Source organism: Liolophura sinensis, chromosome 7, assembly GCF_032854445.1.
Source record: "Liolophura sinensis isolate JHLJ2023 chromosome 7, CUHK_Ljap_v2, whole genome shotgun sequence".
NCBI lineage: Eukaryota > Metazoa > Mollusca > Polyplacophora > Chitonida > Chitonidae > Liolophura > Liolophura sinensis.
The window spans coordinates 51146405-51207352 of record NC_088301.1 but is presented as its reverse complement, the minus strand read 5'-3'; the positions used below and the strand labels follow the sequence as shown (position 1 = coordinate 51207352).

General features: G+C 38.0%; 2 protein-coding genes across 3 annotated transcripts; one reads left to right on the top strand and one right to left on the bottom strand.

Annotated features, from left to right (window-relative positions):
- Positions 1-379: 379 nt before the first annotated feature.
- LOC135470346 (uncharacterized protein C12orf56-like) lies at positions 380-20693 on the bottom strand. Of its 2 annotated transcripts, XM_064749221.1 has the most exons (13): positions 20596-20653; positions 16524-17065; positions 10711-11675; positions 10058-10214; positions 9548-9624; positions 8733-8874; positions 7803-7912; positions 7051-7140; positions 6707-6848; positions 6414-6488; positions 6148-6225; positions 5675-5856; positions 380-3463 (listed from the first exon to the last, which is right to left on the bottom strand). In XM_064749221.1, exons 2-13 carry the CDS (start codon positions 16773-16775, stop codon positions 3322-3324), a joined length of 2412 nt encoding a protein of 803 aa, XP_064605291.1. In that variant the 5' UTR covers positions 16776-17065; positions 20596-20653; the 3' UTR covers positions 380-3321. The 2 variants fall into 2 exon arrangements, with proteins under 2 accessions (XP_064605291.1, XP_064605292.1); XM_064749222.1 differs by lacking the exon at positions 16524-17065 and having other exon boundaries at positions 20596-20693.
- Positions 20694-21092: 399 nt separating this feature from the next.
- Positions 21093-30281, top strand: LOC135471008 (ADP-sugar pyrophosphatase-like; the record flags this gene model as incomplete). The annotated part of the gene is made up of 9 exons (XM_064750056.1): positions 21093-21101; positions 22294-22361; positions 23590-23639; positions 23825-23932; positions 24206-24301; positions 24843-24898; positions 27021-27066; positions 27863-28726; positions 30141-30281. Coding segments are annotated over 8 exons (486 nt in total), but the record flags the coding sequence as incomplete, so codon positions are not given.
- Positions 30282-60948: the final 30667 nt, after the last annotated feature.

The window sequence follows — 60948 nt, the reverse complement described above, 5'->3', positions numbered from 1 at the left end:
TCAAGCGCCCTGATCACCTTATGATGAACCTACATTCCAAAAATGACATCATAATCCAAAGCGCCTTCAATACTACTGATAGCAGGTCATTGAAACTTACTATTTCCTGGGACAAAACAGTAGCCTAATAAAATTATTTTGTGAATGTTTGAAGCCAACTAACTTAACATGGTGGTATACTAGTATTGATTAATTTCCAAAACAGAAGTAAAACCATGAATGCAAGAGTTGCAAAATATAATGCATATCTTTTGACACTGTCTACCAAATGTCCCCATATAACACCTGTATATCAATTACTTATTAATAAAGCATTTTTGATGTCCAGTTCAATATTTATTGACCAGGACCACTGCAGGTCAAACATAACAATTCCAAGAGAGACAAAAGCAAACGAAAAGACAGGTACATTATAAATTTACATGTACATTGTTCTGATACAGCTAAATATAATGTAACATCTACATGTATCAAGCAGTATGCTAATTTCACAACAATATTGTATCTAATATATATATATATATATATATATCTGTCAAAAGAAACTTATGAACAAACACCACAATAACAATTGGTCACGTCAATACAATGCTACCTCTGGATTTATACCACGCGTACAGAAACCAACAAAGAGCAAATTTTTCACACAAATGAGTTACAGGATATATTCTATTCTAGTTCAATTGGCTGGTGGGATCAGTAGGGTAGTGACAAGAGAACCATAGCATCAGAAGTCATCACTTGTACGAAGAAGAACAATCATTTAGCAGAATATACCAACAGACTAAAAAGAACCCATTTCTCACGTACTCGATTTGTGAGTGTCGTATACATGTACATACATACATCAATAGTATAACTGCATGTATGTCATCCTTGTTCACAAGATTTGTTGTCAAATGGACGGAAAGATATTAGAGGTAGGCAGGATATAAAAACAATTTTTGACTAAAACTATCACATTAAAAAGAGGGTTTGAACCAAATATCCAGCATAAGTATTTTGTTTCCACTTTAAAAATAAAAGGCTCTTCAAAGTAAAAGCCACAAATGAGAAAAAAAAATGGCAGATGTAATCTAATGACTATATTTTATGACTAATTAAATACACCGTGTATTTAACAATATGTTTTGAGTATAAAAACAAAATTCTTAAACTGTAAATAACTTTTCAAACCTGATAAAATTACAATGTTAAAATAAAATAAAAAAAATACTTGAAAACCTGTGTCCTATTTACTTTCATAATTTTGATACCCATAGCTGTATTCTGCCTGGGGTTTGATATAAAGACACACAACATTTCTTCAAATGTACAAGTATATAATGACTTGTAACCTTATCTTTTTCATGGATGAACATTTCATTTTCATTACAAACATACAATTAGTTGTTCATACTCTTGTAATTATGCATCTCAAAGCAGCTGTTGTAAAAAAAAAAAAAAAAAAATTACTATTTTCAACATTATGATCATAACTTGCTATTTTTGACATAGACTGGAATGTGGTTCAAAATGTTCTAATAGAAACTATAGCATTATTAATGCGACATATGTAAATGTATCTCATTCTTCTTTAACACTGTTAATTAAATAGGAGACTCAGCAGTGATTTCAAATTGGTAAACAAGACAGCTTGAAGATTTCCAGCAGATACCTGTATAGTACATTTATGCTTATAAAATTCATACATACATATGCTTATCTACTTCATGTTAGGTAAGGTGAGCAGCAGATTTCATTTCAGTAAGTTAAAGGCCACAGGTACAAATTGTAACCAAGCTATTTGGTACAATCAAAAAGAAAAAAGCAGCAGTAATAAGCACATTGCACAAGACGTCCATCCAGCAGGTATCAGTATATTATATAGACATCACAAAACTTCCCATATTCAGCATCACAATACGAAAAGAACAGCAAAGAATTGTGAGCAATTAACCCTGCAAATTCAGTGTATAACACTACCATTATCACTTACTTCAGTAAAAGGAAACAACAATGCAGTAAAGGTTCACAAATGCTAACAAAAGGCAGCCAAGTTTTTCCTTCTTCCTGCACACTTTACTGACTTCATATTTCTGTGGTTGTCACATTTCAATTTAATATTTGCATGTTTGTATATATATGTAATCATGGATGTATCAGTGCTTTTAGGTTAGTTATCAGCACTAGTGAAATTGAACAATCAGATTTCTCTCTCACTTTTTGGGGAAAGGTAAAGAAATGTATATATTGTTCAATAGATGGACTAACCACAAGAGAAAAAAGAAACTGTGTAATGCTGTGACAATTACATGTGTACTGGCTAGGGTATGTGTATTTGAATAACCACACAGTGTTAATACCTTGTCATGCTTTTAATAGCTTACATCACACATTATACCAAAATGCTTCAAGTTTCACTTCACACCTTTCTGGAATTTCCAGTTAACAATCTGTAAAATAACCTGGTCAGCAGTTTATTCTTATTAACCCACAATAACTATTATTTGAGCAGTACATGTAGGTACCAGTATCCATTTCTGTATAAGAGTAAATTAAAATTATGGGAGTTAGAGCAAGTGTCTTTATTGTTCTGACATTTAATATTGTGATGAAACATCACCAGTTAGTCATGCCCAAGTTTCATATCTACTGATGTAAGAGGGAAATTATACATTACCAAAATAATGTTCAGGTAAAATTTCATCATACAAAGTGTAATATACAAACTGACATGTAATACTATATCAAAATACCTACTGTACAGGAAAAGTGGGACGGAAGATAAATATTGCAAACTTTAACACAGTACACCTTATACATTTAGTATATCCTTAACAAAGGAATACAAGTACATGAAAATAGAAAATGAGAAAATCAGTTACAAAGCTTTGGTGGTACAATGCAATAACCCAATCAAACAGGTCTTTGGTATAACTATTACTGTTACGCCAAACCTTCACAAAACCCTTCATACATACACGTACATGTATCCATATAAATGCAAAATATACAGTATACAAAAAGATCATCAGGCTTCTACAATGAAATATTTATATTTTTTTGTATATCCATCAACAAAATCTTCATCAGTTCTAAAATAGCTTCATTTAGGACATATATACAATGTTCCACAACAAGTATGCACAAACAAATACATCCTGTATCATTTTGCATTTTTAAACCTTTCTGAGAAAACAAAAATATCCAGTGCGTATGGTTGCAGATATCAAGGACTCTAAACATGGCTAAGCATGTGAAGTCAGCAGACATTCACTCTGGGGAGAGATGTGTTATGGCATTAAGCAAATCTTTCACCTTTTACTCTGAAGGACGGATTCATCTCGGTGTGATGGACAGGTTCACACCTGGCACATCCAACACTTTGGACAGGACATCTTCTATCAACTTAATTGTATCCCTGGTGATGGGAAAACTGGAAGATAACTTTCTCTCCACGACCGCTGGCTGTACAAAGTACCTGCAAAAGATAATCATATGTTCATACCATGTGCTTCAGTTGAGAGGAAAGCTATCAACCAGCTATTAACCAATAAAGATGTTCCAGGCCAATAATCGCAAGGCCAATTCACAAAATGACGTAGAACACAAACCATCAAACTAAGAAAGCATACCAAGGTATCGAGAGAGCATCACAAACTCTCGCCCCAATTATGTCCAACGAATTGAGGTTCTCCAGCCCTATAGAAAGGGAAGCAAATCTTGTAACTCATAAAACAGCAGTGCCCTCTACCTACTTAATTAACAATATCAATGATTTCAATACCAACACCAGTTGACATTGTTATTCAAATAGGCAATCATGTGCCATTTATTTCTTTCACAAAACATCATCTGACAGACTTTTTTGTGGTTGGTGACATTTACTTCGCTCTTATTCTGAGTGTGACCGTTGTTAGTGAAGTACAATAACAACAATGCACGTAACCGCCTGTTTTATTTCTGTATCGGCCTAATCAAATAAACAGCACTTAATTGTGTACTGGTAATATCTCAATATGTAATAACTACTAGCCACCCAACCATGTGAATTTTACCCCAGTTTAACATTTTCAAATATTTGTGACACCCTGCTGCAGTTACATGAATACATGAAAGCTCATTCTTATAAAGAAATTTCACTTTTTTAAACATTACTAAATTTACAAATGTTCAAAAATTTAAACTATTCAAGTACCAATATATATGATAAGGGCCTACTATCTGTAGTGACTTTGCCACAGGTATCATCTTTTTTTTTTTTTTTTTGGCAAGGGTAAGGAATCTCTGACGAGAAATGACAAAAACATATGTGGCCCATAGCCTATGATGAAAGGGTTTCTACATTTAAGCTGTATATACATTATATAGAGACCACTTTTGCCCCTTTAAAGCATAATTTGCTTTTGTATCCTTTTATGTTCAAAACATAGTAAATGGCACTTATATGAAACATATTCAAAGATTATTCAAGCAAGTGAATAACCCCTGTTGGTTAGAATAGCATTCAAAAAGTGCGTAGGATGTGCCTCCCTCCATCTTGCAATCCATCGCTAGCATATACTTGCAGCAGCCACACTGACAGGCCTTCCATCATGCTACCGTAGTACAAGAATGTCATTCGGCCTGTCAGCTGCAAGTTCCTATCAAATTATATCGCTGTAGTACTATGATTGATTGGATGTATAACACCAATCCATGCTAGAGAGATTTTAAATACATGATGGCTTGCCTGTTGCTGGTGGAGGAAACTGGAGTGTCTGGGGTAAACAACCTGCCTTGACAAGTAACCATATTGGGGGAGGATTTTTTCATGTAAGCTTTAGCATCAAATGCGGAAAACTGTATCCCTTTGTCTTGCAAAGGACCTGAAGCAATGAACTAAAAAAGAAATCTATGGCAAATAAAAAAAACCCCTATTTTGCATATGATCTAACACAGGGATACTGCGACCGAAGACAATACAAGGCAGCAAAAGAAAGCAGATCCTGTCAAAAGCTTCGGCTTGTAGTTAAACACCCTTTCCCTCATCACTATCAAGACAACAATTTCATTAATTTTCATTCAAACATGAATCATAGTCCAGACAGAGGAATATCTGAAGACATACATCAAAGCTGCATGACTATTAAGCTTAAAACCTGCACAGCCATTCAATTAAATACACAAGTACCGAAAGTGAAAAGCATAGTCTTTACCATGTAATGCAGCTTATACCTATCTCTGATGAGTGTAATTAAAACAGTCTAGCACAGTTATATTGAACATATTGGTGGTATTTTATGCTGTAATCAAGGACATTTCACTCATACGACGTCGGCCAGCATTATGGTGGGAAAATTTCATAAAAAAGTTGATCAGGAACAGGATTACCCCCAATCTTCCCATTTACCTGCCATAAAACTTCGTAAGTTTTACTGCCTGCTAAAAGCTTGCAGAAATATTCAGATTATCAAAGCTCATTTGATGAGTCTTTGAAAGCAATAGTAGAATGCAACTAATTTATCATTTTAATCCGTTTATACAATCCATTACCCGTGACAAACTTTTCAATACAAGCATTTCAAGGATCTTTACTTTCCTGTATTTTAAATCCACCGTTCACAAAAATGGTGGGTTTGAGGGGATATGCAAATTTCTGCAAAGCAATGCATTTGGGCAAGATGAGAGGCCAAAGCCATAATATACATACTTGAACTCCTCCATGTAATTATTCCTGATAAAGAAGGTCACCCTAGGGCTGTAGGACAGGAAGATTAAGATGACTGAAAACTGCTGGTACAGTTTGACTGCCTCAGCTGGGCTCAGCTGTTCCACTTGAGATGGAGAAATCAACGCCATAGCCTGCTGGATAACTCGCTCTACATACTTCTCCTGAAAAACATAGGTCACTTATTCAAACATATTTATCTTTTGCAGGAAAATTTTTTAACAAACATACACCTACTGATCTTTACACATTATGTACATCATTGCAATTCTAAATTCATATAATAATGAGTTTTCATAATATAAACTTATCCCTTTCCCGCTAAAATTGAGACAATGTTGGAAGGATGAAAACACTTTATACTCAACTATACTCTATTATATTTTTTTCAATATTATGTCAAAATAATAAAAGATATACAGATATGTGTTCAACGACAATAAAAAAGCTCTTACTGTTGTGCTCAGTTCCTCCAAAACCTGTACCATCCAAAATATGTTCAGGAAATTGTCTGAGTTGTGATTCCAGTTTGCCTGAAAAAAAAAAATTATTTCTATCAGTACCCTTTCATGTAAATGTTTTTTCTTTTCAAATTTCTAACCTTAATGAAGTTTTAATTCCTCAACCACTCATACAAAAGACCATAGAAGAAAAGTTATTATTCACATCAGCTTAAGAAATAATAAATACATGTGCCTATATAAGATACTTGTGTATTTACCTGTCTTGCCATCAGGAATAGCTCAAAGACAGTTGTCATGCTCACATCTGTAAATTCACCCAACAGTTTTGTCACCTGAAATAGTAAGTAAAAGATAAATAGCAAATGAAAAAAAAAACATAAGAATAGAAGTCACACAAATATAATAGTTTTCTAGTTGTCTGAAAACATACAAAGGATACCCACAAATACATATAAAAAAGAAATATATGGCTGCTGATGATTAAGGTTTATAGGTCTTAATAACCATTGATATTAAAATGTGCTTTCTTTCATAAGCCTATGCTCAGTACCTCTGTGGCAGATGCGGAGCTGTAGCCTTCATCCTGGAATGACTGGATAAGTTCTGCTGCCCTACCAGATGGCGCCACTTGCTTCTCTGGGATCTCCGGCTGGCAGGTCAATACTCGTAACAAATCCAGGACAGCTTTACCCCTAGGAAATGGAACATGACTTCTTATAATACATTCACTATCACTATCACCCAAGTGGAAATATTGTTGCAAAAAATGAAAAAGAAAGGCACTTAACAAGAAGTTACATGTAAAATTGTAAATTCCCTATCAAAACACTGCTATGGAAGGGAGTTCTTAATGACTTTAAATACTAATCAATGTTTATGGAACAATTAACCTACCTCTGTGACTTCAAGGTTTGGAAGCGAGCTGGTATAAGTTCTGTCTCTCTGAACATTATGCTGATTATCTGAGTGAGCAGGATAACAAGTCTGAAAACACATAGTAAGCACCATTATGAATATAGCTTTACTTAACAAATCTGTAAAACACTTTTTATATTTTCAAACTACCCCCCCCCCCCCTCCACAAAGAAGCAAAATGCACATTTGCTGGATGATTTCAAGAACAAACTTCAAATAAAGACGGACTTGCTATTAAATCTGTATTTTCCATTTAGTATCATCTCCATGAAGACTTTAAGAAAACCCCCGTTATTATGCCATGTTTAAAAGCCATTCCATTGGTGCGCGAAGTTAACAAGCTTATATTACGCAAAACACATGTCCATAAAAGTATAAACAGGTGAACTTATGAAAGAATTTTTACGATGCAAAATGAAAGATACAAATTCAACATAAACAAATCCTGTCTTGAAACTCTTCATCCTCAGCGACTAATAACTGTAACATTTACAGTATGTAATCAAGATTAACCATTACAAGAACTGCCTGTCTCCACAAACTGACTTTTATTTAGCTTGATTTAAATCACTTTTTTGCACCACAACATGTACATGTGGTAAACTAAATATGAATCCAGCCACAACCACAAGAACATGTGATGAGCTGTTCAAGACGGTCTGCTTGATGAACTAATAAGAAGTGACACACTCTTACTTTTGTACTAGTTAACATTTGCGAAAGGAACTCACTCAATCTCTTCATGTCGCTGCTTTCTTCCATTCACTGTGTTCAAATTAGTTCTAGATGTTGGTACGTAGGACTGGATGACATGCACATAGTATGGGAACATATCAGAATTCTGAAAAAAAAAAAAATAACGAAAAACTGCTATACTCTGTAATATTTTTATTCATTTTCAAATTTTTGCAGGTCTATTTTCAAAGCTGTTATATTCATAGTTTTCAAGTGATGTCGTAGCTGCTCTGAGCCAAACATCAACACACTGTTTAGTCACATGATTTGAGTACTGGAGGTGAAAGCAAACTGAATTTAATCCAGGTGACATAGGCCTTGAATATGATTTTTGCATGAATAATGAAAAGTATAGCTTTCACATAAGAATTTTTTTCTGGAAATGTAATCGGAATGTGTATAACCTCAAATATAATAGTTTCATTGTCTGGTAGTACTTTACATTGGCAAAAATCAGAAATTTTCCCATTTAGCTCCATGTTATTTATCACCTCCTGGTCCTTGCAAGGCACTCAGATGATCAAGGCTATGAATTAAATTTTACAGTTTTTTAATTGACTGGTGTTCACGACATACTGAAGAGCATTTCTCTAGCAATGAGTAGGATGCCAGAGGTAGCCTGGCAGAGCCCAGATAGAGCCTGGTAAAGCCCACAGGAAGCAAAGGTGGAGCCCAGTGAGAACATGGTAGAGCCCTGAGAGAACATGGTGGAACCCAGAGGAAACCTGGCAGAGCCCTGAGGAAACCATGAAGGAGCCCAGTACTTTTTAATACCAAACCAGAGGACATAAAGTTGGTGAGAGATTTGAACAGTCATGCTTAATAGCATGGAGTTTGTGGTATTGAGAATAGCAATCCAGAAACCATCCTTATGAGGTATTTAATTTTTTTATAGTAGCACCATAATTTCTCATGAATGAACTCACTTTCCAGAATATCTTCTTCAGCACAAAGTTTCTCTCAGATGCTATTCTTAGCTCATTTGAAAGATCATAAATGTCTTCCAAGCTATTGTCAGGTCTAAATAATTCCCTCTTCAACTGGATAAATAGCACCTCCATTTTCTCCCTGAAAGTAAGATTGATTGATTGATTGATTTATTTATTTATTTATTTGATTTGACTTGTGTTTTACGCTATACTCCAGAGTATTTCACTTATACGCCATCGGCTAGCATTATGGTGTGAGGAAACTGGGCAGATCCTGGAGGGACTGAAATTAAGACAACAAAAATGAAATATGCTAAATGTAAATTCCAGGCTATCACTGAAAAATAATAAAATATAATATGGTAGAGTGTGTATCTAGTCACAAAAGAATCAAAGCGTAAATTACCTAGCATTTAGCAATCAGAGATTGAGTAACTGTGAAAGGATACAAAATCCTCCAGTTAACTATAACAGCATCTTTATCTCACAGCGTTAAAAAATTCAGCATTTTAATACCATACTATTCTTCCAGTGACTGTGGTGCAGAATTACAAGAATAGTTCATAAAAATCTGTCCAGTGCTTGAAATATTAATAGGGTTGAAAACATAACAACCTCAGCATTATATTTACTTTGGTAGTTACTTCTTATATTATTACAGTCCAATATAACATATAAATTACTTATTTGATATGTTTGACTGATGTTTCACTTATATCATGGCGGCCAGCATTTAGGTGGAGGGGAGTGGGGGGTGGGTGTGGGGGTGAGTGACCAGGCTATCACACAAGCTTGAATACATAAATGCTCACACTTGGTTGTAGGTGGCCCTCACTGCTCCAGCCTTAGCATTCTTTTCAAATTCTGCGTCCATCATTAAGGTTGCTCTCTGGAGGAAAAGTAAAGGATTGTACTAACAAGTGGCTAATTTCAGCATAGTCTCATGAGGTCTTAATCGAGGGCAAGTTTCAAAACATGAAAATGGCACACATCTCTATGCATGTAGTTTATAACATAAAGTTAGACAAGAACATTCATGTAATTTTAAGAAGTACTGAGTACTTGAAACATTAACTTATGTATTTCATGTGATATACATATATAACATAAACATGGCATTAATAGTGTAATGTAGAAAAATGTGCATATTAAACTGCTATGATGAGACAGATTCTGGGATTAAAAGAGGACCTATCTCACACACCTCATAATTTTGTTAATAACTTCTAAGCTAAATCCAGGACATTTCTGCATATTTTATATTACAAAACATAACAAATATGGTATACCCTGTACAAACTGTCAACTATAATGTAACTCACAATCATAAAGTTGTTCCAGGCACTGCGTATTAACATTAGCATTGGAGAAGATAGTGAGAGCAGGTAAATGTTCAAGACAGCTATGCGCTTGTCACCGGAAATCAAAGAACTGTGGAAATCCCCATTAACAGATGCCAGGTCTGGTACCATAAGTAAACTGGAAAAGAGAATGAATATTCCTTGAATGAATATTGATAAAAGCTTCATCATTGTAAACATTTAAGAAAATTCACATCAGTATTGATTTTAAAGCTGTCTGACAACATGAAACCATACATCAAATTCTGTCAACAGAAATAGAGGTCAACAATCTTAATTTTCTTAGAACTGGCAAACTTAAACATGTAAGGGGCAAAGCTGCTGCATTTGACATAAAATTCATCCATGACCAAGTTATTACATATTCATTTTACTTGACCAGTGCTGAGATTCACATGATATTAGAAAGTTGCTTTGAGGTTTATTTTGAAGGTAGGAGGCTATATTTAATCTACCCCAAAAACGTTTCTCCGCTATGAGTAGTATTTTACGACTATTATTTGCCTGAAAAAATGCACTTTTTGAGTGAGTTAAGGAAGGCAAATACATGTAAGTATTAAATTTTAGGCTGCACATGTACATGTTCCATTTGAAATCTTAGTTGTGTGTAGTACCTTCTGCCATCTTGACTCTGGTCACCAAACGGAGTTGTGTTCCTAGATCTGTTCAACAACGGTGTTGATATCCTAGATGAAGGAAGGGGAGTGGCATGTGGAGACAGAGCATCCCGACCCGTACCATCCATCAGTGTGTGTGAGCTGAGAGAAGACTTTGTGTTTGGCATTTCAATGATCTCTGAGATATCATCTCTGTGTGAATAAGCTTCTTTATTTAGATCCACATCCAGTTCACTGGCAGCAAGAGGCCCAATAGAGTTACGTTTTAATCTAGACTTTGATCCACTGGCAGCGAAAGCAGCGTCATGTGAATTTGACTTAAACTGACAAAGCCCGAAGAGGCAGCAGCCATTTTTGTCTTTTTCTGCAGTATTATTTGTGGGCCAAACTCTTGACGTGTGTGCTGAAGGTTGGGAGGTGATGATTTCTGGACATTTTGGAGGTTCTCTCCTCTTTCCCTGAATGCCTGCAGAACCATTCTTTACAAACTTTGAGTCTTTCTCCCGTAACCTAGCAGATGGCAAATCATCTGCTTTTCTGAAGGGATATGAATCATGAGAGCGATCAAACAGATCACATTCTTCGATGTCTTCTAGTCTCTCTTCTTCAATGATTTCTGGGCATGTTTTCTGTGACAAATCTTCAGTGCTGTCAGCAGAGCTCAATGGCTTTTTTGACTTTTTCCCAAGGTGAAGCTTGTCCCTAAGTGAGTTCTGGCTGCTAGGCCGACTTCCCCCTGCATGGAGACTAGACATGCTCTGGGTGAGATACCCAAAGTCTTCAGACAAGCTCCCCTGTGGAGTTGAGGCATTCGAGCGATCTGTGTCATGAATGGACCCATTTGTCTGCCGTCTGGATTTCCGCAATGAACGACGCCTGGATGTTGACGTAAGAAAACGCACAGCTAAGTGCTGGGAGTTTTCTCTTTCCTCACCGCTGAGAAACTCAGGGAAGTCATTGACCTACAATGAGACAAAGTAAATACACTTTACTCTAAATCGTGAACTTGTACAAGTTTCTTCCTGCATACATTTTGTTTGTTTGATTCGTGTTTTATGCCGTACTCAAGAATATCTCACTTATACGATGGCGGCTAGCATTATGGTGGGAAGAAACCTGGCAGTGTCCGGGAGAAACCCACCACCATCTGCAGGTTGTTGGAAGACCTTCCCAGGTAGAGCCGGAGACGAGGCAAGCATGAGTTGGATATACATTTTGTATGTCAGAATAACATCTTAGCCTGTTTGTAATTTTGGCTTATATGAAACAATAAAAGCTGGTAAGCTTTATCCTATGATTTGGTACAAGAGCAAATATGGCAGGACATGAGACACTAATACTTCACTTATACGATGCTGGGGGGAAACTGGGCAGAGCCAAGGGGAAACCTATGACCATCCACAGGTTGATGGTAGACTTTCACACATATGGTCGAAGAGGAAGCCAGAATGAGCTTGACTTGAACCCACAGCTACTGCATTGTTGACAGGCTCCTAGGTCACTGCGCCACACTGGCATGCTAACGTTGGCTCTTGCTGGGGGTAACCTTGGGGTAATCCTCCAGGATATGGATCCTTCTGATGCAATTTATTTTTCACCTTTTTTTGCTCAAATTAACTTTTTTAAACAATCCCTTTCTCTTCCATTTGCCACAGTAAAACAAAAAATATTCTACTGACAGGCCATATTTTTTTTGGTCCTCACAATAAAGAAATTTTTAAACATGGTCTAACGTCAGAATAATGTATTTAAAGCAAAAGACATGATGCACATTTTCTGATGCTTTTTGATCACTGTCTACCTTTCTTCAAATAGGGAGGAGTTGACATGAATTAATGTTTCAAGGGCAAGGTCATGGCTGAGAAATGGCATGTACCTTAGTATGAAATGAAAGAGCAACTTTCTGTGAAATGTATGCTCAAATAAACATCTTGCAGACATGCAAAAAGGCTAAAGAATTACAGTACGTGTTGTTGACAGAATTGGTCACTCTAATTGGTTACTTAAAATGGGTGGCAGTTCCATACAAATGGTTTTAGTTTGCAATTATCGATGTTTGGATATTTTCATTGTGTGAACAAAAACAAAACAAAGATAACACAGTGATCAATGGGGTACTGGCAAAATGCCTAGGTCGCACTAGTGTAAATTCGGACTTGCATGTCACAAGTCATTTGTTGCACAAACGCGAAATATGTTATGTGCTGATCTGTGGCGTATTTTCATCTGTGACGTATTTGGTCCACCCACTGTGATGTCAGACTGTTGGAATGTCCAGCGTCACCAAAAAGATGTAACATATCACACCTCAGACTTCTACCACAATCCTATTCATGTAATACTTTTTACATGTATATGTGGCATATAGATGTTATGTTTTTCAACTGTTTTCTTTGTTGTTTATATTTGCTTAAATATAGAACTACATGTACATGTATTTACAAAATGCGAAATATCACAATTAAGTGGAATGCTTCATCATCTAGGTGTAAATAATCCCTGTTTTCTATCAGCTGAGCTTTTATAAAAAGTTATAATTTACTGTCTTTAAAGAAAACTTGAAATATTGTGTATATTTATGGTTGACATGCAAAACCATCAAGGAAGTAACTTCATGCTCATAATTCTTTCTTAAGTTGTAACACTGACATGTTAGTAATACATTTTGCACTAGTACAGCATACATGCACCAGACAGTGCATTTTGTATCAAGGAGATGTTAATCATGCCAGAAACATAAAACTCCACATGTCATAACAAGCAGACACATGTCAGAACACATACGGTGGGCGTAATAACTGCTGGCAAAAGGACCCTGCCATGGTCTGTGAATTATAATAATTGACCTAACAACAGTAAAAGAAATAATGAATGTTGTCTTAACTAGTAAGCTGTTTTTCAGCATTCAATGTTCTGTATGTGCAATCCTACAGAGAACAAATGTAGTTGTCATGGTTACATGGTACACAAAATAGTCAGGTAACATGATCAATATCCAAACAAGTATATATCACAATATTTGTTCTGATATTCTTAATGTCATTAATCCACTAGTGAACGTAGTTTAATGTGACCCACTTGAGGAAAGAGTCACTTGAGGAATACCAAAAGACAATGTAACAGTAACTCTTACTTCACATGTACCTTTATATATAATGCAGTAAAGGTCACAGAAAAATGTAAACCTTCATTTGATTTGTGTTTCATGCCTTACTAAAGAATACTTCACTCACTGTATGGCTGCCAGCATTAAGGTGATAGCCAAAAAAATCTGAAAGTTGCTGGCAGACCTTCTCGCTTACGACCAAAGAGGAAACCAGCATGAACAGGACATCAGCTCAATCAAAGGGAATATCTTATTAATGTGTTATTAAACGGAAAGCAACTGTAAGCGTCCATCTCCTTTCTATTTTCTTTTGTTTCTTTTTCCTTCTTGAATAAATGATCATGCCTATACCAAATCAGTAATACTTCAGCCAAGTTGTGGTGTGAACATGTTTAAACCAGAAATCAATAAAACTGTATGGTTTCCAAAATGAAAATAGAATCATTTCAAATTAAACAAAAAGGGACAAAGGTTTATAAAAAAAAAACATCTAAAAAAACAAATATCTCCCAGTATAAATATGTACTGGCACAGATATCAAATTAATAACTATGCTTTGGGTTTTTTGTCCTACTTAACAATTTCATGGTTGCTACCAATGTAACATCAATATGAAGATACCAGCCTCAACACTGCACTCAGTGACATTATACTGACATTTTCCTTGTTCTAACCTCTGAGTGTTGAGCACCATGCGAGGCACCAACATTTTTGGTTTGAACCCGGGTCCCCGTGTCTCGTGAATTCGTGCAGGACACTCCATTAGGCCACCGAAGCAGTGATATCAAAATTAAACTTCTCCAACTGTGGCTTTCCACATGTACTCCTGCTTTCTAAATGTTAATACTTATGCATAAAGAAAAAAAAAAAAGAACAATAAAATGTTAGAGAGCTACTTCAGGCAAAAAATCTCTGTGTCTTTAAAGCAACCAAGTTTAAATGATAAGGATTGAGATAGACTGAACTGCTTTCCTATACTGAAAAAACCAATGCAGTCTATTAGATCCTTTAAATGTAAGTTTTGGAGGATAAAACAGAAACAAAAGTTTTCTGTTGTGACTGGAGTGAACTCACATAATGCTGCAGTATTTTCGAACATTCCTGATGTCATCTGGGTATTTGCTTTACTCAGTGTCATATCTGTTTGACTTAAGGTCAAATAATGAATATCATTATGTCATACTAGGCATATTTTATGGAAAATTGCGAAGATTTTGAGGAATGAATTCGTCAGTAATATTGAGTTATTGCTTTAGAGTGATGGTGGTATCTGTTCCACAGGCTTTACATCCAATAATTTCCACCTCTTAGCCCTAACAGAACTAGAGAAGCACTTTAATATGCTGGAAATCATCTAAATTTGACCACAGCATTATCAGCAAAGCTGTCAATCAGTTTCAACACAGTCATCCTTACACTTCCCCTCAGGGCATGCTTGATGCCACATAGCACATCAAGCTATGCTATGCTAACATGGTAGGTATAGATTGTCTTGTGGGTGTATTTCACCAAGCGGGAAAATTCCACAAACCTTTATAACTCAAGTCCATCCCAATGTTGGAATAATTTGAATCTCCAAGTAATCCATGTTTCAAAGATGTCAAGATATACCCTCTGTTAACAACAACCCAGTCATTGAGAATTTTGGATCAAGAAGTTCAACTGACATACATCTGTTTCGTGTTAAGAACCTCAGGCAAGTTATGTGCTGGCTGTAACTGACAACTGTTGATAACAAAATCCAATGTTTAGAGAACCAACATTTACGAAGGCCAAAACAACTGAATAGCAAATAAATTCACAACAAAAAGACATCTAACACTGGAAAAATTTTTTGAACAGTCAGCACATACCTTGCCAGGGCTTGGTAAAGATTCAAACTCAAAACATGGTGGATGTTTTCGCAGCTTGTTTGATTCAAAAGTTTAAACAGCTGGGTTGCTGTTCAAAGATGTTTAGCGATGCTGGGAATCAGAACTTGTTCTCTTGTAAAGGTCTGTGAAATTTCCCGTGTGGAAGAGATAAGTTCTACGTAGTCAGAGCCATGCATAGCACTGGGCTAGATGCCACACCAGGTATCACATGGGAGAAACCCTTGGTCCATGTCCCAGTCAAAGATAGAGTTATGTTTTAAACAAGAGAGGCCTGTTCTCATCACTAACACATTAATCCATCTATATGAAATGATATACAAACCTATTTGCACACTACAAAGATATCCATGTAGAAATAATGATAACACACAAATGGTAATTTGTTTATTCCATTTCTTTTAACCCTGTTTGAGTAACTTAACAGATTTTATATTAGTGCCATATAATGAGTTCTGATTTAGCTGCATCCCAGATGATTTAATATGCAGTAAAAAAAACTACCCATCAGTAATAACCACTGAGTGCCCTGTTGAGTGAACCCAAATGGATACAAGCCTCTGTGATATAAATCTCTATAATACACAGTCACACTGATGATTGTATATGACTAGCGTTGAAAGTATACAAATATCCGATTTAACTGTGCTGTTAGAAAGATCATGCAGTAGTCTTCTTTCACATGTCCGGATTAAAAATACCAAATACATATCATTATGCGTATCAATTTATGATGTTGTAAAACGTTAATCTTGTTGATCGTTGGTCAGCGCCTCTGATGCAAAGAAAATAATAAACGTGGATTAAAACAAATGAGGCGGCCCATTCCTTACCAAGTCTACTGAAATTACATCTCCCAACCAAACGGACTGTTGGATTGTCTTTGCGGGATTTTCAGTCAAGTATATCCACTCATCTCCAAGGATGACATACTTGAATGCCTTGTTTTCAGTCTCCGAAACAACAATACAGGATTCGTAACCGCGGATTCTCTCAAATGTTCTTTCGGGCAGTGCTTTCTTGAGAAAGACTTCTAGCTTACTGTTCTTTTTTATCAGCACGTCTCCACCAGCATTGCGCGCCATGCAGAAACCATCGTTGAACCTTTAACTAAACTGTTGTTTCTTTTTCACCAAAGTTTTGCATTTGGTTGACGTTTGTGCCGATTTTCTTGGGTATCTTTTAACAGTTAGCTTGGAATTTCAACACCGGCTAGCTTCTGTCTAAACATCCCTCCCAACGTCGGTAAACACAACAAAGAGGTCAGAGGTTGACCACAAAAGAGTTAGACAAGGGGAGATCACTCTCATAGCCATTGCCCCATGGAATGTGATTCACTCTTGTACGAAATCTTGAGAAAATTTGTACACTGGATCTGACAACAGATATAACACATTGAAATGACGCACATGGCCAGAACGTCTCGTTGAGCCGATCTCAGCCATATTCGCTTTGAGAGTGCGATAAAAAAAAAGAAAAATAATGACAACTAATAATAATAATAAATGAATAAGTATACTCATCTTCAAAAAAAAAAAACTTAACCAATATATATGGGTCATTTCGGAAGTTATACACACTCCGCAAATATGTAGCCGTTAATGTTTTAAACCCGTCTAAAAAACATTCAACAGGTGACGGTGTTATGTTACTTGTGTGCTTGTCCACAGTCAGAAAATTGTTCTCGCTAATTTTAAACGACTAGGAATTTTCACCCAGATGACTGTTAGAGTGAAGTTGTAAAAAGGTTTTCAGCTGGCTGCTTTTGTAAAGTTACATTTAAGTTCAACTTAGCTATTATTACAGATGTCAATGCATAGGCTAGCTCTGTATGGCTGTGATTAGTAACACTACATTTTCTTCTCTATATTGTATGAGGTTTTTACCTGTACCGATATTGGCCTATATATAAAGTCACTTAATTTACTCTGATAAATGAGACCTGCCCAGGAAAAGGGAACATTCCCATTACATGCATTAATACATATTATGTGCTTACAATCACATAAAGTGACTTCAAATAGCCAGTGTTGGATCTGAAAACATTTCCGTACATCTGTGAATCCCCTCTCTGGTATGTCTGGGTCCTTGTCCAATGAGGTCACATGTTTTATCGCCTCCCACTCAGATCTACTGTAGCTTTTATCAATTATATTTATATTTGTCAGAGATAAGGCGAGATGCTATCCATATGCTTAGCCCAGTTTCTTCAGTCCATCCATCCATCTATAAATTTTGAGACTTTTGTCTTAAATATTAAAGTGAAAACAGTCTTAACAGCATAAAACACCTGGACACCCCAAGATCAAACCCATGTGAGGTCATATCAAAGACCTTAAAAATGGTACTCGCCGCTGCCTTGCCTAGTGCTCAGCATTGAGGGGTTAGATCAAGGAAACATGACTGGTTGGCCTGGTGTCAGTACAATATGACTGGATGGGGTGTCATGTCTGGTGCCTTCGGCACGATACTTCAGTGGCGGCAGCACTTTAGCGGCATGGACACATAACGTCACAAGAAGACACAGTATATGTACACACACGTAATGACTCCTCGTCATCATATGACTGAAAAATTGTTAAGTACTACGTTAAACCCCAAGCATACATATGGGCCTATACATACTACACATCTTTTGTTCAATAAATTTCTTGTTATTCATGTACAGCGCTGAGGTACACAACTTCACGGAAAATATTTTTGTGGTGAATTTTTCAGACATTATTAATAATACATGTACAATTCTTCGAACTATCTTTTTATCACTAAAGAAAGCTTACTAGGGAGCGCAGCTCCCAGCTGCAAGGCCAAGGTGCTAGTAAATCAAGCGAATCCCTGTCTTGCCATCTTAAATGTGTGTATTCAACCACTTTCTTGTACTTGGTGCCTGTTATGTACTATAGTATTTATTAGAAAGCACTTGTGTGCATCTATGTTAATTTTATACCAGTATTTCATGTTTGAAAAAATATAAAAATAACATTTAAGATCCTCAAATGGTAACCATTTATATGTCAATAACTTAAATTCAGTAATTCAATATTGTATTTAACTTCAAGCTAAAAACCTATTTAGTGCTAAAATCAAGTGGATATACTCTGATGGCTGGAATATTGGTGTTTCCAAACTGTTTGTTTCATGTATTTGAAATACAATACTAGCCAAGTTATATGCTAAATAAGTGCTATTACATGCAGCACACTTATGTTAATCTCCACAAGTGTTTAATAATGAAATGTTTTCATCTTGCATATACACACTGGATGTGGATATAACTTGATTATTCCCTAGTTAATATCTACAGCCTCCATATCCACCATGACAGCTATGTGTGCAGGATTGATTGATCATATATTTACATTTTTCATACTTAAAGATGGTCTTTAAACATCCAGATATTATATTCACTCATACTTGTTTATTTGCATTCTCAACAGTCTTACAATCTTACAAAACTAAATATATGAAATGTTTTTTGCACCATTCCTCACCTGGAAACATTTCAATTCCCATATTTTGGGTACCTCAAGTGAGCTGAGTTGCTCCTTATATACAGAAACGTCTCTGCTAATTTGAGCTATATTTTGGGCAAAAATGCTCAGTTACTGGGATTTCTCTGCACAGTGTACCCCCACCATTTATACACACATATCTGTTGCAATTAACTGTTAACTGAATTTGCTGTACATGTGCCATTTATTGTCCTTAATATGTTTATCTAAAGGCACAGGGCCCAAGAGTTTCAAACCTTGTGTTTTCTTCATTTTGAAAGTATCAGGTCTGATCATTTTACAGGCAACTACCACGGCTACAGTAAAGTATTATATTTATCATTATGTTGTCTTTATAGTAAAATTGTTAAAGTTGTTAAATTATTAAAGTTTTTCTTCTCTAATCAAGCATCTCTAATTTTTTGCCTATTCACTGCATTACATGCATTTTTTGGGCGTTTTGTATGTAGCAAGCTATGGACATAACCTTGTGTACACAGAGGTTGTGCATGTAGCCAGATCAAATTATTTATCCCTTAATTTTGGTTAGCATTCAGTCTCTTCAAATTTTCTAGGCAACACTTTTAACTAAATGGCAAACATTGGCAAAAGTCTTGCACTAAATAAGATGCATGTATTACCATTTATATGATACATGAATTTAGGCTATAAGATAAAAAATGGTGCTTTTGTGTTCTTCGAGGCAGTAGGCTAAATATACTAAATATACTAGAAATGCATGAGTACATCTATCCTTCACATACCTAATGAAGTCCTTTTACAGTTACAAGTGAATTCCTTTTTCTTTAGCTACCTTAACCCATATGACTAACTGTACAACTAGCTTAACAGCTCATGCAATTAACAGTACACGTACAGCTCTGACTCAAGGTTTTACTGTGTTTTTAGTTCTCTCTGATTTGATAGTTGTCACATTGTTAGAAAAGGACTAGGCCTATATAACGACTTCTGGGCGCATATCTAGCACAGATCATCACCGTGTGGGCCTATCTGCATGCCAAGCTATACATTTCACTTGTGATGCAGAAGTCAAAAAATAAAAATGCAAAACACTGGTAGGTCTAAACTTGGATCATGTCGATAATAAGACTACGTCCTTTAAGAAATTATCGCATAATTTATTCATGTTCTCAATGCGTATTTGAAAAAGACATACATTAAAATAAAAAACTTGTGTGCATATGTACTGTTAATTGTCCCCACAACATCCTGTACACGTGCTTGTGTTTGGGATAATTCGTTTTTTCACGGACTGTTGATGAATAAAATAAAATGAACGATGTTCAAAAGGTTAGGAACGTAAAAGGTAACAAAGTCAATGCGTGCATCAATGACAAAACAAATTAGCACCGTGGCGAAGTTACAAATTCAGTTCAAATACTACGATACTTACAAACTGATGAAGTTAGGCTTATACATTTCTTCTGCAGTTAAGAAAACGGTAAGAAAAGTGGTACATATGTAATTACAAATATGTGAAGGGAAAAGTCTAAAAAAAAATGCGTTGGAGTAACCGTTGTACACATGTACGTGCTGTGCGTGTATGTTCGGCCATTCCCGCTGACGTCCGCAGATAGATAGCCACTCTCCACCAATGACATCACTTCTGGGAAGGTTGCGCGTGGATGTACAGTGGGGTTTAACAACAGCGAAGCGTTCAACTTTCAGTCGTTAAGTGTTGTTAAGAGGTTAAAAGAAGTCTTTTACGATTGTTTGAAGGGTACCACAGTTGCTTATCGAAGATAGGACACACTCTACGATAAAATTCACGTTTGATTTTTCATTCACTGAAGTGAAGATTTCCCCGTACCTGTGTTAAAGTTGTAACAACATCAACATGTACAGTCCCATGTCCAGAAAACCAAATCAAGGCACGAAGTGTGAATTGTTAAACAAGAGGTTGGTTACTAACTAATTGATACCAGTTGCACTACAAGGTTTAAACTTGTCCCTAGAATTGTATCTTGCTAGTCAACTTCGTGTTACTGTTGTGGGTGTTGTCGGAAAATTGAGCACCATCTCCTATAGCCCCCCCCCCCACCCACCTTATCACCACCAGAATACTTTTTAGTCCCCCTCTTCCTGAACACTTCACTTAGTAGACTTTCCCCCTTTTCAGTTTCTTCCCTGAAAATTTCTGTTGAACAACCCTCTCTCCAATGTATGTCTGGAATATATTTACACTTACCTTCTCTGCATTGTCACAGTGACTGTTGGGAGAGTGCATAAAGTTGCTCTATACTCGATCAGCATTACTTGGCCAGACATACCACAAGAAACTCTTGTCCACAACGAATGTTGGAACATTAATGATGTTGCGGGATGATGCATGACAAGCCAATCCCACACCTAACATATAAAGTCGAATCCTTAAAAAAAAACATCAACAGGCACTGTATGATGCAGGCATTTCGTTTCTGTTCATGTTTGTCACAGCTGTGTTTAATCATTAGCACTTAACACCAGATGGAAATTTTGAATACTGTATTTCACTTAAAGTTAAGTATTTAAAAATGCCCTTTCTGAAGCACATTAAGGCCTTAAAATTCAATGATCATTATGATGTAAGTAAATGTAAGTTTTTCCAAAAACTATAAAGTGGCCCTTTCAGGTGTATGAATCAATCAGAATCAAGCAAAATGTGTTACTTGCAAAAAGCTAATATAGTACAGGTTATCTTAAAGTTAAGTTTATTTCTTATGCAGAATTCAGCGTTATTTTTCTGCATATAGTAGTATTTGTTACCAGCAGACTCTTATCCAGTGGCTTGCCTGTTTGTAAATGAATCTTAATACCAGTCGTCAAGATCTGTCATAAGGGTTCCATTATAATATTAGAAAACCTTTTATATATGTGGGGCTAGCCACAGGAATGGTTAACAATTGCAGGGGTTGCCTTCAGTATTATGTTTTATTTTTTACATTTTCACAATGGTTAATGCACATTAAATGAATTTTAGTTGATATTCTTACAAATGTAATTTTAAGGGTATAATCATTAGTTTTGACTGTGTCATCAAAATATGTTATATATTAACACAAAGAATAGAGAATTCTCATTGTATTTACATTGTGCACTTCTGTTTATCCAGGAAATTTCGCATGGAAAATGGTTGTCCTTGAACAAAATAACATATAAGGATCCAACTGGTCAACAGCGGTGAGTCTGACAGTACATTAATAAGTCATGATATTATATTTACAATAGGGTTTGTACAGGTTCTTAAAAACATTTGACGTTCAAGGCTCATGAAAAGCCTTGAGAGTTGTATTTGTTGTGAACCTTCTTGAGTTCCTGAGACACCGTAATTCTCAATCTGGATGACAAATATTGCCAGTAACATTAAAAGAATACATTAAACACTTGATTTTATTTCATAGGATCGGTATTTGATGTGGCCTAGCATATAAAAGTACAAAACAAACTTCTGAGCTTTGTTTTTGGGGCATAAAATGGTTTTAAACTACAGTTTTCCTAGTTTCTAGGTAGTGTGGTATGGCAATGTCAACGTTGATAGCTGTCAAAAACAGGGAGAGCGTGCTAATTTGAGCCAAAAGCTGCTCCCGCTTTCCCATTATGTTCATAATTTCTGAATGATTCTGACCAAAGCTGCAAAGTATGCATAAAGTAGAGGAGTTCTTAATAAAACAGATTTTTTTTTTTTTTGCCATATCTTTTGTCATTGTCCAAAAAATTATACTCTTCATTTAAATGTACCTTGTCATGTATCCAGAAGTGAAAAAAATACAATGTTAAAAAGACATTTTTAACATCCAAAAGTTTTTTGCAGTAATACGAAATGGGTACTTACAAGTATGTGAAATGGATTTTTTTTTTTTTCTATGCTTTGCAAACCGTGTTATAAATTTATGTTATTGTCTTAGAGGATAACATGATTTATAACAGGGTTTGCAAAGCTACTCTTGTTGTTCGAGTTGTTTATCAGCCAGACCCAGTATCATGATACTGCTGGGCCATGCCAAAAAACCTATCGCTCAGACATTTCTCAGTGTGATGTGATAGAAAACAAGAATTAGGGAGCCATTATCTTTAGCCCTGTTCAACAAATTAAAATAAGGACTGCAAGTTTTGAAACTGGGTATGGTTATCAAGAATAAAAACATCAATACACATCTGTATAAAAATTACCATTGTAATAATTTATGCCATATACTTGTAACTGTAATTATGAAGTATTATACATGTATATCTTTTTTTCCAGTTTTTATCTGGAGGTTGGTTGGACAAATGTTGGGTTGTTTTGCCCTGCAATTTGCCTTATGCTTTATGGGAACAAGGATTTTTTTCAGGTATATAGTAATGAGAGAAAAAACATATAAATTACAATTGTTTTATGACAATAAATATTATCTTCCTTACATTTTAGGGAATGGGAAGCAGTGTATCGAACAACTAATACAGGCATTGGAGCAGATGGTATGATATTGTATTGATAATGATAGTTGTTGAATTCTTAAATCTATAAATATAAAATATTTAGTCAGTTGAAATTAGATCAGTACAAACAGTTTGTTGTCAATCAGTAGAGCAACTTGAAATTATGATCTGGTTAATCTAACTTTTAGTTAAATTCTGATCTGCACTTAATGTTGCTTTTTCAGCTGTTGTTATTATCCCGATCCTCAAAAGATTGTTGAAGTATGACTGCGTGATTCTTGTTAAACAGTATAGACCTCCATTAAAAGGTTATACACTGGAATTCCCAGCAGGTATGATAAATGCAAAGTTATTAACATTAACTTCATGGTTTGTATTGCATTGTTTATAACTACTTGACCCTGAATCATTAAATAAGTGCATAGTTTGGTTTGTTTCTTGTTTTTTTCTCTTTTTCTTTTTTTTGGTAGCAAGACTTATTTACTCCAAAGTCATTACATTCAGAATTATATCTTCACTTTTATAGATAACATTGTTGCTGGGTATTTCTGTTGTCCTTGATATAAGGTTGGTCCTAAGTTATTTGTGATAATTGTATATTTAAGGGCTTATAGATAAGGCCGAACTACCAGAAGAGACAGCAGTGAGAGAGTTAAAAGAAGAGACTGGCTATTTTGGTGTTGCTAAACACAGTTCTCCAGGTAAAGTATACTTCTGCCTATCCTTTTGAACTGAAGAAAAAAAGGAAAATTGTATCTGTTTTGATGATACATTTTGAAATATATTGTCCAAGTTTGTATCTAAAGGTATAAACAGTGTCTTTATTACATAGAATAAAGATGGTTGTTGTTTTAATTACAACATTGCAATTGTGCTTCTTTATAGCACGAGCGGATTGAAAATTGAGAGAACATTTAAAAGCAAGAAATATTGCTTGCACTTGTGATTTGTGTTGTGTGTCTTATTCCACACTACATTTCAGTGGATGACACAGGAGCCTCTCATCAATCAATGTGATCACTGTGAGTTCAAGTCAAGCTCATGCTTGTTTCCTCACCAGCCATATATGAGAAAGTCTGCTGGAAACCTGTGGATGGCCATGGGTTTTTCCCAGGCTCTCTCCGGTTTCCTCCCACTACCGTACTGGCTGCGGTGACATAAGTGAAATATCCATGAATACAATAAAATGCCCATGAAATGAATACATAAATAAATAAATATAAATGAATAATTCTTTTTCAGTGACTTGTCTTGATCCTGGGGTTGGGAATTGTACTGTCAACATGGTAACTGTTGAGGTATGGAATTTCTTCTAAATTCCCCTTGCTCTTAGCCGAATTTGGGGCAATGGTGTCCAAGAAAGAATAATTTAAGCTTATTGTAGCTTACTTTTGAAACACCCTCATGTGATGTCTTCATTGTCTAATGTGCACATGCAATACACATATACATGTTTCAAATACTGTACACTGCAATTCCTTGAGTTCTCATGAAATGTGAAGTACATCAGATGAACTGTTGTGAAAAAAAATTGATTGACACATGTATAGACATGTTCATTCATACAGAGCTTCCTTGCTTTTAGTCAGTCAGAATTCAGTCCACTTCCTTTCATATAGTAAGTTTTAGTTATGTCAGATGGAAGGAAAACAACTCCTAAAACAGAAGTGCTCGCTATCTACCAGAGTAATATTGCCAGGTAAGGTTCCTTATTACTTAATAGTGTGATTGAAATGACTAGTATTGTCATTCACGTAGGTGGAGGCCACTGGTGTTTTATGAGATGCAAGATTTGCTTCCCTTTGTAGATAAAGCGAGAACCCTTGTAAACATCATACATCACACTGGTCTGCATTTACTACAAACTAGTAGCATTTAAGTAGATTAAGATCGTCACACAGCATCAGAATCAAAGAAATGATCCTAATGGAAATATATGTCTGCCCTTGTAAATGTACATACTTGAATGGAAGGTTAAGCTTTGTATTTTTAGCTCCCTAGTCTAGTGTGCACTGGTATTTTCTGATAGCACAGAAAACTTTCTGCTTCAGAAAGCAGGCAGCAGACTTTCTGCTGCCTGTTCCTTTCAATAAAAGCACGTCACTTCACCATTCACAGCAGTGCTTATTGCTGGCGTAAAATGTATCAAGGAATGAATCGGGCCTGAACTTACTATATTAGTACTAAAGAAACCTCTGGTATACACATCTGTAGAAAGCTTTCCACATGATCATGTATATTAGTACTAAGCAGCCTATGGCCATGAAGACACTGGCCAATGCATGTGCCTTCCTAGGCTCAGGCAGAATTTTTAAACCATAAACAGTAACTGTTGTCAGCTAAGTATTTGCTCAACCACCCATAGTACACAGAAAGGTAATCATGGGTAGTGATTTGCATGTCAAAGACCACTCCAGAAAGTTGGTGCTCGCACTCCCCACATTTTTTTTACTACCATACCTCAACATCTGCTCAGCCATTCACAGGGTTGCAATTACACAGATTGCTAAATGCAGTTTGCAAATTGCATACAAATATATGCATGTATACATTCTTCAACCAAGATGGACAATCCAGGTCAATTGTTACGAGGCCAATTCCCAAAATGATGTTTAACACAAACTACCAAAGATCTAGGATAGTATATGAAGTCCGAAAATAGAATGGAGTCCAGGAAAGAGAAGCAGTCAGCAGTTTTCAATGATGTGGGAAAGATGTGAGGTATCTTCCAGACAAATGAGTGAAATCAGTATTCAAACCATGTACCATGCTAGAATATAAGTTGTTGATAAAAAATATGTTTCTCAGTTGCGCTTTGATTGCAGCTGTTCATGTATCCTATGTGGAGATTTAATTCAACACAATGGATATGCGACCGCATGTAAGGTGGAATTAGACACAGTCATGAAGCATAAACTTTAAGTGAAGGCATTTGATGGAATAAGCTTGACACACTAGTTTTGGCAGTAATGACTTGTGACGTTAGTTGAAATCATCACACAAAACGCAGGCTCTAACAAATGCTACAAGGCAGGAACCTTTGGTACATTGCCGTTCAAATAAAACCACTGCCCACAATGACATCTTTTACCACCTCAATGATTTACAACTCTGTAACATATGAAGTTGCTGCTCTGCAGTCTTTATGCATACAATAAACAGTCGTACTTATGACAGTATAATAATTTTGGTCTGTCTTGTTGATTTAATGGAAGATCTTATCCAATTAGAGACTAATATCTGTATATGACTGTGTCATTCTACTGCATTTTGGTTTAGAAGACAGTACTTAAACGTATCACCTCACGTAGCATTATGCAGTTTTATGAACTGCTCAATCTAATGAGCTATTGATGTTCCCTGAATGCCTTCTTATTTTACAGCACATACTACTTTTGTTTTCTTGCAATTTGTTAACAGATTGATGGGGATGATTCTCGGAACAAATCACCAGAGAGCGTTCCAGGTAGTTTTCTTTAATTTTCTTTTCTGGTCCTCTTTAAAGCACCAGTATTTATCATTATTTCGTCGGATAAATAATTTTCTAAACAAGGCAACCATCTTAGATTAGCTTTAGGATATTTTATAATGATCTACCTGACTATAACTGACCATTTGGAAGTCCTAATGGTTAGAGCGTTTGTGTCAAAGTCCAGAGGATATGATCATACCTGGGTCAGATCACACTAAAGAATTTAAAAAGGAACTTGTTTCTGTCTTGCTTGGCAATTAGCACTGAGAGGTTGGATCGAGGAAACCAGACTGGTTGGCCTGGTGTCAGTATAATGTGACTGTGAGGTGTCATGTTTTGTGTCTTCAGCTTCATACATCAGTGGTAGCAGCACTTTGGTGGCATGAACTCGCCATGCTGCTAGAAGACACTGTAGTTGCACACACCAAATGAGTCCTCATATGCATATCAGATATAACTATATGAAAACTTGTTGAGTACGACTTAGAAACCTATGAATACATACATAAATACATACAAACCTGCCTATAATTACCTTGTACTTTGTTTTTGGCCCTCTGTTAGTCGAAGAATAGAAATATCACAAACCTGTTTTTTGACTCTCAATCTATTCTGCTTTGTTTCTTTTGTAGTGTGTAGGTTTAAAGCATGTTTAAAGTATTGATTTAATCTTCAATCTTTTTAGTATTTGATTTTTAAAATACACATTATTGAAAATTTTCCCTTGAGTATGAATACAGAAATTATAATTTAAAATGATGGTTTTATCTGTCTTTGTTTTTCTTTTCAGATGAGACGGGTAGGTACCTGTATTGGAAATTTTCAGCATTAATGATTACTTAAAACTTACTCTTCGTGAATAGATTTTCTTTCGCTTGACCCTTTTATATCCTACAATATATTATGTTATCTTAAAATATGTTACAATTGAACTTCGAATTGTGCTATTGATAATTTTCATAAATAATTTGTCCAGTACGTAAACATTATGTTAATATATTACTAGTATTCACTAATCAAATCAAATTTTCTATGTATATTTTCTATAATTGTCAAAAATACATATAGCTCAAATTATTGCCTTTCAGTAAATATCACTTGTACCTGCACTATTTTATAGAGTTGAAATGTTTTTAAATTTTGAAAAGGTGCAAATGCGACATGGTTTGTAAATTGTAGGAGCTTTATTACTGATTTTGAATAACAAGATATGCTAATAATTACATGTACATATCTTGGGTTTGCAGGTAGCTACTTGTGTGTGGTATATTTATTTATTTATTTGATTGGTGTTTTAGGCCGTACTCAAGAATATTTCACTTAGACTTTTCCCACATATGGCCGGAGAAGAAGTCAGCATGAGCTGGACCTGAACTCACAGCGACCGCATTGGTGAGAGGCTTCGGGGTCATTACGCTGCACTAGTGTGCTAACCAACTGAGCCACGGAGGCCCCGTGTATGGTATAGCATTTGAGACAGCAATATACATATTTAGCCGCAAAAATGTAGATATATTTATGAAAACAGTTGATGAATAACTGGCTCTAATCAAGTCGTGTACATGTATTTGTATGTTTTTTTCCCTTCCTTTTTTTCCAGAGTTCATAGAAGTTTTAAAGGTTCCCTTGGATAGCTTGTTAGACACTCTAAATAGTAAGTATGTGTGTTGATAGTGCATAAATACTGTGTATTTCACTTGCATGTATGGCACAAACACCTGGAGGAACATGTACTACAATGTGAGAGAACTTCATGCAGTAGACTGAGAATATATGGTTTTTGAGTTTCGACAATGGAGCTATTCCTACAGCACAGTAGGGTTACTAGCCTGTCTTTTAACATGGCAGTGATCATGTTTATATCAAAGTACTAACATCACTATTTTTGCAATATTGGGAACCAAAACATAATTCAGTTTAATCCTTTTTAATTATTTTCTGATTAAACATGTTTTACATGTTAAAATTAACAGATTGGCGGAGCCATTCTCATGCGTCCCAAAGGGATGTTACTCTGCTATCGTATCTTGAAACCTGTGTATTGTCAAAGTATAATATATGCAAAATCAATATTCTGCCCAGTTTTTACATACAAAACAAGTAGACCAGTCGTTTTAGCTCTATTTTTCAGAATGATTGTGGCTTAACATTGGCAATGTTTAAGCTATGCTGTAGTGAAACTTTTTAGAAAGATTCCAGCTACTTCACTGTTTGCAAGAACACTTTCAGTATAAGGGTTTTTTTTCAGGGACCTATGAGCACTCAAATATTCTTATCATACAGTCTTAACAAAAAGCTATTGTGTAAAATGCGGTCAAATAACTTTAGGAACAGACGGTCACAGTTTGTTTTATCATTAGGCACTAACATTCATTTCATGTCAACATTGTGAAGGTTGCTTCTGGAAATCTACATCTCTGTGGGAATGTTTTAAGATCAACCATTTTGTGAATATATTTCAAATTTCATTTGGCAAAAGTTGGACTCTAATTTTAGTGGAGCCTACACAGATATGAAAAAAGGTTATTGTAAAAATCGCCTTCTCATGCATCACATGTTTTTCTGAAAGCATAGTTGCATTGGTATATTTGCAAGTCTTTTGAAAATGGCTGGCGATAGAGTCATGGCTGAGTGGCCAAGAGGCTTCTATTTCATTTGCTAGGGCACTTAGCAAGATGGTTCATTCTAGAAAGCCACAGACAGGGAATTCTCAAGAATTTTTTTGGCCCCACTGTTCTCAGGCTTAGGTGTATTGGGGCCATTGGGTGGTGGACAGTACTTTTATTAATGCTCATATAAATGGTTTTATATGAAGTTTTTTTTAAGCTTCATTTGCCATATACATATATGAGATATTAAAACTTGCTCTGCAAGTAAATATCTGACTTAAGGTAGGACAGTTTGTCAGTTTATACTTGGTTTTAGGATCGTGTTAACTCCCTGTCCTTCAGTATAGCTTTCAACACCAATTAATCAACACATGGTCTCTTTCCTATAATAATGCTTAAAAGAAATCTGAAGTTTTCTTTGTGAACCTACTAATTTCTTTTTAATTTTTGTGTTCACAGAATTTTCCAAAGAAGGTGTTGTGGTGGATGCCCGGGTTTATTCCTATGCAATTGCTATGGAGCAAACAAAGAGAAATAAAGCCTTAGTTTCTTCAGTCTCACAGCAAAATTTATTGTCAACTTAAACAGATCATATAACCTGATGTGGCTGGGACCAAAGATAGACATTACATGTAACCATTATCCATTTAGGGATGTTAAGTAGTGAACGTGTGGAAAGCAAAGAATGATTCCTTAATTGAATTTTTTGGAACAAGTCCTTTTTTATCAATAAAGACAGATGTGGAGTGTTGCACTACCATTATTTGGTATACAGTGATTAGGAAACATAATCAAATTGATTGATTGATTGATTGCATACCGTACATTCTTTGGTATCAGGTGCAAACATCATTGTTTGGTGGTTCGTGGTTCCATATGTTTTGTTGTATGATTTAGTAGGTCTTTTGACCTACGAGATAAGCAGTATTAAAAGTGATGTGGGAGGAAGGCAGATGGTCACCATGGTAATTTTATGAACTAATTTCTTATATAGTTATATTAGAACATTTAGTTATATTTTACTCTTGTCAGGTAATAATATTTTAAGGACAACTTTTAATTATTTGTAAAAAAAATAAATGAACTCCGTATGATGCAATGTCTATGATACTAGCAAGCACGTTTTATTTACATATATGTTTAAATATGTAGATTATGCCCTTACATGCTGTTGATTGTTAGAAGGTGTGTCTTGTATATCAACAGTGAGGCAATCGTTTCAAAATAAGTTGTGACAGACAGATCATTTTGTACAATTTTGTACCATTCACTGACTTCAGAGAAGTTATTCCACATTAAAGATGAATCTTTATTTGAGCTCTTAAAGTAGCCAAGCCCAAATATTACTTAAACCTCCATTCCATACCTAACATGTTGCCTTCTATTGATCTATTGATTAAAGCCTTATGCATCTTTCATTACATTGAATTGTTGTAAAGGTTTATTTTGTAAGATGACCAGATAATAATGATAATAATGATAATAATAAAAGAATTTCTTATCACAAATTGAATTAACAGAGAATTATTTATGTGTGCATTTATTTATTTTATTGTTTCTTGATCATGTTCGCAACATTTTTAGCTCGACTGTACAAGGCATTGGCAAAGCTAACTTATGTCATATACAAGTATCGGCTTCGGTGTCCAGTAACCGGGCATGTATGTCGTACAGGCCAGCTCTTTGAATCAAAGTCTACTTATGTGAGGGCAGTCAGCTTTATGTGTGGAGGAATATATGGGCAATTGGGTCAGTCAAGCTTGGCATGGATTTAGACTGCTCTGCAGTGGCCGAGCGGCTGGAACATCCGCTGCATTGAGGTTCCCACGAATTACGACAAGACGTGAGTGCAGGTTTCTGCAGAAACCTCCCCAAAACCTGGGACTAATATAAGAGATTGTCATATTTGTCCCAGCCAAAACATTACGCTACCGCCACGAAATCGAACTTCCTGTACGCGGCGCTGTGCGTTCATCGCTCCGACGCCACGTTCGCACTCTTCCGTCCGCAAATCCCAGCGTTAAACGTGAATTGTCGCTGAACACAAACATTTTCCATTGTCTGGTTCCAGCGGAGGTGACGTTTCGCCTAGCATAGACGTTTATTTAGGTTTACCCAGCTGTGTCAGAATCGGTCCAACCTAAGAAGGTCGGGCACAAAGATGTACAGCGCGCAAGCGGTTACGTATGGTCTGGGCAGCTACATGACCCCTACACATTATGTGAGTGTTAGCCAAAGTTGAGTACCCTCGGCATGTGTCTTCACACGTTGCCGTCCTGGTCTGCATGGGGCGATCAGATGTACCCCTTTGATGCATACGCGTTCTAAGGTTGTGAATTGTGCGACTACTGCATCTCATTGCACTCCGTACTTCACCGGTTACGTGTGACCATTTGCCAGCTATCTCACTGTCGTCGCTGCTCTCCTTATACTCTCTATGCTGTACGTCTTTATTTGCATATTGTACACTGGTGAGACTTGAGCATGTCAGTTACATTCAACATTTGTAAGATGTGGCGTGAGAATTGTTTGTCTCAAGGAATGTTAGTGTGTGTTTCTAATCACCTGCAAATTCTACTCACGTATTAGTGCGCAGACACGTTGAATGGTGGTCGCACAAGTGCATTGTCACGTTTGCACGAAAGAGCGTGCTAGCCAACATGCACCCCGCGACGTTAACCACAATTGCAATGGTTGGATGCGTCAGGTTAAATCTGGCTACTATGGCATTCGCCCACATTGACTACATGTACATTGTTCTACCCATTTTCAATACAGTTAATGGCCTCCGTGGCTCAGTCGGTTAAAGCGCTAGCGCAGCGTAATGACCCAGGAGTCTCTCACCAATGCGGTCGTTGTGAGTTCAAGTCCAGCTCATGCTGGCTTCCTCTCCGGCCGTACGTGGGAAGGTCTGCAGCAACCTGCGGATGGTCGTGGGTTTCCCCCGGGCTGTGCCCGGTTTCCACCCACCATAATGCTGGCCGCCGTCGTATAAGTGAAATATTCTTGAGTATGGGGTAAAACACCAATCAAAAAAAAAAAAAAAAAAAAATCAATACAGTTAACCGGCCCCAATAGCACAGTTGGGAGAGCGTCCGCTTCGGGAGTGGTAGATCCAGAGACAATCCTGCGTCGAGTCACACCTAAGACCTTAAAAGAGAAAGTTGTAACTTCCTCGCTTGGCGTTCAGCATGAAAGGGATAGTGCAACAACTGATTGACCCGTATCAGTATAATGTCTCGGGTGGGGCGCCTTACATTATCTTCGGTAAGGCGTCTCAGTGAAGCAGCACTAGATAAAAAGAACGGTGGAAATCCGTCCTGCAACAAGAAGGCACATTACATGCATTCTAAAGATTCCTTCGTAGTCATATGACTGAAAAATTGTTAAGTAAAACGTTAAACCCCAAACACTCACTCATTCAATACAATTCATTTCTCCAAATGTGAATTTTCTTTTTTTCGTTAAGAATATAGGCGTATTACAATGTAACTCGATCTGTGATACCAGTGTTAAAAGCACATTTCTGTAGGGTAACAGAGTTGCAACATTTGAGGCATTACTCACTTCAGGATACGAAAACCCGTCAAGGGTGGAATTTAGCCATTTCTGTTTTATTTTACCTTTTGAGTCTCCATTTTCTTATCAACCAAAAAATCATATTATAAAATGACCAAATGTATAACACGTGAACCAAAGCAGCCCTGTTTTCTGAGTTCCCACTGATCAGGGGGGTTAGCTTAGATTTACCTGATGTGAATACAAACACCACTACTAGGCCTACTGTTAACATTTGTCTATAACCGACATGTGCCCCACTATTTGTACCGATCTCGTCCACACAAGAATGTGTAACTTTATATTTATTTATTTATTTGATTGGTGTTTTACCCCTTACTCAAGAATATTTCACTTATACGACGGCGGCCAGCATTATGGTGGATAGAAACCGGGCACAGCCCGGGGGAAACCCACGACCATCCGCAGGTTGCTGCAGACCTTCCCACGTACGGCCGGAGAGGAAGCCAGCATGAGCTGGACTTGATCTCACAGCGACCGCATTGGTGAGAGACTGCTGGGTCATCACGCTGCGCTAGCGCGCTAACCAACTGAGCCACGGAGGCTCCTTTAACTTTATATATAATAATGATAATTTTTTTTATTTCAGACCGAGTTGTCCAGAACAGAAATTATTGGAAAAAAAGTGATGTTACTTTTTTGACAGGTATAAATGCACAGTAATGTATTGCCTCCAGTTACGAAAACGGTAAAATGTGCAGAATGTTAAAAAAAAAGTGAGTACAACGGATTCTGTTTGATTTAGTGCATTTATGTCCTGACTAGTGACGTCTAATAATTACAAGTAACATCACTACATTTTTTTTTACCTAATTCTGCTTAAGCCATGGTGCTAGGGAGCGTGTAATTGGCTATACTATTTATGCATTTACATGAACAGTTAAAATAAAACCTTGATCAGGGTAAACCGACAAGAGGCTGTATTTCACCGGTATCGTATGACCATTTGCCAGCTATGACACCGTCGTCGCTGTTCTGGTTTTACTCTCTATGCTGTACGTCTTTAATTATATTTTATTTATATTAATGATGCCAGGAATCATACAAAATTAGAAAATTAATGAAAGGTAGATTGACTTAAATTTATAGTCATATATTTATTCACTCAGATATTAGTATATTTATACTTTGCTCAGTGAGTATGTTCAGGCTGCTATATAAGTTCTTAACGGCCCTTGAATTGAAGCAAACACTTTGTGTTACCTTTTAACGAGATCAGGCGTTGAGCAAGCTTATTAGGGTTGGACTGTTTGACAGTCACCCTTCATTGTGTCTCATTATGGATTTACAGTAATCCTTCATTGTGCCCTATTATGAATTTGTCTATATTGGTCTTTATCAAACTAAACACAACCCTTCAGTCATGTTGACCAATAAGATGTTTCACATTTATGTGTACGAAATGTCGCGAGAAAAACAGATACGTATACAGGCATTAAAGTGGAAAATGTGTTATCAACACAGAGATATATAAACCCTTCGAGTTTATAGTTCTTGGCAATGGGGATTTATGAGTTAGGTTTCTACGTGTAGCTTACCTGTCTTAGCTTCATTTAGAGTCATGAACAGGTTCATCCGAACTAACTTGATAGCGATGTTAGAATGAATGTAGAAACGTTGAATATTTGTCAAAATATTTAAAGCTAACTTAATTTCGAATGTATGAACCCATATCAAAAATATGGTCGACAGGTGGTCAGTTTGGCAATGCATGTAAATGTTTTTGTTAAACAAAATTTCATGCACACCACTTTAATGCCACTAATTACATTGTCAGTTTTGATAGAAGTTAAAATGTGAAATATGATGTAAATGTATTTTTTGTATACTGGATGATATTGGGAAAGGTTCCATTCGCGCTCGATTTGCAGCGTCGCGGGTCGCGGGACGAGATGCCCTGATCCGCTTTTCATACGTCGGTATTAAGTATGTGTTGCACAATGCTGAAACCGAAACCAAAGGCTTGTTCTCTCTGACATATGAATTCATGTTCATGCATTTTCAGATATAGTCAATTAGTTTCTAATATTCACTAGATCATCCGTTAGATGATGTGTCAGTGGAAAGGATCCGTCCTCGAGTCCGTCATTTGATATATTGCATAATTCGCCAACAGAGGATATACACCTACATCAACACACGCTTCTGCTGTGCGAAATTGGTTTGTTCTGGGTAACAATATACGACATTTTGTGACATTACTTGGAAAGGCTGTAATCCATGTATCTCTTTCATGTATGATTGGCTGATTTAGTACGCCTACATGGATATACGCTATGGCTATGAATTTGTCCCTTGTGTGGGCATATGCATTTGATATTGGCTAATTTCCATATGTAGGCCTATGGCCATAGATCAAACACAAAGCACTTCTTAATTTATAATTAATACATGTAAGGAGGGGGGCGGGGGGGGGGGGGGGTGGCTCCGTGGCTCAGTTGCTTAGCGCGATAGCGCAGCGTAATGACAAAGGAGCCTCTCACCAATGCGATCGTTGTAAGTTCAAGTCCAGTTCATGCAGGCTTCCTCTCCTGCAGTACGTGGAAGGCCTTCCAGCAACCTGCGGGTGGTCGTGGGTTACCCCCGGGTTCCTCCCACCATAATGCTGGCCGCCGTTGTATAAGTGAAATATTCTTGAGTAGGTCGTAAAACACCAATCAAATAAGTTAATATTACATCTAATAATGTAATAAAATATGTGTAGCTATTTGTTGCGTTCCCTGTGCAGCTGTATGGTATTCTATGACCCCTGTTATATACGACATTTTTAAAGAAACTCTAAAGGATGTTTTTTTTGCTAAAATACATACATAATCGCTAATCAAATCAGGTCTTCTTTATTTGCTAAGAATAGCTCAGATTATTGCCTTCCAGTAGATATCAGATTCCTATCAGACTCGTACCTGCACTATTCATAATATTAAAATCTTCAGAAATTTTAGAACTTCTACCGATTTTGAACGGCACCCCGGGCACTGATAAGGCTGATGTTTTATGAAAGGTAATTATGTGGGTTATTCTTAAACAATGGCAAAAATAGCTCTTGAAGCATTTCGGACCTTCTCATACACACAGTATATGTTCATTCATTAAAGCGTGTAACATTGCAAGCAAATACTTCTGACGGAATGCTGTAGTTAAAAACCACACAAATCTCTGTAAATACCTTGTTTCTGTCATAAAAATTGTTTTAAAGCACAACTGTTTTGTTTTTAAGAAACAAAACTAGAGTAACTGTATATATCCATCGATAAAGTTTCCCAATTGGAGTTTAAAGAGCATATCTTTTTGTTTTTGTGATATTCCCTAACCGACATATCTCAGTTGAACCTAAGCAAAATCGAACATACTAAGAAAATAAAAAGTGCCGCCATGTTATCAATTTTATTAGACACGTTCTGAAATTTCGCTAGTAGTATACAAGGGGCCGAACCTGTCGCATTGCGGTGGGGGAGTGCGGTGGGGGAGGTGTGTCGATGAGTCAGCGCTCTAACGTCACGCGAGGCGCGCCAACGGGCCAATGGACGCAGCTCCTTCGGCTCTTTCGCGCCAAAACTGACCAATGAGGCGCGTGACGTCACGCGCGAGAGCAGCTCCATTTCGCGAATGGATGAGCATTTCGCGCCAAAACTGATGTCACGCGCGAGAGCAGCTCCTTCAGCTCCATTTCGCGCCAAAACTGACCAATGGGTCAGCTCCATTTCGTTCGCGCCAAAACTGACCAATGGGTGACAGCGCTATTTTGGCGCCTGAATTTCGTTGATGTCCACGTTGACAGGATAGAAAGAAGGTGTGTGAAGAGAGCTTACTCCGGCTATCCTACCTGACTAGACAACACCAGACCGCGTTCACTGGGAGAGACGCTACGCTGCCATCATGGCTTACAGAGGAGGAGGAGAGGTCCGGCACCAGCGGCGAAACGAAAAACAGGAGCGTGTGTGAAAATGCGAAGGGTGTGACAAGATCTTTTACAGGGTATGGGATTGGCGCGTGCATCGACGTGCTGAACACGGAAAGGTATAACTCACAAACCTACCCACATACTGTTGTTAAAAGCCGAACGGTTTGTACCACTCGGCTACGCATTGTATAGCAGCCGTATTTCGTACTATGAATGGTTCAATTGTCGATACTTGAGATTTACTGGTGAACTACTTTGGCAGTGACACAGCGAGTGTTACATAACCGTATGCTTCCAAGTTATAAGCCTATTTTTTCACCTATATGTGGCCTAACACGTTTCTGTGGTCATATTCTCTGGATTTGGTACCTTTTTATGTATAGCAGCCGTATTTCGTACTATGAATGGTTCAATTGTCGATACTTGAGATTTACTGGTGAACTACTTTGGCAGTGACACAGCGAGTGTTACATAACCGTATGCTTCCAAGTTATAAGCCTATTTTTTCACCTATATGTGGCCTAACACGTTTCTGTGGTCATATTCTCTGGATTTGGTACCTTTTTATGTAAAATTGAATAAAATAATATTTTCTGGACATCAAAGATGGCGCTGTAGGGCTCATCCAAGCCCACTTACCGTAATGCTTCCTAGGTAATTACCCGCCGCTATTCGCCTCTGCACATGCATGAAAAGGAAAAGAAAAGATAATTATTTGAAATAAGCTATTCTATAAGACAATCCAGAAGCTAGAGACCACGTGAAGAAATTCATCCCGCAAAGATATCACACAGGAATATGCCGGTTGTCAATTCAATGTCCGCGATAGTGTGTTCGTTGGATTTGTGTCGTTTTCAGCTTTCCAGATAGCCTAGGTGTTTTTGCAGAACTCGTGTGATGTTTTTTGTGCAACATAACGCTAGACCTGAAGGCGGTCGACTAAAACCGACATATTTATCATACGATCATGCAGTATAAAAACATATGTATGGTTAATCTAAGCCCACTTGCCATAATGCTCGATAGGTCATCGCCCCGCCGCTATTCCCTTCTGCACATACATGAAAAGATATGACTGCCGATACCAACAGATAATTGTGTGACATGACAAGCTATTCTATCAGATAATCCAGAAGCTAGGAACCACGTGATTTCTCTGGTTGCAAACAGAGTGGGTGAAGAAATTCGTCTGGGCCGCTTGTTGACACGGCCATAAACGGGGAACAGCCTTTGGTGCTGTATGGTTAATCTAAGCCCACATGTTTAAACGGAATGCGACTCTACTATAGCTATATTCTACTCTGCAATAGTTTTACTCTACTGTAATTGTATTCTACTATTGTTATACTATACTATACTATGCTATACTATACTGAGCAAAGCGAGTAATATTGGTCCCGTAGACCTCGTATTTTATATATAGTAAGTATTGTCATAAGCCGCTCACATGCCGTAATGGTCCCGTAGACCTCGTATTTCCAATTTTATATAACCTCTTTATATTGAGGGTGAATAGATATAGATATATTGATATAGGCGTCAAATCTGCAACGTCCACCAGAAAGTATTATCACATGCCGCTCACACGCGGTAATATCGGTCCTGTAGACCTCGTATTTTATATATAGTAAGTATTATAAGCCGCTCACGTGCCGTATTTGTCCCGTAAACCTCGTATTTCCAATGATGGCGTGGCCCGTTAGACCAAAAAAAATCAATAACGTAACGTCATCGGCAAGCCTCACGGACGCTGGCTGACACACTGTGCGCAGGGGTGTTGCGGCACCACGTGGCGGGTCGGGCTGACCTGCTTGAACTCCTCGCTTATCTCCCAAGCAAAGATCCACTCACCTGGGTGCAGCAACAACGTCCCAACACGAAATGGATCGTAGACCTATTAACCAGCGTGTTGTTTTTTGTGCACAAACTAGCCCATCAGCCCATCGGTGAGGGAGGGGTAATGTTGCGGCCTCATCTGGCGGCGAACAAGGGGCTGCGCACGCTAGTGGTAGGAGCTAATGGGCCTTACAGGCACCATTTATGTTTATTCCGGTGCTTGGCCGTCCATCTGGACACTGCCAACACTGCGAAAACCAGGCTCGACAGGTTACACCCTCTTTTACCTGTCAAGTGTGTTCTGATACGTTTACTCGGCTACTTGAAAGTACCCGCGGGTGTATTCCACAATCAACCCACTATTTTCGAAGTGTTGGCTGACATGGATATTTACCTCCAGGAAGGTGGCGAGGGAATATTTCCTTACTGAGCATGTTACGACTTCGAAGCTTAGCTGGCCCCTGTGGACGAAGCGATGACCGGCTCAACGGAACGGACGTCCCAACACACCCATATTAGTGTCAGCGTAAAATCCAATGTGCCCGGCTACGACCAGCCCGTGTTCTTCATTTCTACCGGTGATCCCCACGCGCTCGTGAAGCGGATGACGGCTTACCTCAATACCATCAGCGAGACCAGTAGCGCCTATCTCACTGAGCGTTATGCCTACATCCTGGATGAGTTAGACGAGTGCATCGATCCCAACGACACCAAGCCGTCTTACACTCGGCGGATTCGGGACAAATTCGTCGCCTATGTCAACCAGCTCCCCATCCTAGGCTTCAACTCGGGTAACTACGACCTGAACTTGATCAAGCAACAGCTTTACTCCCACCTGTTCAAGTGATTTGAAGTCTGTTATCAAGCGTAACAATAACCACATGGCCCTCAGCACGCCGCAGCTGAAATTTATGGACATTCGAAATTACCTGCCCCTAATTACAGTTACGACAAGTGGGTGAAAGATTACTACTGCGGCGTCACCAAAGGCAAATTTTGTTACAGACTCCCTCGCCCGCTGGAGGTAACAACGCTCCCACCCCGTCACGCTTCCGGTAATGATCTGACCCACCAGCCGTGCACGGACGCCGAGTAAAAGACCCTGCAGGAGGCGTAAAGGAGGCACGGCATGCGTTCCGTAAAACACTTGCTGCAACCTGGACGTGATCCCTTCATGGAGGCGGCGGCGAAGATGGTGGTGTTCTCACCCTTGCCTTGCCTCACCCATGCAGGCGGGTCACTACATTCGATGGCGACGTGACGGGGAGAGGTTTGTTCCCTCCTGCACCGCCACGCGTCTGATTGAAAAATGGCTGGACTGGAGGTCGTACCAGCTGAGCGGACCCATCCGCCACCGCGTGAACCATACCGAGAAACGGGTTGGTGATAGACCCGTAGATTGGTTCGCCCACATCGACTGACGTCCCATCGTCTTCCATTTCCACGGCTGCTATTACCACTGTCACCTGAATCACCCACGCCAGGGTGACCTGCGCTATCAAGACTTGCGCCGGTAAGTGAGCGGCACGGAAATTCTGCTGGCCACCCCGTTACTACAATGGTATCTCGCTCACGGGTTGGTAGTGACCCACATCTACCAAGTGATAGAGTACACGCCCGGGCGAGCCTTCCAAACATTTGCTGACGCCATCACCCAAGCCCGCCGACCCTTCCAAGGCTCTTATCGGGGAAACGATGAAGTTGTTGGGAAATTCTGGCTGTGGCAAAACTGTGACAACCCAAGATCGGCATGTGGATGTGAAAATCTGTGACCTGACTGGAGAGTGTACTGTGCCGTACCGTCGACCAAATCGATGACGACGCCTTCGAAGTGGTGAGCAGCAAGAGGACCATTCGTTACAACCTACCCTTGCAAATGGATGTATGGTGTACAGTATGCCAAACTCCGTGTTTTGGAGTTTTACTATGATTTCATGACTAGTTTTTTTAACAAAGCGCACTGGCAGTACTGCAAGATGGACCACTACGACTTTGATAAACGTACAAACGTTCAAAGTAGAGTGAACTGGTGACGCTATCGTCAGTTTGTATTCGGAGACATACTATTGCTACGGCGGGAGTCGAACAGTAAAGACAATCTCTCCTGCAAAGGGGTTAGCGCTCGGGGAGTGGAGAAGGACGTCTACCTCTCCGTGTTGCACAAGCGTGGGGTGGTATGAACCGAGGTATGCGTATGCGGGGAAACACCATGTATTCATATATCAAGAACAAAGACGCTTTCACGTATTTTTATGGGAAATGCAAAGTACTGCCGGACGGCGTGAGCACCACCTACCTGGTCTTGCCGTGAAAGCTAAAATAAATACAAGTATAAGCACCACTGTATGCGAGTGTCATTTTCTCTTTATTCATTTTTATTTCATAACATGTCGAACAGGGAAAAACATGGAAAGAACGTTATTACAGCCCACTGGCTGGTGGAGTGATAAAAAAACGCGGGCTGGACCCCAAACTGACGGCCCACCCAATCAAACACCACTAAGTCGTTATCCTATGTCGTGCACGACGTGTCCAATGTATATACAATAGCGTCTATGGGACGACTTTGAGTCCGCTGGATTACGTAATACACTCAATATTGTCCACACACGACCGTGTCCATACTCTGCAGCCGCCGGTCATTCCACGTCCAGTGATTTGCCCTCCGGTTGATTCAAGCGGTGATATCGGTGTGGAGGGTTGGGAGTCCGTAAGAATCAAAGTGTTCTCCCCGGAGACGGGGTGGGTCTGGGCACATGTCTATGAAGACGGCTACCCAATGTTGTCCCGGGCGGAGGCACATGTCTGTGTTGATGACGCAGGCCCAGGGTGTGTTTGTCACTTGGTGAGGGAGGTGATCACGAGCGTAGACATCCCCCAGCACGGCATGGGTAAATACGTCCGCCTGTAGCACACGGCGCAATTCCACCTTGATATTGTTTTTTTTCTACTGGTGAAATCACAGAGTACATTTCGGCTTTTGTCTATTTCTATGATATGGTTGAATTCGGCGTAGCACACCACGTTAATGGTTTCCGGCAGTTGTCTGGCAAGCCGCATCTCCAGGCGCAAATCACCTTTCTGAACCAGGTTCAGTTGGTGATCGTCGTGGAGGTTGGGGGACAAGTCGAAACAATCCGGGGCAGAGACCGTGATATGGTAGTGGATTTTCTTTTTCGTATTGGCTGGTGTGTCCATCTTTTCCCGAACCCAATCGCGCCAGCAATCGTGGTGTGATCGCTCGGTGTCGCCCCAGAGCAGAACAGCCTTTCGCCGTCTCCCCTCTGTCAAACAAACTACAGACTTGGCGATGGGCTGGTTCACGGTACCGTTGAAGGGTATGGCGATACCGCTGTATTTTCTCATTGTCCGAGAGAGTCGTGTCGTGGAGGCTCGATGCCATTCCTTGGTCGAGCGCGTTTTGGTGGCCTCGCGCACGTACTGCGTCCGCCCCGGAGGCATCTGTTTAGCGATCGTGGTAATTTGAGCCGCGTCTCGCGGTTTTTTAAACAACATCAAGTAGTGTGCGTTCATACTGATGGTGCGATGATCTTTGGTTTTGTTGAACAAGTTTAGCACGATGTACACCACGCTTATATTGCTTTGGTGGATACTTTTGGTAAAGAGTTTTGTCACGCGTGCGTTCGCTTCGGCCATCAAATCGTCTGCGACGACTAACGCCCGCTCCTCGAGTCGAATGCTGACGGGCTGGGCATACCTTCAAACCGAACGTTGGGTAACGTGTTGTACAACGGCTGCCACTCGCCGTAACACCAGACGACGCGTTGCGAAGGTGGTTAAATGAGAGCTTGAGCGTGCTCCACCAACCGTTTCACAAACACGGACTCTCCACACCTCGTCGGTCCACTGACGATGGACGAGTATCCATGGATGGAGAAGTTGAATGAGTCAGCTCGGCTGGTCGTATGGGTGAGGGTAAGGTACAGTGCGGGAGGTCGTTGTGGTTACCGCCGCGGTCATCGCAGGCAGGGATGGCGAGGTGACGGACTGCTACTGCTGCTGCTCGCTGGTCGCTGCGAGTGGGAAGGGCGAGGTAGACGAACTGCTACTACCGCTACTGCTACTGCTACTGCTCCTGCTGCTGCTGCCATGCCTCGCCCTGTTGGGTGAAGAACAGACGGGTGTGGAAACGGTGATTGGTACCGAAGTGTTGTTAGCCACTAAGTGCAGGCGCCATAGCGGCCCAAATTTTCGTCGGAATCAGTCTTTTTCTTCAATTTTGTGTAATTTTTCTTTTCGTTAACTGATTTTTACTGTTATGCTACAAAACTGTGAAGTGCAGTTGTAATTGATTTACACTGTTCCCCATCATGTTGTTTGGACAATATGTGGGGGTGTAAAACATTTCGGTTCACTCACCTACTTAGCCGTCATGTTGGACACGTCGGGGAATATTAAAACACGTATCTGTACAACTTCTACTTCGATTGCTTTAAAATTAAACATGATTCTTGAAAACATATACGGCTACAACATACTTGAATTTTACTGAAATCGGTTAAATATTGGGAATGCTCCCCACTGGTCGTTTAAGTCATGTGATGACCTCTTTTTTGAAAATTGTAATACAGTTATGTAAGAGTATATAATTAATGTAGTTTTGTCTGTAGCTCAACTAAACGCGACAAATATTGCAGTGTACAGATACATAAGTCGCAGATTGTGAGTGAAGACATCTTGAAGGCCATAAAACATATTATTATTATTAATAATAATATTATTTTATTTGACAAATAATAATCTCGTATTTATGCCTTGAGTCATATTCATGCGTTGAATCACGAACAAGATCTCCTTTCACGCCGCCTTTAGGACAAAAGGTATAATTTCAATTTTGATATTGTAAATTATTCTTATTTGGATAGCAATATGGCGTATACATATCTCGCCTTGTAGCATTTGTCAGATCTTGCGTAAATTGTGATGACTTTAATCTGCGTCATAAGTGGTTAGTTCAAAAACTAGTTTGTCAAGGATACTCCATCAAACGCCTTCATTCTAAGTTTCTCAAAATTTACAATGAATATAACACTCTCGTTGGCAGATATGGACAGAGCGTTCAGAATCTCTGGCGATCGGCATTGTGATCAACTACATAGACGGCGCTTTTATCCTTATGTACATATCTATCGCGCACATGGCATTTAACAACATAGATGGCGCTTGTTGCCGAGTGTAACCGTCTATCTTACAGACCAGCATGTCATGTGTAACATCATAGACGGCGCCTCTGGTAGTATGAGATGGTTAGGCTACATATTACGGGAATCACAGTCTGTTCGGTTAAGGTCTGTAACGCTCGTCATTTTCGAACTGTATCTAATACCGCTTAACCTGGGGCTAGGGGCCATAAAGGCAGCCATGCTCATTACATCTGCATCTTTTCACTTATCTCGATGGTCTTGAAATTCTTTTTTTCCCGTAGGTACTTTAGACATTTATATTCTAGGATTCATGGGTACGATTGTCTTGCCCTTGCCACAGGTTAAGTTCAGCTGTTTGACCAAATCCATCGGTTATACCAAATCCATCGGTTAAAGCTCTCCTTTAAATATCACTTTTAAGAAAAAAACTAATGATCTCAGTTTCCTAAGTATTCCCGACGTTTGGCGGAAGAATACATTGATGACTGACATCATCAACGCCAGTAACGTAGGAGCGAAACACTGCTTCTTCGAAGATGAGCGTCCAACTGCCAAAAAGATCGCCAATCACTTCAATATAAGCATATCTGTTAAGGGCAAGTCAATTATTACGAAGTCGGTGATTTACCAGTTTGACCAATACAGGTCGCTGGTCACAAGGAAATTTCTTTTCTTTTGTTCTCTAAATTTTCGTTACATAACAATGGTATTAGTAACCCAGAAATATTAGCATATTTGCTAATAAAATAAAACCTCATACATTGAATGTAATGTGAAGAACTGACGTTGATTCTGTCCAAGCGCACTGATTAAAAGCATTTTTGGACAATGAATAAAAATTGCTGGGGAATTTATCAATTATTATTTAAAGTTACCTCATGGATACAAGTATATTTAAAACGTCAGCATATCCTAGCAGAAAATAAGGCTTTCTTCGGGGAATTTTCTAGGTTGCCAAAAAGGCTCTTGGGGTCTGAACTGTGACGAAAGATGTCGTTGCATGAACAGAGCCATTCCTCAGATGAATCGTGTTGGTGTGGAAAATCGTGGAAAGTCGCCTTTTGCGAGCAGGGTAAGTTATTTCATGATATACAGCGAGGAAACATCAGGTACAACAATATAATCACATATTTTATTATTTGAGTTTAGCGCTACTTTAGTGAGCACTGCAATACCTTTTAAAGTTATTTTGAAATGCATGTTTTATCTCGGCACGAAAATCCTTTGATGTTAGGTATTTTTTTGTTTAAACAACAATAAAACATCTTTTGCTCAATTAATGATTCCAACACTGATTTTGTATATGTGGGATACACCCTTAATCTTTCGTGTGTGACTTAAGTCGCCAACATAACCGAGCGTAATTTCATCTGGTTCTTGGAGAACGAATGGCTATATTCTGGGTACGAGTCATTAACACGGGTGTCTCATATTGTTACATGTTTTCTTTATAAGACAAACAGCTGTTGTTGGTATGTATGGCTTTTTTGTGAGAGGAAAGTTTTCACTCAAGGTAAGAAATCTGGTCTTTCAAGAAGTATAGCTGATGAAGAACTGCTAACGTGTGAGAGGCATATGTTATTGAAATCTTTCACTCGATAAAATAAAATGCATGATGGATGTTTTCATTACTCATCTTTGAGAAAAGAATGAATTTTTGACTCAGACGTCGAGTATATGCACTGTTTTAATATTTAAATCTCCAACATGAGTATTCCTAAGGTGAACGATAACCATACAGGTGAATATACCTGCTAACACATTACCAATCATGTCACACATGTACCTTATGGCAGAGTTGATATTTTCAGAGTGTCAAGCATGAATATTCCTGAGGTGAATGATGACCATACAGGTGAATACACCTGCTAACACATTACCAGTCATGTCACACATGTACCTTATGGCAGAGTTGACATTTTCAGAGTGTCCAGCATGAGTATTCCTGAGGTGAACGAAGACCATGCAGAAAAATACATGTGCTCAGTCATTACCAGCCTTTTCACACATGTACTTTATGGCAGATACTTTCACAGTATCCAGCATCAGTATTCCTAGTGTGAACGATGGCCATACAGCAACTCACATGCACCCAGCAGGGCGTATGTTTAACGATTTAAATGATAATTGTTTTGAACTAATCAGCCTTTCTTAATACTATATATTAAAACAGTGTGATTATGCCATTTGAATTTATTATAAAATCCTAGCTGAGGTAAATGGACAAGAGACCGTAAAACGTGTGACCATTAGCCAGCTATCACTCTGTCGTCGCTGTTCTGGTTTTCCTGTCTATGCTGTATGTCTTGATTACATTGTAACTAAATATATAGGTATAAAATAAGATTTTGTCTGATGTGGAGAAATGAGAGAATAATAAAAAAAAAACAACGGAGCCTTCCCAGCTTTCTGTATCTTTGTATTCCAACTGCAGTTTCCAATGTCTCGTTCTTATCAAGGAATGAAATATAGCTGTTCGGCGGGCTTTATATAACGGCATATTTCCAAGAAGCAAATGGTTACTGGGACAACAAATTTTCACGTACAGACATGCCAAGGGGTTGTTAACAGCTATACACAGAGAAAGGTCGAAAAGGACAATAATACTAATCTTTATAAATTAGTGTAAATTCAAACAGTATAATATAGTTCATTATGTACATTAAACATATCATTTTTAAATAATGTATAACAACGCATGGATAATTAATACACAAGTGTGCTCAAATGGTCGAGACCTATGGCTGATGGCTTCCATTCAGACCGGGTTGATACTTTATAATAAACAAAGTTTCTTTAACATCTAACAAGGCCTGGTTTCCACCCTGAACTTGTAAAATGGAAAAAACTTTGAAAGGGGGTGTTAAAGAGAGAGAACTTTGTCTAATGTGTCGACTAACATGAGGAAAACAGTGATTTTCATTGAAAATTTGTTATCTGTGTATGGTTAGCCGGGATCTTAAATATATTGTCTGACCAATTCATTGTTCGCAACAACCCTGGTATATAAGTGCAACATATATATGAAACATATAGATTCACAGAGCATGTTCATTTTAACAGTGAATATGGAGTTAATTTTAGTAAATTTAACACTCGCCCCACATCTGGGTTTGTTATTTACGCGTGCATTACATTGGTTTTCTGGGGGAAAAAAGTGCCCCTTATTAACGTTTTTTTAAGGTTTGGGCTCTGTCCTTTACTCTCAATAATTATAGATTTGGAAATGATATCTTTCATTTTAGCACTATTGTTCAATACAGGTTACGTACTCATTATAATGGGCAATATATTTTAGTGCTGGGATTGTAGGTAGATATAAAAGGGATAATATTTTGCTTGGCAGTTTTATTGTGGCATTTGTCTTAAGGTACTTATGGAGTGAGATAAAGCTTTTCTTATCCCAACGTCTACCAATGTCTCTGGATATCTCCTACAGAGTAAAACAGACTTCAATAAGTCGCTCATTCCGAATAGTTGAGTTGATGACAAGAGCACACACCCGTCTAACCAGTGAATAACGGGATATTTTCCGGTGTGTGTCTGGAGTTTGTTAGGTTTTGGAAATCTATCTGTAGTTAAAATGCCTCCAGATTTAACAACTATAATACCAAGGAAAAAGTACTGATATCTTTTGCATCCATTGTAAAAGAAATTTGAGGATGCAGTGCATTAAGGATATGAAATAGCTATTTAATTGTACCATTTTTTGATGGCTAAAAAACAAAACCATCATCTAAATAACGCTGCCCCTGTTGATCAAAGATTTTACCACACTCCGTTCCGTATTTCGAAGAAATAGTTTCATATAATTTAATTTCAAGAAACCCTATCACCAATGGTGCTTACATTTGGGGCCATTTTCATTTCCGTGGCAGTACCTAAAATTTGGATATAGTATCCATCATTGAAGCAAAATGAATTATTTTCAACACTATCAATGATGAATTCATTTCTAAAACGTTGGTGGAGTGAACTAGAGAAGTTAGTGAGCCAATATTACATCGCGTCTAGTTCTAGGTCGTGTGTATATATAGAGTGTGTAGGTCAAGTGTGGCCATTTTAGCATCTTCCTCAACTTCCTGAGGTAAATGATTTAGGAAATACAAGTCATCCATTACAAAGCTTTTAATGTGATCTATAAATTTCCTAAATAATATATCTGTAAGATGGCTTAATCTTTGGGTTGGCGCAGACGGACCAGCAATGATGGGTCTGAATATCAGATCACTGGGCTGGGGTAGAGTAATGTACTCCAATTTTTGACTTTCAATAGCATTTCTAATTTGCTCAGATTTATGCATTTTTGGCAGGTCATAAAATTGCTGGTTTGGGGTTAGAATTTGGTTAAATAATCCCTTTCTTTTTTCTTGAGGAGGTGTTTGTTTTTGCGAACTAACTTACGAAGGCCTGTTAAAATGCGAGTATAATGCGATTACTTGAAATTTGTCTGTAAGCCTCCTTATCAACCAGCATTTCGTCCGCTTCGGGAGCGGTAGATCCAGGGTCAATCCTGTGTCGAGTGACACCTAAGACCTTATAAGAGAAAGTTGTAACTTCCTCGCTTGGCGTTCAGCATGAAGGTGATAGTGCAACGACTGGCTGACCCGAATCAGGATAATGACTCTGGCGGGGCGACTTACTTGCCTTCGGAAAGACGTCTCAGTGAAGCAGCTCTAGATGAAAGAGCGGTGGAAATCCGTCCTGCAACAAGGAGGCAAATTACATCCACTCTTAAGGATCCCTTCGTCGTCATATGACTGAGAAATTGTAAAGTACGACGTTAAACCCCAAGCACTCAGCATTTCTATAATTTTTTCTTTATAGTAACTCCTGCCCATAACAACTACAGCTTTACCCTTGTCTGCTTCTTTTATGATGACATCTGAATTGCTATAAAGGCTTTTAATTGCAAGTTTTTGAGAGTAGGAGACATTAGATTTGGCCTTAGACGATGGTGCTAGAGGTAGGTTGTGGTTCTATATATATATATATAAATATTGCATCATGTGGATAGTTTAAATTTCACTTAAACTCCATTAAAGTGGTTATATATATATATATATATATATATATATATATATATATATATATATATATATATATATACATATAACCTGTGGAAAAATGGATTCCAGGAATATTTCATGGACATTTTCCATAGGTTATATATATATATATATATATATATATATATATATATATATATATATATATATATATATATATATATATATATATATATATATATAACCTGTGGAAAGTGTCCATGAAATATTCCTGGAATCCTGCTATTAAGCATGCCTTACCAAACACCACTTTAATGGAGTTTAAATGAAATTTAAACTATCCACATGATGCAATATTTTATTTTCCATGCAAGATATCATCACTTTAACATCGATCATACAAAAAACTTCGAGCAAATGATTTACCTTTCCATTATTTGCCCTAGAAAAGGGTTAAAGGGATACAGAATCATTTCTGATTGGCAAGTCCAGGCTCTGTTCAGCATAAGCTGAATTTTAGGTATGGCAGATTTATTTAAGCGTGAACAAAGCTGGGAGTTTAGCACAGGAAAGTCTATCTTCACTGTCACTCAATCAGCATCGATTCTGTATCCCTTTAAGAGAAATCGTTCATCCCAGGCTAAAAACAGCGATATTATAAATAACCAGCATTTGGACAAATATGGAGTTCAGAACCTGCAAATATGGCGAGTCCAAAGATTTCTGCTGAAATAATTGAACGATATTGTGACTTCTCATTAGAAACCTGGTGAAATGTCAGAATGCAAGGGCTTTTGTCCAAATCTCACATTAACATTAACCGATTTTGACGAGACGACAACCCCCATTATCAGGATGCGAACCCTTTTGATACGCAATAAAGGAGCATTTATCAATGCCAGTGGAGGATTGTTATGACATTAGGCAATGAACTTCGTACGAAGGTTCCGCAAAGCAAAGGTAATGCCACATGGGCGTATATCCTGTAATTATCTAACTGCACACGTGTTTGACATGAGTTTCCGCCAGGTGCACTTCCCATTAGTACCAAAGGCTTTCAAGCACAAAAGAAAACTTCCATCGACTGCTTTGGGAACTCAGTTGTCTGAAATCATCTCACAAAAACAACAGAGACGAAGCTATGGGCCGCTCAACACGATCGTTCAACAAACTACACATAACTTTAATATTTGATTAAACTTATGAACCTGCATGGTGTGCGATTTGGATATTGATTTAATCCATTCGCCTAGACTATTCTTTGTGTATTTGTCTGGATTTTGAACCGGGTGATCATTTTAATTCCACGAATCTGTCCTAATCCACCCATATAAAGTTTTTTGCCATAAAAACAATATTATACATAATTAACAAAGGTCTATGTTTTTCACGTTTTGATAAGTACACAATATATATATATATATATAACCAAAATTTAAATTTCATGAAAAAAAAAATGGCTCACCGACAGCAGTCGAACCTTGCTAACGGCCATTTTCGAACTGAGTGAGCTTCTTACGAAAAAATTCATGGAACCTGCAGATTAAAGCCAAGTGATGCATACCACTAATGAGGTGACAGATGACGTGTCAGGCAGTCTTGGCCTTCATTTTTGCTTGAATACTGAACAGAGGCAAAAATATCAAGTACTTGTATTGCGAAAACGAAAAGGATTCAGATATATTCTTTACTATAGGCCTTTTTGGCCCAGAAGTGAAACGCATAAGCCAGTGTTAGTAAACGCTGCGTTTATAGCAGTTAATGTGGAAGAAAAGCTGAGAACAGTTTTGCTCATGTCCACTCATGAAGTTTTTGTCGAATGGCCAGTGAATACCCCAACTGAGGGTTTATCACAAATGTTTAATTCCACAGGCAACAGTATGAGCCAAGCGGGGAGATATAATAAGTATTATATATATCTATGTAGAAGGAGCGTTTTAATTGTCTCTGAATACGAAGCAAGTCGATTCATAATGCCCTGAAAGTACAAAACTATCACAACACCTTGTCTGGTTCCATGCGGTTTTTAGAGGTTCACTGAAGAAACTAGACCCAGTGCACCTTGAACAATTTCATATTATTTACGCTGTCGTGGTTAAGGCCTTTAGCGAAAATTTAAGAAACTGGGAAACCATCATTTTAATTAGATTCCATGTAGGCCTACGACACAAAACTAGAGAGAAACACAATGCAAAACAAAGCGGTATCAATCCAATGGCTTGCTCCGTCGCTTACGCCATTATTATACATCAGATAGGCACATGAAATGCTATGCAGTGGATATTCATTAACACAAACACCTGTTCGTCAGTCCAGCAGATTATGTTACTGCTCCTCTACAGAACACACAATTAGCTCACTCACCAGTAGCTAATTTACAGCAGGACTCGCCGACCTGAAACGTGATAAACTAATAAACATCTAATGAATAGGTGTTGTATCATTGCATCAATCGAATAATGACAACAGGAGAACTGATCTCTTAATTTGTTTGCACTTAGGACATATTTGGATTTGTATTTAAGGCCAGATGCTTTAATACGGGGCACATGAAGGCACAACCATAAAACACGTCACCTTACTTTCCAAGCTCGCCACGGATTCTTATTTTGTGGAGGTAAGTCTATCTGCATACAATTATATTTGGCGCATTTCTATTATTTTACTTCTTTTGTTGCATCTTACGTCTATTTGCTTGACCGAGGATATATAGTGCGCAAGTCAAATTAAAATGTTTCATAACCAAAAGCGTAAACAAGCCACCAGCTGAATAACTCGTGCAATGTTCATTTTAACAAAAAAATAAGCCGTTTATTCATTCTGACCAACATTATTATTGGACGGTGTAAAAAAAGTCATTTGCACAAATCTCATTACCATTCCGTCCACATACAGTATGTAATGTAATGGGTAAAATTGGTCATTGCGAAAAATGATAAATTTACACTTGTATTGGTAGAGTTGAACGGAATTTCAAAAGCAATGAGCTAAAAACTGGAATGATTTCACATTTAAAGTTTTAACATCGAGTATGTAAAAAACTCGAAGTGCGTATCCCGAACCTAGTCTCATAAACATTTGTCTATCCACTGGAAGGGTACCGGTAGGAGTTTCAACCAGGACAATATAATCCCATTACAGGGATAATATAGGGACTTTTCGTTGAAAACTTTTTTATTATTATTTTTTTTCTTCCTTTTATTTTATTTATTTATTTTTTTTTTATTTCTTCACTGGCTCCAGATACAAGGGCACTATAGACATTGTATTTCCTGTCAACAGTTTATCCTTCGAACAGCCAGCAGATGAGATATCTACACTTCGGATGACCAAGAGAATTGGTGACTACCAAATGTAAGGACGGGTACGAGCTGTTATTTTTAGTGAATTTGTCCACGTGAAGGTAGGTTACGTTGACGCTTTGCGTTACATTAGTACGCTTGTCCCAGTTACATTTGGATTAGAAACCGTGCTAAATTCTCCAGTGTTGGTACTACTATCCCACTGATGTCCAGTTCGTGTCAGACAAACCAGATGGGGGTCTTGATTGTGTCACCTATGGTGGCCGGTTTGTGAGCGAAAATCCGACAGCGCATCGCCCCATCGCTATGTTTTTCAAGGATCTAATGCAACTATGTTATCTTTCACAATATTCATTGTATAACTATTTTACTGTGTTAGGCGTGCGTCTGCGCTTGTTACTTTTTAGACACAGGCCGATACATCAATAGAATACAAATGTCAGGTTTTCCCCGATAAATTTGTTACCAATTATCACTCTATCGTCGTAGCTCTGGTTTTACTCTTTAGGCAGTAAGTCTTTTAAATAAAATTTTCCATAAGACTTGTTACCGCCAGATTAACGCCAAAGACATCAAATCCTTCTTCAGTTCCATCACATAAATGGGTTACCATTTATGAGATGTTTCGAGTTGTTAATTTTTCATTATTAACATTTGGGAAAATCATATATCAACAGGGTATACTAAGGTATTCCGATGGATACAAATTGTGCCCCCCCCCCGCCCCCTTCCTTGAATGACCTATAGGCCTACTAGTATCTGTTCTCGTATGGATAAGACTGTATGTAGAAATTATTGAAGAGTAATTCTCAGCCGGTCCGATCTTTCTCCTTCACTAAATTGTATATTAATGATCTGCTAGAATTAATCCATATATAGCAAAAGATGTGAAAGATATTTACCCACCTTTGCTGGATTTAAAGAAATCCAAAGACTCTCCAGATGTTACACCTTATCTGAACCTATATTTGTACATAGACCAAAACGGAGACTTAACAACATGAGGGATGATTTCAAGTTTAGAACTGTAAATTATCCTTACTTGGATAGCAATATATACGGAATCATCCTGCATATGGCGTGTACATATCTCACCTTGTGGCATCTGTTAGATCCTGTGTGTTGTGTGACGATTTCAGTCAACGTCACAAGTTATTACTGCAAAAACTAGTGTTTCACGGTTATTCCATCAATCGCCTTCTCTCTAAGTGTCTTAAGTTTTACACTGAATATGATTCTCTTGTAAATAAATATGGACACAACTTCCGGATTCTCTGGCACTCTGCTTCATGATTGTGTCTATTTCCGCTTAGACCGCGGCTAGGCGCTGTGTACTCATCGTGTTGAATTAGATCGCCACATTGGATATATGAACAGTTGCTATCAAAGCGCAACTGCGTAAGATATTTCATTATCGACAACTAATACACATGCATGGAACACGATTTGAATACTGGTTTCAATCATTCGCCCAGACACACCTTGCGCCTTTCCAACATCATTGAAAACTGTTCTCTTTGCAAGACTCCGTTCTAATTTCGTGCTATATATACTTTGATTAGTTTTTTGGTGGTTTGTGTTATACGTCGTTTTGGAAATTGACCTTGCGTTTATTGTCCTGGAACGTCCATTTAGTTGACGACAGGTATACGAATGTATGTTTCCATGCATAGATTTAATGGGTTAGTAAGTGGAACGGGTTTGTGTTATTTTAAGAAATGTTGTTTGTATTCTAACATTAGCATTCCCTGCACATTTGTGTTAAGGGAATATGTAGTTAGAAAAAGTGTGTTGGTGACAGTCTTTAACGGATCAACTCTATAAGATTGCTAATAAGGGCGACCAAATTGCACATGGACATTATTTCAGCTATGATCAATTAAAGCAGCTCTATAAATATTCAAAAATGTGCTTCCAGAAAACGTTTCAGAACTAAATAATCCCTAACAAACATTGACGTTATTGAAACCTCTCTCTTATAACAGCAACATTTTAGCTTGATTAGCCTTTGATTAAGTCATTCACCGGCTACGTTTAACCATTTGCCAACTATCACACTGTCGTCGCTGCTCTGGTTTTACTCTCTTTGCTGTAGTCTCATTTTCGTATGACAGTATGAGGAATAGTTTTATAGACAGTGAAGAAATCCAAAGCTATATATTAGAACAAATGTGTGGAGATATAGGAAACCATATTTATTTGTAATTTTTCCACTTCATGCTATATTTCATGCAGAAAGCGTGGTTTACTACGATTTATGTTGGACTTTCACTGTGTTATTTCTCTTTTCACAGGTTGCTTAACCAGAAACAGAAGACCCAATTGAAAGGAATCTGGAGAAAAATGAAATTCGAGGACCCAGAATTAGTTTGGACAAGAGTTTGTTTGCTCGTGCTCATTGTTATCTTTGGTGTATTTGGAAATGTTATTGCTATTCTTCTAAACGCACGATCTTATCAACATAGTCGCTTGAATGGTATTGCATACTTACACCTTGCCTGTGTGGATTTGCTTGTATGTTGTACCCACGTTCCAATCGGAATATATTTGGAATTATGTGGATTCTTTAGTTTGTATAATGATGTAACGGATCGTTTTGGAATATTGTGGTTCCTGAACAAGCAAATAAGCCTCAGAGTGTTTTTTGCCTCTTCTTTTGTGTCGTATGTGACATTAGGTTCTATAGCCTATCTCAGATGCTGGGTGATTTTTAACCCATTTAAACACCCGGGTAAGAAAAAGTTCGTGGCTTTTTTACTAGTATCTGATGTCATTGTCATTGGCATAAACTGTGTTACACCAATCCCAGACATGTCCTTCGTATTACCTCAAAACAACTCCATGATTAATTTTACTTCGAATGGAATGGGGATATCTTGGGAATTTGAAAATTTGACTTTATCAAACATTACTGTAGAATCTGTACATGATAGCATGGGCCATATTAACATTGACAGCATTGTCGGTGGGAAAACAGTTGTTGGAGACCACGGTGTGTCGGTGCCTTTGCTGATATACACGATGGCCGTGACGTTGTTCATGGTGACAGTGTGCTATGTACTAATATGTTATAAACTCCAGAAGGCCTTTGGAGAATTAAGAGCAGACGCAAAGAATAACGGAAGTGGGAATGCAGCAATGAAAACATTCCTTTTACGTCAAGTAAGCCACGTAAAAACACACGTGATTCTCATTGTGACACTAATGGTCACTGTCATGCCGACGGTCATTATAGCTATAGGAGGGTTTGAAATCAGCTACGCCATGCAGCGTATGAGATCCACCATAGTCATTGCCTCCAGCGCCATTAATCCGTACGTGTACTGCCTCCTGAAAGCCAGCAACCGCAGGACGATTTATCAGATGATGATGTGTCAGAAAAGTGGCAGAGGAATCCGTAAGCAGCAATCTAATATTACACGCTGATATTAGACGGAACCCACACTGTCAGTTTATCTAATAGGGATTTCGTAAACAATATATCATTGTGGATTAGTCAACACTGTTTCTACTTTTTGTCATGTTTTGTGTTGTGTATTATATTCATATAACGACCCAATGTATTATTTATCGTTTGGCAATAAATGTTTTGCGTAAGTTAAATAAAAAAGTCTTGTACACAAAATGTCAAAAATCTGCTTAGGTGATGTTCTATCGTTCTGCATGCAGAACTCTAGAATCAGATTTTAAGCCTGAAATAGCAATGGTTTGCTGTGTGGAAGATGTCGTACATTGGCCTACTTTTTGCCGCATACTCTGTTAAAGCTGAACCGACTGATGTTTTCTCTTCCATGTCATGATATATACGTCACGAATTTGCTCACAAAACGGTATGACATAGGCAGGAATGAACAATAGGCTACACAGTTTAGGCCTTCTTATCTAACATGAAAGCAAAGTCAGTAGTGTCATTACTGGTATCTATGTCATCAGTGATTCTTAAAAATTTTTTTGGGAAAGTGCTGGATACCGGAGGCGTTATGTATTCTGTTCTTGTCAAGGTGCATCAGGTAAGATAGCGAGGATTCTTCGTACAGGGCTGGACGAACACTTTGTATAACTTACCGAGTAAGAGACTGACACCAGAAAGCTTTTCAATAAACCTAAACCCGTACTCAGCTAGTTCAGTTGCGGCTTTGCAGACGGTTTGCCAGCTTCACCTGCCTGCAAAGCCCTGTTTCTTCAACCCATAAGCATGACCGCCATTGAGAACTTCTTGACTGAGTGAATCCGAATACTTTACAGAAGGTGCGCTGTGTATTCAAAAAATCTATGCCAATTTTTTTTACAAGTTTTAGGACATAAAAGATAAAAAAAACTACAAACTACTGTTAAATGAAGAAATTTTTTTAAACATCATGCCTCAAAATTCAAGAACTATAATCAGATCTTGCGGTGAGAAGGATCTACCAAACATGGAAACTCTATACTACAATAACATATTTATTCCTGAATGAAAAACAATTATTTAAAATTAAGACAAAATAAAAAGTTCAGTGCTCCTAACGTCAAAATTTAATCAGGTCATCTCCACAGTGAAGAGATTGTGTGTAAAACGTTCGAAACCCCATCTCAGTATTTTTTTCGGTTAACAAGTAACACGCAAGTACAAAGACGGGCGAGTGTAAATCATGAACCCATAATTACATTCGTAAAGGGGACGACATAAATGAACAAATCAGAAAATTTTGCACTTTAGCCGGAGAAAACCAGTTTTACCAGTATTGGTTGAAGTTTTAATTTATTTCATATGTCTATACGTTATTTAGTATATATCAATTATATTTATTTATTTGTTGTACAGAGCACAGGGTGTTTTTGTCTAACTTTTCCACATCTGACGTGCGGTTATGCACACTATGTTAGTTGAAGACAAGCAGCCTGCAACAATAACCTAATCGTGTAAATCGCCTAATTGTGTAATATCGCATAATATCGTGTAACAACGCGTAATCATGGTAAAATGCTGCATTTAATCGTGTAACTGCGCCTAATCGTGTTTAAATGTGTTGCCTGTTCATGAAACGTCGCCTGATCATGGTAAAATCCTGCGCCTAATCGTGTAACGGAGCCCATCGATGTGAAAAGTGTGTGCTTTAATCGTGGAAACTCGCTAATTGTCAAATATTGCCCAGCTTGTTTTAAATAATGATGCTGACACATAAATTATATGTATTTGGAACATAAAGCAAAAAATACAACAAAGTTAAAAAGAATGCTATTACTAAAATCTTTTTAACTGAATTCAATCCATATTCCCTGCATCGATATGAACAGTCATATCAGAATTATTTTCTTTCCATTTCCATAGGCTTAAATCATGTTTAACTGACATACTGACTACTTTTAAGGATTGAAATAATTAGGACGTATTTTGAGTATGCTACAACACTGTTGCTGTGTTAAACAATATACGTATCATTTCGTGCTGTCACGTATATGTGACGTAATGTATGAAAATGCAAGACTACTGTCAGAGAGAGTCGCATACGGGACACTGCATATACGGTTAGCATCTAGTGATATACCTCTTTACCACAATAAACTCAGCCCTCTATACAAAGATACAGTTGCCACAAAAGCCTTCTGTTCTTGTTTATTCATATGTAAACCGTTGTTAGTTCTTTACTTGAATAATCTGTTAGAAACTTACGATAAGATTAGTACGCTCAGAAACAGTCAGTTGAGTTTTTCATGCAGGACTTTATTATCGCGGATAAAGACACCGTACTTATATCGTCGTAATTCGTCAGTTCGACTTTATATTTTCAGTATGAAGGTAGCTATTATTTTTAGATACCTTTATAAACATAGAGATTTAACAATCTGTTAAATAGTTATCACCTTCTTGAATTCTACTGAGTGTATGCGGATGAGACTTACGGGGTTTATCAACGACTGATTAAACTGGCAACTGCAGGGATTTCCAGACGTGGCTCAGCGGTAACTGAATAGGTATTTGAACAGGGAATTTCTACATTTCCCCGCCGTCATTGTTTCAGAAGACCTTAAATTATACCAAAGTATGGCAAGTAGCGGTTGATGGCGCTCACGGGTTCGTCTACGCAGTCTTACGTTCATTGAAGATCATTTGCCTCCCATCATGGCGTGTCAGTCCATATGTCATGTTCATTTGTGACCTCAAACATTTAAAGTATACACAGTAGCTTGCCACAAGCGGGTGGTTTACCCAGGTTTCCTCCGTCAATGAAACTGTGGGTCATCGTATAAGTGAACAGCTGTGTCGTTAACAACAAATAAATAAACTGCTAACTATAGGTATTGAGGAATCAATTTCTCTACATTAACGCCAGCCGCTGTGGTTGGTGCTGATTAAAGACGTAATGTGAAAATATATCAGTAACTCGATCTCTACTTGTTAGACATGGTAAAATATAACAGACAGAGTTCTATTGACTTCACTTTACCACAATTAAGCGATGTTTCCCGATAAGGTATTTTAACTCATTTTAACACGATAGTTTTGATTTATTTATTTATTTGAGTGGTGTTTTAGTACTCAAAAATATTACACTTATAAGATGGCGGAAACTGGAGACTTAGTTTTTAGTTGGTTCTCTATAAGATGTTCGTAAATTGTTGCAAATTATGTCCTGTTTAATGTATCCTTGTGCTCCAAATCCAGATAGGCCAGTATTGTTTACTATAAGTTTCAAATTCTTACCCGAAAGGAAAACCCAAAGAAACATGGTAAAAATATGAATTTGCGAAATCTCGGATATAAAGACGGTCAAAGGAGATCGAATCTTCCGGCAAATGACTCTAGAGACATGGAATCAGTACCATTAGGTATGCCTATGAACCAGGCACTGGTGTCCCCGACATCTACATTTATTACCATTATTGTCATTTATATTTGTACTCAACCGTCTCTGATTAAGAAAAGGTCATGACAGAATACTGATCACAATACCTATACACGCGTTGCAAGTACCACACCAATCTCTCCCCCCCCCCCCCCTCCCACACACACACATCTGTTGCATTCATATATGTCTATGATGAGCACCATATAGTAAGCATTTATCACATTTCTATCTGCTTGAAGTAAGCACCAGCTAGTCACATTTCCCCATGTATGTAACTAGCACGATCCACATTTCCCCATGTGTGTAACAAGCACGAACCACTGTTTCCCACGTGTGTAACAAGCACGAACCACTGTTTCCTATGTCTACTGTAAGCATCTGTCACATTTCTATATGTCTTGTAGTAAGCATATGCCACACTTCTTTCGTGGCTGTAGTAAGCATCTGTCACACTTCTACATGTCCAGTGAGCATCTGTCGCATTTTCTCATGCCTGTAGTAAGCAACGTCACGCTTCTACGTGTCTACAATAACAAACAGTCACATTTTCCATTGTCGGTAGTACATTGACACACCACAGTCACTATCCCCACCACTCACTGGCTCGTATAGAGTTAAAAATACATTTTCACATTATCTCTTAAATCATCGCCAATCGTAGCGGCGGGATTTAATGTAGAGAATACAAATATAGTTACTATTTTATTGATGTCCTGTTAACGCCACACTTGTTCTCCTGTACGATGACCCACATTTGTATGGACGGAGGAAACCTTGGCAAACTTGTGGTAAATTACTTACATGTACAAACTTTTTCAAGTGTGACATAAGGACTGGCACCCCATGATGGGAGGCAAATGATCTTCAACGAAGGCAAAAAACCGTAAACGAAACCGCGAGTATCATTGACCGCTTTTTGCCATAAACTAATATAATTTAAGTCCCTCTGAAACAGTGAGGGCGGGGAAATGTAGAAATTCCCTGCTCAGTTACCCGTTCCGTTACAGTTGAGCCACGTCTCAGCTTACCTGCCATTTCAAATGTTGTTTACAATCTCAGATGGCTGTACAGTATGTGGGATACGAGAACAGTTGTTGATAAATCCCATTTCCCAAGTCTCATTTCCATACTTTAGAAGTCAAGAAGATGGCATCTTTTTAACAGATTCTTAATCCCTATACTTTACAAAGGTATTTAACAACAGTAGCTAACTTCGTAATGAAAATCTAAACTTAACCTGATCTCTTTACGCCACGGTGAATCCATAATAATAAAGTCCTGCATAAAAACTTACTTTCTATGCTGACTATTTTTACCGTAAGTTTGTATTAGTTTATTCAAGTAAAATTAACAACGGTTGACATAAGTTACAGAAACATATAAACAAGTACAAAAGACTTTTGTTGCAAAAACGTTAATGCATTAGTCAGAATACGACGTATAGATATTTAAAATTTCAAACACAAAAGTTTACAATTTAAAAGTATGTCAGTTAAACATAGTTTTGAAAGCGTCTGTAAATTGAGAAAAACATTCTAATGATACTACTGTTGGTATCGATGCAGGGAGTATGGATTGAATTAAGTTAAAATATTTGAATGATATAATGCTTTTTAATTTTCCAGAATGTAGTGTATTTTTTTTG

Excerpts from the sequence above, each read along its gene's own strand:
- LOC135470346 (XM_064749221.1), bottom strand. The coding sequence starts at position 16,775 with ATGGCGCGCAATGCTGGTGGAGACGTGCTGATAAAAAAGAACAGTAAG. Across the intron at positions 7,913-8,732 it reads TGAAGAAGATATTCTGGAAA|AATTCTGATATGTTCCCATA; the intron begins GTGAGTTCATTC and ends TTTTTTTTTCAG. Across the intron at positions 6,226-6,413 it reads TATTCCTGATGGCAAGACAG|GCAAACTGGAATCACAACTC; the intron begins GTAAATACACAA and ends TTTTTTTTTCAG.